The 72,089-nt window shown below is 37.1% G+C and overlaps 3 protein-coding genes across 4 annotated transcripts in view; 1 reads left to right on the forward strand and 2 right to left on the reverse strand.

Moving 5' to 3' along the window:
• Window positions 1-2,332: 2,332 nt before the first annotated feature.
• On the reverse strand, window positions 2,333-28,442 carry tpst2.S (tyrosylprotein sulfotransferase 2 S homeolog). 2 transcript variants are annotated; one of them, XR_005965059.1, is made up of 8 exons: window positions 28,296-28,442; window positions 16,756-16,844; window positions 11,603-12,522; window positions 8,610-8,808; window positions 7,845-7,895; window positions 6,300-6,345; window positions 5,538-5,575; window positions 2,333-3,749 (listed from the first exon to the last, which is right to left on the reverse strand). XR_005965059.1 is itself a non-coding variant. In XM_018244046.2 (7 exons), the coding sequence occupies exons 3-6, from the start codon at window positions 12,454-12,456 to the stop codon at window positions 6,316-6,318; spliced, it is 1,134 nt and encodes a 377-aa protein (XP_018099535.1). In that variant the 5' UTR covers window positions 12,457-12,522; window positions 16,756-16,844; window positions 28,296-28,442; the 3' UTR covers window positions 2,333-3,749; window positions 6,300-6,315. The 2 variants fall into 2 exon arrangements, 1 of the variants encoding a protein (XP_018099535.1); XM_018244046.2 differs by lacking the exon at window positions 5,538-5,575.
• A 3,372-nt stretch (window positions 28,443-31,814) lies between these two features.
• On the reverse strand, window positions 31,815-39,236 carry crybb1.S (crystallin beta B1 S homeolog). The gene is given in 6 exon segments (NM_001087773.1): window positions 31,815-32,091; window positions 33,582-33,724; window positions 34,886-35,018; window positions 37,665-37,783; window positions 38,321-38,458; window positions 39,214-39,236. Coding segments are annotated over 5 exon segments (684 nt in total). The 5' UTR covers window positions 38,435-38,458; window positions 39,214-39,236; the 3' UTR covers window positions 31,815-31,916.
• A 17,601-nt stretch (window positions 39,237-56,837) lies between these two features.
• Window positions 56,838-72,089, forward strand: part of LOC108707092 (beta-crystallin A4) — a 16,386-nt gene continuing 1,134 nt past the window's right edge. Inside the window, exons 1-5 of the mRNA XM_018244047.2 lie at window positions 56,838-56,891; window positions 62,344-62,394; window positions 64,905-65,023; window positions 70,604-70,745; window positions 71,861-72,003. Coding sequence (XP_018099536.1) covers window positions 62,356-62,394; window positions 64,905-65,023; window positions 70,604-70,745; window positions 71,861-72,003 — 443 coding nt within the window. The 5' untranslated portion in view covers window positions 56,838-56,891; window positions 62,344-62,355. The remainder of the gene's footprint in view (window positions 56,892-62,343; window positions 62,395-64,904; window positions 65,024-70,603; window positions 70,746-71,860; window positions 72,004-72,089) is intronic.

Genomic DNA, 72,089 nt, shown 5'->3' on the forward strand with positions numbered 1-72,089 from the left:
CTGATTGGAATATGAATAGGAGAGGCCAGAATAGAAAGATGAGGAATAAAAAGTAGCAATAACAATACATATGTAGCCTTACAGAGCATTTGTTTTTTTAGATAGGGTCAGTGACCCCCATTTGAAAGTTAGAAAGCATCAGGAGAAGAAGGGAAATAGTTTAAAAACTATAAGTAAATAATGAAGATCAATTGAAAAGTTGGCGATTCTATAAAATACTAAAACAAACTGTGAACCACCACTTTAAATGGGGCCTTGGAGAAAATAATATGCCCAGTATTGGGACTGGGTTCCTAGATAATAAATCCTAAACCTGCAATATCTAGAAAAAAAAACTGATTGACTGTAGCTACCTTAAATTATTTTAATATATACACAATTCATCTGCAGAGAATTTCACTAACTCATTGGAAGAAGCACACCCATCAAGTTTAAGCTTTTTACCTCAAATCATTTCTATTGAATTTCTAGCTCATGTAAAGGAAGGAAATTAATCCTCTGAAACGGTCTCTATTTGCCCAAGAGGGGAGAAGGGGAATCCTTCAGTAATTGGACAGTACCCTGTTCAACCTCATTCAATGGTTATTAAAGGGGTAGTTCATTCTTGAGTTAAGTTTTAGTATTTCATAGAATAGCTAATTCTTGGCAAACGTTTACATTTTAAATATTAATTTGCCGCCATATTTTACATGGTGAAGCCTGGCAATGTGTGGTGTATTATCCCTGTTTTTTACAGCATAATAAATATGCCCCTAGATGCTTGCTACAGCAAAGTTTATAAGCTATAAAATGTACTAGTCTCTTCTTAATCAGCTGTCACTGGCCTGGGTTCGTTTTTTTCAGTAACCTCCATAGATTGATCTTCCTGCTTCTTCTGTCTTTGTGCCGGTTATGTATGTGCAGTAAAGCGAACAGCTGAACTTTAAAGTAAAAAGTCATCTTTTTCACACTACTGTGCAAGTATCAGCACAGGGCCATTGAAGAACAATGAAATGGAAGAAAAGGATCACTGTGATATATCCCAGGCCAGGACAGTTTTCTGCTAACAGGAACACTGGTCCGGGGTATCAGGTAAGTGATTGTAATCAGGGGAAATCTGGGGCCATTCCCCCCAATATTACCTTTTCTGTGTCTGAGAGGCTGCATTGATAGTGCAATATTCTTTACAGATATTGGAGGATTAAAACCAAAATGACAGATCAGATGGTGAAGGTTGTGTCAGTAAGGCTTAAAAAAATAACTGGACATTGATTCCATGTTCTTTAATCACCCCAGGGCTCCTCGTAGCCCCAATTCAGTAGTTCCCCACAGCTCTGTGGTTAATGGCATACCACGGGGCAGATTTATTATGGGTCGAATTGAAAATTAGATTTTTTTTTATGGTCAAAACTCTCAAATTTGAATTTTTCAAACTCGATTCGAGTTTTAATTTTAATTTCGAGATTTATCACACTCTGGCCCTGAAAAACTTGAATCAGTATAATGTAGGTATTGATATTGTTTGGTAATCTACGATTGGTCTTCATTTTATAGATTTATTTTTATAACTAATCGTCTGTATTCTGCATTTGTCCAACCGAAGGGTAAGGGGACACGGGCAGATTCGGGGAGATCAGTCGCCCCGGCGACTAATCACATCATCCTGGGGGCGACAATCTCCCCGAACTGCCTTTCCGCCGGCCAGAGTGAAAAAATGCCAGCGAAATGGCACTCACAGCACTTCATTTTCCGAAGTCGCCCAAAGTTTCCTCGTGAGGCAACTTCGGAAAATGAAACGCCGTGAGTGCCATCCCGCTGGCAATTTTTCATTCTGGCAGTTTTTCATTCTGGCATTCTGCCAGTTTGGGGAGATTGGAGAGTCTTTGCAAGTGTGTAGTTTTATTATCGCGATAATAAAACTACACACTTGCAAAGACTCTCCAGACTTTCTTGTTATTTTATGTTACTGAGGTGGAGATGGCTACTCCATTGGTCTGTGGAAGAGTCCGACTTACTAAAGCTACTGTGGATCACTGAGGAATAATTTCCAGTTCGGGGAGATTGTCACCCCCGAAGAAGAAATTGCAGATTTAAAATAATAAAATGTTTATTTGAAAAAATGCAAAAGTGACAATATTTTTGGCCACAACTGTGTATGTATAATATAGAAACATACTTTACATACACACAGCTATGCAACTAGATAATACACATGTATGAGTTGCGATGACCCAGGATCTCTGAATAATATTTATGTGTTAATAAGTTATTAAATATCTTTAGTGTGGGCTTAGTGAATGCTCATGATTTTAAAACAATTGCAATGAGACCAGGCAAATACATTCACAGTGGGTCAAGTGCGAGTTATCACTTTATTAAGATTAATGTTATGAAACGGTCATGAACTGATCATATTTTAAACTCTTAAATAAAGCATTGCAAATTACATGAACTGGATAGAAGGGAATGAATTAACACTTTCATGGCAATGGTCTGCACAGTTTATTTTGCATTGTTTTGATACACAAACATTTTTTGCCATCACCAAGTTACTGCGGTCAAAGAACCTTTCATCAATCTGCTTATATAATGCAGCCTTTAGAAATATATTAAAATATAGAGAAACATGTTATGCAACATTTACTGTAAGGTGTTACTTGCACAACACTGGGGGTTTGATATAATATTGTTTTTTTTTCACTACACGAATCAGTAGGACCTTCTGTAGAATGGGTGCCAAAATTATATATTATGGAGCTAAATAAGGGTGAAAAGGCAGTTCTCCAAAATCCAAAATCAATGCACCTGTACAATGTGTCTCTACTGGGGCATGACCAATGCTTTCAAGCAATTTTCATTGTGAGCAATGGAGGGCAATTTCAGATTTTTTTTATGTTGGGGATTTGGTCAAGGGGAAAACAACACAATCTACCATTGTTAATTATCCCTTACTCTTTCCTCTCTGATAAATTACTTTTGTCATTGCTGTACTATTAAGATCAATTAAATGTGACCAAAACAAGCAACATGGTAGCAACACTTTTGTCAACCTCCAAGATACAGGCCAGGATTTAATTAGAACACTGAATTATTATGCCATTTTTGCTTTTTTTTTTTAAGGGGAACCTAATACCAGACTCCTTTTCTTGAAGGGAAGGATTCTGCTACATAACTGAATAACAACCACAATGTATATATTTTCCTTCTGTTGAGAAGTAATAATGTCGTACTTCATTCAACCTATTTCTCTATACCGTTGTTTTTGTAAAGCTGTATAACCTCTCAGGTGAGGGTAACTCCACTGCCAGTTTATAATGTACATTTTAATAGTAAACACTGGAAAATTACATGGGAGACACCAGTTTAAAAAGCTGACACTTACTTTAAGATTATATTAAAAAGAGGGCTTAAAAGGTGGTTTGTTTGTCCTTCTGTGAATATGCAAAAGCAATGAGGGTCCTAGTGTTTTGTACATGGTGTAAAAATATTTAGAATTCAATAAAAAAGCTTGGTCACACGGTTTCCAAATTCAATAGCAGGTAAAAAGATCCACAGATAACTTCGTTTTCACAGTAAATTCAGAGAAGCTGGAGACATCCATTGTTACTGTGAGATTGGAAAGATTCCAGCGTACAAACAAGTGCAAATACATTCGCTCTGGGCAGTCACATTTTGGCAACATTTGACAAGCAATATGCTTGGATATTTTGTTTCCTTTGAAAACTTTAAGTAGGGTTCTTGTTTCTTCTAAAGGAAAAACAATTCACTCTCTGAAATATAAAATACATTCATAATTATAAAATAAGCTTTAATACAAACAAACAAAAGGAAAGTGGAATTCACTGGGAGTGCTACTAAAGATGGGAGTGTGGCACTGCTCTGGAAAACTTTTAAATTACAGCACGGACAATCAGATTTAATAGCATTACATAATATTTTCATGCAGTTGAAGGGAGATTTTGTGAGACACCAAACTCTATCCAATTAAATTATCTTATGCAGTTCAAGCCCTTGCCATGGGTCTTTTTTCTAAAGACAAGGAAAGAATTCTTCAAGGAAAATGCACCAGGCTAGGAATTTTTTTTTAAAGCAACGCTGTATTACTATCTTACTGGTACATCCTAGGAATCCCTCACTCAGACTTAGAATAGAACATTTGCAATAGACTACAATCAAAAAGTTTAACTTACTGTGCATGTACAAGGTAAGACTAGTTCTGGTCTGGGGTATTAAAGTAGCAAACAAATTCAATGTAGGTTCTATATTCCCCCCAGGCATACCCATCTGAAGCTTTAACTTAAAGGAAAAGTAACTTCAAAAAATGAAAGTGTTCTAAACTAAAGTGTATCAAAGTAATTAAAATATAATGTAGTGTTGCTCTGCACTGGTAAAACGGGTGTGTTTGCTTCAGAAACACAACTAGAATTTATATAAACCACCTGCTGTGTAGCCATGGGGGCAGCCATTCAAGCAACAGTAGATAACAGATAAGTTCTGAAGAATCCCATTGTATACTACAGAGCTTATCTGTTATCTGGTGTGTATCCTGTGCCTTTTCTAATTTTTCAGCTTTGAATGGCTGCCCCCATGGCTACACAGCAGCAGCTTGGTTGTATAAATTATTGTATAGTTTCTGAAGACACTAGTTTTACCAGTGCGGGGCAACAATATATTACATTGCCATTCCTGTAAACACTTTAATTTTTGGTATTATGGTTTCTTTAAGCCAAATAAAGGGGATGGGGACTTCTAAAGTTACAGGGCAGCAGGCTGGAGATTCTGGAGTCGCAAGCAAACTTGATAAATGTATCTGTCCCATAAAATCTCTTAAAAAACTGCATATGACTGCATGAAATTTTAAAGGATGCTATAAAATCTGCTTTGTGCTTATGGAAAGGATTACCAACAGTTTTCCCACTGATCAAAACTTTAGCTGAAATATATCTGCACATACATTACACACTATATTCTAGCATTTGTGCAACCTTGACTTTGTATAGTAAAAAGTTCTTTACTTTTACTGGGATATGATAATTCTGTATACAGACCACAACTGCATTGTTAAAATATTTTGCAAATAATTTAACACTTATTTTTATTTTTTTAGCCTTTTAAAGGAGAACTAAATCCTAAAAATGAATATGGCTAGAAATGCCATCTTTTGTATACTGAACTTACTTATAGTAGTAATGATCCAGGCCTTTAAAAATGTCACAAGAGTTTCCCATCCTGGATACTGTCAGGAATGCCTGTGACAGGCACATGCTCAGATAATGAGTTTTCTGATGCTACAGGGCTGATTATTAATTATGATGATAATTGTGTTGGTTTCTGAGCTGCCATGTACCAATAATCAGAATTTTTTACTAATCAGCCTTATATTGTGATATAAAAAAAGGGCATTAACTCAAGGGATAAAACATAATTATGCCTCTTTATAGGTCCCTGGTGAGGCCTCATCTGGAGCATGCAATGCAGTTTTGGACTCCAGTGAATAAATGAGCTGGAGAGAGTGCAGAGAAGTGCAACTAAACTTGTTAGAAGGATGGAAGACTTACATTGTGAGGGTAGACTGTCAAGGTTGGGGTTATTTTCTCTGGAAAAAAGGCGCTTGTGAGGGGACATGATTACACTTTACAAGTACATTAGAGGACATTATAGACAAATAGCAGGGGACCTTTTTACCCATAAAGAGGATCACCGTACCAGAGGCCACCCCTTCGGACTAGAATAAAAGAACTTTCATTTGAATTAAGTAGGTGGTTCTTCACAGAGAGGACAGTGAGGTTGTAGAATGCATTGCTGGGTGATGTTGTGATGGCTGATTCAGTTATTGCCTTTACGAATGGCTTGGATGGTTTTTTGGACAGACATAATATTAAAGGCTATTGTGATACTAAGCTCTATAGTTAGTATAGATATGGGTATATAGAATTTATGTGAAAGTAGGGAGGGGTGTGTGTATGGATGCTGGGTTTTCATTTGGAGGGGTTGAACTTGATGGACTTTGTCTATTTTCAACCCGACTTAACTATGTAACTATGTATATGATATTCAGTATATTGTGTGCCAGTCCCTAAGCTCAGTAAGTGACAGCAGCACAGAGCATGTGCAGTGAATAAGCAGAAAAGAAGATGGGGAGCTACAGGAGCAACTTTGGAAACACAGATCTTCCCTACTAAAGGGGTTTGGTTGCCTTGGGTTGTTACAAAAGTCCAAAACATAACGTATAACATTTCTAGCCTACTTCTTTAGTTAGGCTTTACAATGGACATGTTAGTTACATTTCCTGTAGAAGTTGAAGTGATACTTCATTATACCTGAATTGCAGTAACATCACCAGTTTGAAGAGTTATTTTGATGAACCTGGAGGGGGGAAAAGGATAGATGTTGATAGAAGCCTGATTCAGCTTTACATGTTATGACAGCATAATGAACTGAATAAGCTTAAATCATCACGGCAGAATATAATTAAAAGGAGTAGTTCATCTTCAGTAAAGATCTGTATTCTAACAGAACACCGCATATAATGACTAGATATGATTCTAGATAGGGCACTGTCTGCAAGGAGTTTTTATGTTTCCACCACAGTTTTGCAGGTTCCTATCTACATTCCAAACACATACAGCAATGGCTTCTTATAATATTATCCATAGTATACATTTGATATTATCCATAGTATGTATTCGATAGGGACCTTACAATGCAAGCTGCTTTAATGAAATTAATTATGTAAATGAAGTATAATGTCACTGAGGAATTTATCGGGTCTACTTAACGGACAATAAAGGCCATGACAAATGGGATGCATTGTTGCCAGCAAAAAATCTGCAGGTGATAAAACACCTGAAAATACCTGCCCACCTACATCCACTGGAATTGATACATGTAATGCACTACACAGCAATTCCAGGCAGGTATATTCAGGTGCTTTATTATCTGCAGGGGAGGAGATTTCCCATAGACAATAAAGCACACCCTGTTTGTCAGGGCCCAAAAAATGTTTTTATATATATAGTACATAACAACTGCTTTTGCATAGCAGGAGTCTAGTCTCCATATGCACCAATCACCACGTAACATACAAAAAGTAAACTTAAAAGCTTTCCAAGCTGTATGAGAATAAGCATGTTTGATACTGTTGCTAATGCATAAAAATGACACCAGCTTCTACTGCAGATCTGCTATACTTATGCGGCCCTTGTCCTTTTCTCAGTATCACTTACATTTAAATAATGCCTTAAACTAATCTCCATCAGTGGGGTTAGTTTATGTCATAGTGTTGCTGTATGAGCCCAGAGATACCACAGCTCAATGACAAACAGCTACTCTATACCCTTTGGGGCAAATGTATCAAGCGTCGAATAGTCAATTCGAATTCTCAAGTTTTAAAATTTTAATCCCCCTATTCAAATATAAATTCCAATGTGAGATGTATCACAGCTCGACCATGGAAACAGTCCTAATTCGAATATTCGCCATCTAAAACCTGCGGAGTTCATGTACAAGTCAATGGCAGATGTCCATTGAGCCATTTGGAGATGTTAATTGCCATCACGACATTTGAGTTTTGTTTTCGGGAGAAAAATTTGATTGTACAAATCGAATTCGAATCGAACTTTCGGGTCGGAACCATTCAATCAAATATTAGCCATGATAATTTTTTCTTGAATAACCTCCCAGTCGAATTAGGAGTATTAAAGTTTTTAAAAAACGTACATGAATGCGAAATTTGACCTTTGATAAATGGGCCTCTGTGTTCATCAATAAAGCATTGGCTTTATTGTCACAGGGCTGCTATGGTAATCACATAACATAACAAATCTTAATATTAGGATCTTTATATTGAAAACCAAAGGTCTGACCTTCATATATCCTTTCAAACTGCTAGGGGTTTTAAAATCTCCCTTCAAAACCTATAAGAAAAGGCAAAAATAATGCATTAGATCATTTTCTTGGTGGTTGATTAAAAAACATTTCTCATGAATACTATTACCACAATTATGAATATTAACAGAAAATATTCATTTATCCATTCATATAATTTATCCTTATTCATAGTAAAGGTTTCCTTCTGTAAAGAATACCCACCAACCCGACTATAGGAATCTGTAGACTCATTGCAAAGTCACAAGTGCTGTAAATATGTCAGCGCTATATAAATAAATGGTAATAATAACAGTAACCTTTTGCAGCCTAGTACTTACTGTGCGATCATTAAATGTTGAACATGGTGTAAGCATCTAAAGCATGTACTGTGGTTTGGTAACAAGCAGTAGCATGAATTAGTGGGGAAAAAGCCTACAAATTGCATTATGACTGCTCCCAAATAAAAGTACAAAACAGATAAGTTTGTAGAAACGTCTTGCTCATAAATTTTTCTCAGCATTTTCATGCCATACAGCTGCTGTAGGGAACAGGGTATACAAAAACCTTCTGAAGTACTTTTCCACCTTGATGTCCTAGCTCATGACATCCAGTCAGCAATTGCAATAGACTAATCAGAGAATGGGTGTATTTGCACATTTGTGAATATCCTACACAGTGCTAACTGCAGATACATCTCTTGCAGGGCTGATGTGATGTGATGTGAAGGAGGACATTAGTAAATACTACCCTAATGTACTTACTCTGTGAGTGTTGTTGACCACCATAGCATCTGGATTTCCATACTTCGGTGGGTTTGCAAAAGGATCATACCCAAGCCTTGCAAGCATGGGGGCAATACGAGGCATATCATCTACTATATCTGCTGGTAATTTCCCAACCCACTTTGTCAAAGCCTCAAGGTTTACTGGCTTCATTACTTGGTCTGTTGACTTCTCAGTTCTGAAAGTAATATGGTAAGTTTAAAAAAGGAGATCACATTTATTAAATATAATATCATATATATATATATATATATATATATATATATATATATATATATATATATATATATATATAAAAAATTATATCCTTATAAACAGCGAGTTCTGATGTCATCAGTTATAAATGGTGAGTTCTGACATCAGAACTCACCGTTTATATAGTCAATAAAGTACCCCCAGTTGCAAAATATGAGGATATTAGAAGTTACCTCGGAGTTCCATGACCTGTATAAAAACACTCGACCTTCGGCCTTGTGTTTTTATATGGTCAGGAAACTCCTCGGTAACTTATAATATCCTTATATTTTACAAGAGGGGGCACTTTATTCACAATATAAACGGTGAGTTCTGACGTCATTTCTGTCACATGACTCACTGAAATTTGTGTATTACAGGTATGGAACCTGTTATCCAGAATGCTCGGGACCTGGGGTTTTCCAGATAACGGATCTTTCCGTAATTTGGGTCTTCGTGCCTTAAGTCTACTAGAAATTCATTTAAACATTATATAAACCCAATAGTCTGGTTTTGCTTCCAATAAGGATTAATTATATCTTAGTTGGGATCAAGTACAATCTACTGTTTTATTATTACAGAGGAAAAAGGAAATAATTTTTTAAAAATTTGGATTATTTGGATAAAATGGAGTCTATGGGAGACAGCCATTCTGTAATTCGGAGCTTTCTGGATATCGGGTTTCTGGATAAGGGATTCTATACCTTTATAATAAATAAAGTACCCCCTGTTGCAAAATATGAGGATATTAGACGTTACCTCGGAGTTCCATGACCTGTATAAAAACACTCGGCTTTCGGCCTCGTGTTTTTATATGGTCATGAAACTCCGAGGTAACTTCTAATATCCTCATATTTTGCAACTGGGGGTACTTTATTGACTATATAAACGGTGAGTTCTGATGTCAGAACTCACCATTTATAACTGATGACATCAGAACTCGCTGTTTATAAGGATAACTTATAATATCCTTATATTTTACAAGAGGGGGTACTTAATTCACTATATAATTTCCAGGGTATTCATGGCTTTTGTACATTATATAGAGAGAGGTGTCCCTCTACCGAATGACACCTTTTTGCTGTGCTCTATGGACAAAGCAGGTTAAATCAGTGTGAAGTAGACTTGAGGAAGGAACCCCTGTACCATTGGTGCTGATTTCTGAATAATGCAGTTTTTGTTTTTTACTTTGCAGCATGGGATAGGAGTAAACCGAAGCAATTTAGTTGCTTATGGCCATATGCCATCAGATTATACTACTGGTATGGAGATATCTAAACAGTTGAGCGTATTATGTTACCCTTGCCAATAAAGCCATTGGATAAAATGTTTTATGAATGCAAACAATGTATCTGCTTAAAAAGACAGATTTGTTGAGAGAAATTAAATATAAGTATATAACTGAATACAAATGATTAAGTTTTTTAGTGTACGGCAGAATAGATAATCCACTCTTGCAAAATAATTGACAGTAAAAGATTAGAAGAAAGTAACATATTTGTACCCTGTAGCAAGATGTAGCTCAGATGAAAAAATGTATGCAAAGTATGACATCTAGTGGTTAAGGTACCAAAGTACATTGTTGCAATGATGAATAGAAAGTTAAAAAAATAACTAAACCCGGCCTAAAATCTAAAGCTTTAGCAGGTATACTTGTCAAAAAATAGATTAGCCTGCCTTCGGTGTACACATTTATAGTAGGCCGTTACAGTCAAAATAATACCTATAAAGAATAGGAAAGAAAGTTACTAAATTAAAAATGTGTAAATGTGTATATAAAAATACATAGTTAATGTGTTTTTCTACTCTACCTCTTTCTATGTTAAACTGCAAAGCTTTGCAAAAGTTAGCAGTTTGTATGAAATTCTAAAAATCATCTTAAAGCTTGCATTTTACATGCTCTTATTGGTCATGCTAAGTACAATATAACATTGCAAATATGAATGCTTCTGAACAGTTTGATGCCCAATATTCCTAGTTAACTATGTGCCATGTAGAGAAATCAAAACAGAAATACTGCACCACCTTTTTATGGACCAAAACAAGTAAAAACCACAATGCAGAATGTAATAAAATTGCTAAAAATCCAATGAAACCAATGAAAGCAGCAAACAGCATATTCATTGCATAAATTCATATTTCCACTAGTCTTTCCATGCAATGACTGTATGGAGGTTATTTATCAAAATCCAAATTGATCCCATTATTTGCTGAAATTTATTCTGACCAAATCTGCACAGGTTATTTCCTGTTATTTATCAACACATTTTCTGACTTTTTCCATCTTCGGGGTATCATAAAGCCCGAAATATTTGAGTTTTTTTTCCCACTAAAAATCCTGATTTTATAGTAAAAAAAAAAAAAAAAAACCTCGAATTTTTCAAGTTTTAGGCATTTGGACTTTAATAAATAACCCCCTATATGTTAGTGTAGGAAGAGCACACATAGGAACAGGGGCAGACCTATAAAGCTGACCCTAATGGGGCTGATTCTCAAAATAAATATTTAACATACAAGGAATATATGAACAGATTTTGTTTTTGATTTTGCTCAGAACTGTGCTTTTGAATAGCACATATAGTAAGGTATTTAAGGAAACCATTGATCCCTTCTCAGTGCTATATCAAGCAGTGGCCCTTGTGCTGAATGTATATATTTTAATTTAAATCAAGAGCATAAAGAATAAGATTATAAACCTGATTCTACCACACACCCCATTGGCTCGTTCTAATACTCACTTTGAAAGTGACACTCCTCCAGGTTTTCCTATCAGCTCCTCGTGATGCAGAACTGCATCATTCCACGGAATACCCAAGAATTCAATGATTGAACGCATGGTTTGTTTAGGGTGAAGAACTAACTGTTCATACCGGACTGGAAGGCACTTTTGCTCGCCAATTTCCAAGCACTGGGCATACATTATATCTATTGCCTTGTTCCACTTGGTGAGGCAGTCTCTGTAACTGTTTAAATCAAAGCCTGCTATTGTTATCTTCCTTGTTATCATGGAATGTACAGAGGCACGCCCATCACGTATCATTAAGAGAAATTTGGAATTTGGAAACAATCTTGAAAGATAAACAGATGATTTTAAAGTAAACGGGTCCTTGTTACATAACAATTTGGCGGGTTCACCGTGCTTGGCTATAATTTCTAAAATAAATGCTTGGACAGCTGAGTCCATCACATGGTCCGTCACGCCAGCTTCATCAAGGCGCATTTTTTCACTGCCAGATTTCGACCATGCTTGCCGCATTGCTAAAATCCGGGGAATAATACGAGTCTCTTCGCCACAGCGGACATCAGGATGGGCATCGAGCATCGCTCTCATTAATGTTGTACCACTCCGTGGCACTCCTCCTATAAATATGAGTGGCATGTCCTTGCTGTATCGGTATTCTATATTATTGGAGTCCACCATGACTAATTCTTCATTCTCTGGCTTCATAACACCTCGGTTTCTTTTGCCATAACTTCCATCAAGAATTTGTTGGCATTCTAGCATTTGCTGCCCAAGGTGCACTGCTAATGCCACCAATATAATAGAGGACATAATGAAGAGCACCTTTCTCACCGTGAACCGCATTCTCATTGGTCCACATTCGGGGCAAACATCCAGTCCTTTTTAACCCTTAGTAACTATTCGACAATACTCAGCCTGCAGTAAAGAAACAACTAGTTATTAAAATGTATCACAAAGATAAAGTTACAATTAAAAGACATTCCCATAGCCTTCAAAGGCCAAATTAGCATAACATTCATTTTTTGTCTGAAAGAGTCAGTAGTATTAAACATGGGAAATTGGACTCTTTGGCCAATTTAATGATCAGCATTAAAAAAGGATAACTTTATATAAACATGTAACTTATTTCTCCAAATTAAACCTCATTAGTATACCTCCGCCTACTAGGTAAAGGTGGCCACCATAGCCAGATTTAAGATGTTGATATGTCTCATATGTCAGTTTACAAATAACAGTGGAACAAAAGAAAAGTGAACTGCTACTCTGCTAAGCTAATGTGACATTCATGTCTCTTCTTTTTAGTTGGGGAGGAAATGCTAGGGTATGTATCATATCTACCTTCCAAGCTCATTTTCCCAAACAAAATCTCCCCCTCTCCAGTAGAACACAATTTTACTTTGACACACAATTAAAGAATGGCTACCACATGTATAGGATCTCTTATCCCTGTGACTTGGGGTTTTCCAGATAAGGAATATTACTGTAATCTCCAAACCTTAAACATTAAATAAACCCAAGGAGAAGTAAAGCTTAACTAAAGATGTAGGCTAGACATGTTATCCATTATGTTTTGGGCTTCTGTACTACCCAAGGGTAACCAACCGTTTAGCAGGGAAGATCGGTGTCTCCAAAGGTGCCCCAGTAGCTCCCCATCTTCTTTTCTGTGGATTCACTGCACATGCTCTGTGCAATGTAAATGTAACAATATAAGGCTGATTAGTAATCAATTCAGATAATTACTACATGGCAGCACAGAAACCAGTGCAATTAGCATCAGAATTTAATAATCAGCCCTGTAGCATCATCTTATATTACAGGCCAACTTCATTTTCTGCTTGATAATTTGCAACGTCCCCTTAGCATCTCAACAGCTTCTCAACAGCTTTCAACAACTTTCCAAGATGGTGACCCTCTGAGACAAGTTTGAAGTCCTTGATCATTGCGGCTATTGAGAAGCTGAAACTTTAGGCTGGTGCAATATGTTCAGTATATAAAATATGCCATTTTTAGCCATATCCAGTTTAGGTTTTAGTTCTCCTTTAAGTACAAGGTACCATGTTATTATACAGAAAAAGGTAATTAGCAATTAGGTCATTAACAATTAGAATTATTTGCTTATAATGGACTCTATGGGAGACGGGCTTCCTGCAATTCTGGCCTTTCTGGATAAGGCATCCAATGTGTGCCATTTGATAACTGCCATTTTACTATTAATGTCTCCACTATACTACATAATTATTTCATATTTATTGCATATTGTTTTAGTTTTTGAAGCAAAATGTGTTGCTGTAAATACATTTTTAGAAAATGATAACGTGAAATGTACACAAAGATGTACATGGAGCCTCATATTTCCTCATATGAGAACAACTAAAAGAGTTGGAATAAATTCGCCCATCACTAGTAATAATTCCTTTCCTTTTGGTACATTAATATCCTTTATCTCCTCATACCATGTTTTAAACAATACTGTACACTGTTCCTAAATGCATCTTTCTTATTTTATATAATATCCCAGTTTCTCCTATTACTGGTTATCTCTGCTAAATCCAAATCAGACACTGCTCAATCAATGGCTTCAAATATGTATTTATAAGCATGGGACATTATCCGGAAACCTGTTATCCAGAAAGTGCTGGGAACACCATCTCCCACAGGCTCCACGCTCAAGTATATAATTCTATTTTCTTTATTAACAGAACTAGCAGAAAAACGCGGAGCTATTTAATTCTGCAAAAACTGGTATGCCAAAGCTTGTTTATTCCTGTCCATTACAAATTAATTTACTAAATTAAATTTTAATAATCCATATCAATAAATGTGCATTCTGTTAACAAATGGTAAATTGATGAGTTAATATAGTGTACATGACTTTGTTTGATACAAGTGCTAACAAATGAAGTTACAGCTAAAGTACAGCAGGTGGCAGTATATTTCTACATTTTTCTCTCATTCTTCCTTTTGAGAAATCTGGTGGCAGATCAAGGGTCACCCTTCTTAAAACTGATGTCTCAATATACAAAATTCAAATAATATATAGACGGAGGGCACAAATGATACCTTTTCACTTGTTAAGTGAAATTATTTAACCCTGCAGCGGCAAAACAATCTGCTCACTGGAACTAAAGGCAACTGAAGCCAAACATTAAAGGTTCACTAGTCCTCTATCTTTAAATGGTTCCATAGAATTTGTACACATAAAACCAAAGAACACAGTAATAGTGCAATTAATTAAATATAATTAAAGATCTTGGCAATGTATTGGTGGATATAAAATTAATCATAATCTCTGAGATTATAGGCAACAAATCAGCACTCTGGCAATAAGAGTGGAAAAAAACTAAAGCAACAAAATACACTAGTATAAATTAGTTAGGCTAGAACATTAAAGCTGAAAGGACTTTTAATTCGTTTCAATTCTTTTCTCTTTTTGGTTCACAAAATAACAAAAAACAGACATTTTTATGTGTTTTTGTAATTTCTTGCACTGTGTAGATCCCTGGATCCTTGCAACCCAAAGAGAAATTTCTACAACAATCTGTACATGTGAATCAAATAAAGTAGTAGTATGTTTTAGACATTTTTTACCCTTTACATTTCAGATGTCCATTTAAAGCTGACCTGTCATTTACACATAAAAAGCTGCATAATGAAATTCCATTGCAAATTAAATATGAAACACAAAATTATGTTTTTTCATTCAAACACCCATAGCTGTTATAATGGTGTTTAAATATCTGAACTGTCAATCAAATATTATCTGCCGGAGGCATAAATGATGTATGTTACTAAACTTACTGCACTGCATTATCACAGTAATGATCCTGGTGTTCACAGGGAGTCACCTTGGATTTTATTGGTGTGTCAGTGGCACGCACATGTTCAATGTGTTTTGGGCAGCTGTTAGTACATCTTAGTGGTTGTTGTAAATCAACAAGTAAAATCAAAAAAGCTGATGCTACAGGCAGATTATTAAATTCTGTTACAAGTTGTACTAGTCTCGGAGCTGCTGTGTAATGAGAATCTGAATTTATTAGTAATGAGCCTTGTATTTATATTTCTACTTATGTGTTTTTATATTTTATATATACAGTATATTGTGAGTCGATCCTTAAGCTCAGGTAACTAACATTAGCCCAGAGCACCAGCCAAAGATGGGGAGCTACTGGATCAGATTAGAATTCACAGCTAAAGGGCTGTGGTTGCCTTGGGCTGGTATTGAATCTCAAAACAAAATGTACAATGTTTCAAGCCTACTTCTCTGTCAAGATTTAGTTCTTTAAAAAAAATGAAAATGGAAATAAATTCCCAGCATAGACTGAACCTCCTTATTCTAATTTTTAACCTTAATGAATATGTGTATAAGTAAACTCACTGTTCCTAGTTAAAAACATCTTAAAAGTAGATATTTGGAGGATTACGGTGTTGCACCTGTATGTGATAATGTTACAAAGCCAGCTAAATGAATTCTATTACTGGTTTACAATAGAAACTAGATACTGGGTCACTTAACAACGCATCATAATCACTGCTAATGTCATATTATCTGTATGCCTTGTTCTCATGAAAAAGGACAGAACTTAATATGCCCTGTCACTAAAAATCACATTCAGAAAAGCTGCCAACTACTTAGTCATCCTAGATTCTAAACCATTCCATAAATGAATATTGTTGAAAAGTATGCCTGTAGTAAACTTACCAACCTTTGAATAAAGCAAGAAGTGAACTTGCAAGAAGTAGTTTTTAGTAAGCAGCCCATACATGTACAGATGCTGTCATATGATAAGAAGCTTTTCAGGACATGTATGTGCAGTGAACTATTGAAACAGAAAATGTTATATCTGTTGCTTCGCCATTTGGGCTAGTTTTTGTGTATAGTTAATGTAATGATAAGGAAAGTACCCCTCGGGCATTTGAATTGCATAAACCAGTATGTTTTTTATTTTTCTTAACACAGTAGTGACATTTAGCCAATGTACTCAATAGTAACAAAATAAAAGATATAATTCCAGTTTCCATGTTATCTTCTTGTAATTAATGAGTATTGGGTTAATGTACTTATAGAAGGTGAATTGTTAGTGTTTTCTTGTCATAGCCAGACATACAAAAGTGTAGTGCTCCTGTATACAGAAGTAACGACAACACTACCTCTCAGGATCAAATATCGGTCAGGTGATCTAAGGAGGCGATGCCATCAGAGAATTTACAGTCCATTGTTTGGTTCATTTTAAATGAATCTGCAAAAACAGTAAATAAAAAAAAAACTTGAGCAAAGTGTATTATAAAATTACATCAAATTGGTTAAATTATTTTATGACTGCTATACACATTTTATATACACCTTATATTTATCTATCCATACACTCAGGAAGAGGATCTATTATACGGAATGCTTTGGGCCTGGGGTTTTCGGGATAAGGAATCTTTCCGTAAATTGGAATCTCCATAATATCAGGCTGCAAAAAACAATTTAAACATTAAATAAACCCAATGCAGCTGAGTTAGGATCAAGTAAAATTTACTGTTTTATTACTACAAGTATGGGATCCTTTAACCCAGAAATCCATTATCTAGAAAGTTCCAATTAGAGAATGGCTGTCTCCCGTAGACTTTTTAAAAATGATTTCCTTTTTCTCGTAATAATAATAATAATAATAAAACAGTACATTGTACTTGATCCCAACTAAGATATAATTAATCCTTATTGGAGGCAAAACCAGCCTATTGGGTTTATTTCATGTTTACATGATTTTCTAGTAAACAAAGTATGAAGACTCAAATTACGGAAAGATCTGTTATCCAGAAAACCCCAGGTCCCAAGCATTCTGGATAACAGGTCCCATACCTGTACAGAGAAAAGGGAAATCATAATCAAATATTAGAATTATTTGTTTAAAATCATTTTATGAGAGAGCTTTATGGATAACAGTTTTCCGGATAAACCATCAATGTTATTTTTTAACATAAGTTACATTTCCCGCAAAATATACATTTGCTAAAAATCCTTGTTTTAATAATATAAACAGGGTAACTAGAGTGCACTGTGCCCCCCTGCAAAAAACAATCTTCAGAGGGGGCCAGTGCACTTCAATCCCCATCCTCCCGCCCACTTCTCGCCTGGACGCCGGATATGCAGGATATACAGACTTGTTGTAAATTCACTTTGCAACATTTTGCCCTTTACAATGTGTTTGCAATAATAAATGAACACTTTATCATTATTCGTAAGCAGACATACTTCCCCATCAGCTGTATGTTTTGTATGACCTGAGTTGGTTTGTGTGTTTGTGCAAGTGTTTCTGCTGCGGTTTCTAAAAATACTGGAAAGAAAATAGAATATATTATGTGTTACTGTGTTGCAAAATGCAGCAAGCGAGTTAGTTAACACTACTGTTTAAATGGTTAGCTTTAGGTTTACATCTAAACAGTGTTATTTGTACAACTAATTTGTCCGTACTATCCATATCTAAAAATATATTTGCTTTTATTTAGCTGTGAAACACACAGTGGCTACTTGTAGTTCCAGGGAAGTTTAATGATTTCAATATGTAAGATTTCATTACTGTATTTCAGCAGAGCAAGACTACATACAGTATATATATATATATATATATATATATATATATATATATATATATATATATATATATATATATATATATATATATATAAAAAATCATTTGCTGTGGGTCAATAAAATGCATCCCATATGCGTTCACCATTAAGGTTACTACCATATATAAATATCCTATGTTTTAACCCATCATATATAGCTAACCAATGGTTTAGTTTTTTACAATGTGAAAATGCACAACTTGTGGTTCTTGCCCAACTACATTTTAAAATTTGCCAGATATTTGACCATTGGGTTTCCTCACCTTACTGTATGAGCTAAATGTTGGCCCTAGGACAATGATCGGATCAGCCCAATTAGGCCCATTACATGGGTTGCCAAACCAGACAGAGATCTCACCAAATAAATGGATCTCAATGTGTATGGGCCATTTTAAAATTTGCAAGAAGTCACTGTCTGATACTCCCAACAGGGATGGGCTCACATTGCAGATATATGGCGTCCCAGAGCATTTTCATAAACATTTAGTGGTGTCTACTTCACTCTCATGGTAAGGTTCAATATATATAGTGTTAAGGTAGAAACCTTTGTCGATTAATAAACAGGACAATCTTGGAATAGGCTATGCAGTTTATTGGCACTCACTTGAGGGAGCCAATCTGAGACTGAGGTTCCAAACAAAGAAAAACTATGCCCCCGAACAATGTAGGTCTCTATAAAAATACATTGCATTAAACAGCTGATATGTAAAACCCTGCTTTGTGTAAATAAACCATTTTCATAATAATAATATACTTTTTTAAAGTATGTGCCACTGGGTAATCATATATAAATAGAAAATTGCCATTTAAAAAAACAAGGGCCCCCTCCTGGGATCCTAGTAATCACGGTGCACACAAACAAACCATACATGTTAGATCACATGATTCTATAATATGGCACTTAATTTGATATAAACTATCCGTTGCTTCAGTATTAATTTGCTTTGTTTCTATTTAAAAGATTAATATGCATGTGTATATAATCTGTATATATGTATACTGGAGTGCATGAATTTTAAAAGCCCAAAAAAGCAAGTGCTCACACTTGCAGGGGACATAATCCTTTAGTTGGCCAGTTTACTGGACCTCTGGTTAATTGAAGCTGTTGCTCTACAGAATTTTTCAACGAAGAACAAATGGGATCCAAACTATAAAAAAAGTAGCAAGCACAATGCTAGGTTTTCTTGCTAGTGTCTTTTTGCAAAGCCTTGCATTTCTTCTGGTGTATGTTTTTAGCCACAAAATTAACCAGAGGAAGTTGTGTAACATGTCGGTTTCAATACAGTTTCTGGAATGATTTGTAAGGTAACTGATGAGTTATTTTACAAAGAAAATGATTTGTTTGCTATGTAAACAACCTAAAGGGGTTTTTCACCTTATAATTAACGAAGTTTGATGCAAAATTTTCAATGCTCATTAGCTATACACTCCTGGAAGTCAACCCTCGATGTTAATTATTGCACTGAAAACTTTCATTTCTACATATTCATGGAATTATAACTAAAATATAAAAGTTTTGATCTGTTTTGTTAGGGGGCCCCAAACCAAATAATGTACAACAAGACAGTTAGAAGTATTCCTGTCAATAAGTAAGAATGTTTGACACTGTGGTCTAACTAGGAGCTACTTAAAGGAGAAGGAAAGCTACCGAGGCAGTTAATTGCTAATAGATTAGCCACAATAGTGCAAGCTAGAACGCAATTTCTAAATGCTTTTCTATACCTGAATAAACAGCTCTAGACACTGTATCGGTTTGTTAAGGGTAGCAGCTGCCATATTAGCTTGCAGTGACATCACTTCCTGCCTGAGTCTCTCCCTGTTCGTTCATAGTTCTTAACTCAGATTACAGCAGGGAGGGGAGGAGGGAAGGGCAGAGGTGCAAACTGAGCATGCTCAAGCCCAAATCCTGGAAGAAGCCCAGTGTACACAATAGAAGGAGAGAAATATGGGGTTTCTTTTGACAGAGGACTCAGAGCGCATTACTTTGAGGGTTTACTAGTGTATTCATATAGACCTTTCTGATAAAGCTTACTTAATTTTAACTTTTCCTTCTCATTTTAGAGCCCTCACTTTGTCCTAAACTTTGTGAATAAGGCAATTTCCATAAACATATACCACATTGAGGATGCTTATGAGCCAGTGCATCACAGGTTTCCCAGCAGCAGGGTCTGCTTCTTACACCTCTGGTTTTAAGTCAGGCAGTATATTGGTAGTGGTTACTTACCATTAGTAAAGGAAGGGGCTCACATTACTCTTTTTCATTTAATGAACAGTCATAGAAGGAGCTAGTCTCATAGAGTGTAGTTATTAACTGCCCTTTAGTATCAATTGTGCCAAGAGGTGATTATCAGCAAAAAATACAGACATTAATATGCCTATGATACTTAGTGACACTTTGATGCGCCATAGCACTGTGTGTCTCTTATTCAACAGGACACATCCCACAATAGAAAATCACTCTAACTGCTGTTGTTCTCCCTCAGAGGAGGCTGACAATTAAAAAAAACCCTTAGTGATTTTAATTGTACCTAGCAGATGGACTTATACATAATAGCAACATATCCTTACTCAGCACAGGCTTTGGAGATCCTAAAACGTGGATGTCTTTGCCAAGACTGCTGCCATTAACAGTTCCTGTGGCTTTTACCTTCCCGCTAACACTGAGGATACAGTCATATGCCATGTTTTAGGCCAGAAAATGCACACAAACTGGGAACTGAAAGGAGGATTACAGTACTATGAATGCACACATAAATAGCAGAACCTTTTGGAGTTTCCTCCAAAAGGTGCAGAAAATGCCCACTTGCACCTGAGGAATATTTAGATTTTGACAGAAACATAGCTTCTGTAAGGCAAGCATAGTAGGAAAGAAGAGTTTATACTTCTGTATATAAAATGAACTATAAATGTTTTTTTCTCTTTACAATAGAGCAATATCTTGAAATAATGTTAATAAGTTTGCATACTTTTAGGATACAATAGGCGGGTCTAAAAAGTGTTATACCATTACAACCAACAAAGCTAAAACGGATTTGAACGGACATACCAATGACAAGGAAAACCTTGAAATGTTTTAAGCAAGTTACACAGAGCTTTACAATAATTTAACAAACAATTTAACAAATAAGGGTTCCAGAATTAAAAAGGAGGATCCTGCTCACAAGTGTTTACAGGGTGTGTATTATAAACAGAGATTCTTTTTCAATACAGTGAAGCTGTACCTCCATTCTTAGCAATGCAGAAAAGCATTCCAGCACGTCTCCGATTCACACACTTGTTTGGTCAGATTGTGGGAAAATGCAGCATTTCAGCAGAATACTTAAAAGGCACAAATTAAGGACCAGAAGTGGAACCATTAAGCAACCAAATACAAACATTTCCTAAGCAGTGTTTCACATTAAAAAAAAACAAAATATTTGCTTTCCTGCACATAACCAAGTCTCACAAAATAAGTGTTTGTAAGGAAAAACAAAAAATAGCTTGTAGGGCTTGCTGAAGGGCCTTCACTTTATTATAACAATAAAGTTTAACATCAGTAAAACATAAAGGAAAGAAGTCTTCAAACCCCTTGCACCAGCCCCAGCCTTTAGGTACTGAAATCTTAACTCCCCCCCCCCCAAGTTTTAGGGTGACCCAGGCTTATGGCCGATTAGGGTGCGATTATGAGAATAAGTTATACCCATGAGTATGCCTTTGTCCGACTATTTAATTTGAGATGTTGAAAGAGCCGAACAGCCTAAGAGATCACTGTTTAGCATAGAAATGCTATGAACACCAGTGCTGGGTGGGTGAAGAGCAGGAGTAAAGCTGCTGAGTAGTGTTTGATCTCCCCCATTTGACTGCTGCAGGCACGCAGGAGGGTAAGCAACTTGCTTCTCATGGTACCGTAAGTTTAAGATCCGCCCGCGCTGTTGCCTTCTTCATGGTGGCAGCAACTGTACAGCTGTATCTTCTAATTCCTATTCTATATAGATACATAACCCCTCAAACTGGTTTGCCAACACTTTGTACTCTAAGAGCATCCAAACGCAAATTCCAAATGCAGCAGATGAATAGCCAAAGTATTTCAGCAGTATTCAGAGACCACTATTATCACAACATCATATTCTCACTATTGTTATGTGCGTTTCATCAATGTAAAAAATGTGGTTTGGACATCAAGGTTAGCTCTTAGGGCTAGTCCACACGGGGAGATAGCGACGCGTTTGCGGTCGCGGCGTCAAAGCGCCGCGACAGTCGCCGCGACCGGCGCAGGCGACACTTTTGTATGGGCGCCTATGTAAAAACGCCTGTGCTAACCACACGAGGCGATGCGCTTTTCAACAGTCGCATGAAAATGCCTCGCGAGGCTTTTTCAGGCGACTGTTGAAAAGCGCATCGCCTCGTGTGGTTAGCACAGGCGTTTTTACATAGGCGCCCATACAAAACTGTCGCCTGCGCCGGTCGCGTCGCTTTGTCGCCGCGACCGCAAACGCGTCGCTATCTCCCCGTGTGGACTAGCCCTAAAAGTATGGTTTTAATTATAGCAAATGCAACTTATATTATGGGTGGCTATTTGATGCACTGAAGGCATCCATCAGATGTATAGTCTTCACCTTGATCTACATAATAAACTGATCATATTTTACAGCTGCACCTATAAATACTGAATAATGCTCTTATGCAATATTCCACCGATATTAATTATATTATTGCATGTACAGTGCTGTGCTATGAGACAGTTTCTCATGAATACATTTCCATGGACAATTAATTTGAAAGTTAAAGCTATTTAAGCCATTGGAATTTACTGGTCCCCTAACTACTACAACTGGTTTAAGGCACGTTTACAAATAATTTTGTTACACGACCCTTTAAAATGCCCATCAGTGAAAAGTAGTGTAAATACTGTTTAAAACACTCATATTTTAGAGTAGCTCTAAAGCCTCAAACATGAGGTAAATGTACTTTTATGCACACTTTTGCAATTGATATCATTTTTAATGATATGAGCAGTTGCAATTGCTTGGTTTTAATTATATCAGCAGTGTTACACTGACATTTAGGGGCATATTTATCAAAGTGTGAATTTAGAACTCGCCACACAAAAACTCACATTCTTTCATTCCTATGGGATTTTTAAAAGCATATTTATCAAATGGGCAACTCCATTGACACATATGATTCTTAAAATAGGAAGGAGTAGAAAGTAAATTAGTTTTTTTGTGATGGGTTCTAATCTCACATTTTGATAAATCTGCCCCTTAATAAAATAGCTCTGGACTGATGAATGATGCATTCAGCAAAGGCAGTTTAAATAGAAAGGGTTTTGAGCAGCCAGTTTAAAAAAAAAAGGGTTTGAAGTACTCTTCCATCTCATTAGACACTCACAGAACTTTAAGGTTTTCAAATGATCACTTTAAACCCCTCTGCCCTCTGCGACCTTCCCTTGCCTTCCCCTTCCTACACACGCAAAACTACTGATTTTCCATATTCCACTATGCACTTACCATTGCTATTCTAACCAACAATATATTGAATACCTTTACTGTATGTCCCACTTCTCTCCCTCTTAGATTGTAAGCTTTCACAAATAGGTCCCTTAAGACGTTACGATCTTACGATCTTTTCTGGAAAAGACCTTTCAATACCCATGTGTAGAGCTGAATCTTCAGATATACAGGTAGAAACAATGAAATTCTACCTGTATCTGATGATTAAGCACAAAACTGTGGCTGATGTTCGGGTGCTTTCAACAGCCCCCGATCAAATTTTTCCTGCAAGCCTAATTGACGAGCTGACCAATATCCAAATCTTCTGCTGATATAATTTGTTAAGTACAACATACAGTATTAACGGTTCTGATCGTTAACTAAGAATCTGTTCTGGTAATATTATTTACCTGAATATATAAACTGATATGTCTTTGTATTCGTATCAGTCTTTGTATTCGTATATGATGCACTAGACGGTGGCGCTAATACACTGCACACCCAGAAAAGAGGTAGAAATGGCACTAAAATGTATAATTTCTATCACATTTTATCATATTGCCCAGGGCCGGGCCAGGCAGACCGGGTGCTCAAAGCAACCCAGCCTGCCACTGCGACCCCTCACGTGCGGAGGGAAGGAGAAACGCGATGGAGGAGGGGTGGGGATGAGAGCAGATGCCTCTTCTGCCTACCCCTAGTTACAGCCCAGATATTGGCCATGGAATCACCATATATATAACCATTTGTGAGGTTTTGTTCTAGTTTAGTCTCTATTGCTTACTTACAAACATGTCACAAAGACTATTTTGTGTGTAGATCATAAAAGCTTGCCTGATGTCACTCTTGTACAAAAGACTGCCAGGGTGCTGTTTGGATAGTAAAATCTTAAAAGCTAGTTTGTGAGAAAAAAAATATTCAGTCATAGCACATTGATTCAAACACAAACATTCCCTTTGTCTTTTAACACAGTTTTAACAGTTGTGGGATTGTGGGAGCAATAGCTCAACCTAAATTGAAAACCATGTATAGCTATGGAATACATTATCCAAAATTTTTGGGAGCAGGAGCTTTCCTCCCATAAAGTACACACTTATGCCCTTTCCCATTGTAAATGCAAACTAAGCTCTGTGCCAGATTGAAAATCAATCCTAAGCAGGCTTTTTGCTCTTTGCATCCCTCTTACTCCTTCCATGAGCTGCCCCTCCAGTACGCAGCACCACATGCAAAGACAGACACTTCTATATGGGGGGAGCAAGCTGCAACATCCAAAAATACATTTATTGTTTATGGTTAGTTGCCCTTTGCACCTTGCCCTCGCAGTACCTCTGCTCCAAACTTTAAAGCATTGTTCAGTCTTGTGAAGCACCTTGTTTTAAAGCTAATAATTTTTTAAAAAAAATAATCCCATTAAACAATATGTAGCACCAAAACTGAAATGTCCATTAAAGGTATTTTTACTTGGGGTGCCAAAAGTTAGGCACCCCCAAGTGATTGCATGTACTTACCTAAAATCCCAGGCCGATGCACCTATTAGGAGAAAACTGCACCGGCCCGGGTCTCTTCCAGCAAACACCATGGAGCGATCATCTTCCGGCTTGTTTTTTCTTTAAATATCTTAGGGCAGCCAAAATACCCAACTTTTTCATTAAAGTTGGGCTTTTTGTGATACTGTGCATGCACAGCCGTGAGAAAAGAGAAGATGCCAGAAGATGATTGCTCTGTGGTGCTCGCTGAAAGAATCCCGGGCAAGTGCAGTTTTCTCCTAATAGGTGCACTGAGTCGGGGTTTCAGGTAAGTACTTGCGATAACTTTTTAATTAAAAGTAGGGAGGGGTGTGTGTATGGATGCTGGGTTTTCATTTGGAGGGGTTGAACTTGATGGACTTTGTCTTTTTTCAACCCAATTTAACTATGTAACTATGTAACTAGGGGGTGCCTAACTTTTGGCACCCCAAGTATAAAGACCTTTCCTTCGCCTTTAACATATGAAAACAGAATTCTAAGCAACTTTTCAGTATTTATTCTTTAAATTTATTCGGAAATTGCACTGTGGTGCTCGCTGCAAGAATCCCGGACAAGTGCAGTTTTCTCCTAATAGGTGCACTGAGCCGGGGTTTCAGGTAAGTACATGTGGTCACTTGGGTGTGCTTACCTTTTGACACCCCAATTAAAAATACCTTTCCTTCTCCTTTAACATATGAAAACAGAATTTTGCACAACTTTTAGGTATATATTCTTTAAATTTATTTGGAAATGTAACAACAGTATTTGTATCTTTTTTTCTTTCCTTAGTAAAACAATGTAGCAAACGTCAGCTGTCTTTCAGCCAAGATTATTTCCCACAATGTCATGCATGCTTGTGCTTTGGTATTTTAAAAGATAATGAAGCTAAAATTCACTATTTTTGGTAAAAAAAACAGCCTGGATATATGCCCTTTGTCTTTACATATGTACGCTTCCCTTAAAATTTCAAATTATACACAGCCACAAGGCACCGCTTGGGAGAAACAGAATATGGTGGACATATGGTGATAAAAAACATGTAAAGCTAAGAAAGTTGTAAGGTTAATTTCCAAGAGCTTACACTCTAAGTGCTATGCAATGCATTTCAATGCAAGATATGATTTAGTCTCATTATAAGCAGGCCTGATATCAATTGTGCTTTTTATTCATATATTTTCCCCTTCCCAGTGGGTGCAGCTCTGCATAGGATACACACAAACAATTATGAGTGATTCCATGCAGAGATAGGCACTAAAGTGTTCACCACACAAGTCATCTCATATTTTGCTAAATGGAAACGGTTGCAAAAAAACAACAGCTTTTCAGTATGCAGTGTAGTATAAAAAATTAACTGGATATAAAAACGTGTATTATATTGGGACCTACTTAAAGGTGAAGGAAAGTCGTCTTGCACTTGGGGTGACAAATTTTAGGCAGCCCCCCCCAAGTGATTGTATTTACTTACCTGAAACTCCAGGTCGGTGCTCCTATCAGCAGAAAACTGCATCGGCCCGGGGTTATACCAGTAAGCACCATGGAACTCTTCTCTTCCAGCTTCTTCTTTCTTCAAATTTCCCGGGGCAGACGCATGCACAGTAGAACAACAGCCGACTCTTTAGTTAAAGTTTGGCTTTTCGCTATACTGTGCATGTGCAGCCGCGTGAAGTAAGACGGAAGAGGATCACTCCGTGGTGCTCACTGGTTTAACCCTGGCCCGTGCAGTTTTCTGCTGATAGGAGCACCGGCCCGGGGTTTCAGATAAGTCAATACAATCACTTGGGGACAGGACCGCCATCAGAAATCGCAGGACCCCATACGACAAAATTTCCTGGGCCCCCTGGGCTGCACCCACCATGAACCCCACCCCACAGGTTCGCCCCCCAACACACCGTAAAATATTGGTGGCTAGGGTTCCCACATGTTAATAAATATAAAAAGATATTGGTGGACAGGGCCCCCCCATTAAAAAATATTGGTGGCTAGGACCCCACATGAGAAAAAAAAATTGGTGGACAAGGGCCCCCCCAATATGAGAAAATTGGTAGCCAGGGCCCCTTAAACGTCCATGCCTTCCCAAAGTCAACAGCTCTCAGAAAGATGGGGGGCCCGGCTAATCAAGTAAGTGTGGAGTGGCTGGGGCCCCCTACAACTCTCCCCCCCTGTCCCCCCCTGGTGGCTGCCCTGTTTGGGGGTGCTTAACATTTGACACCACAAGTGCAAGAAGAGCTTCCTTCTCCTTTAAAACACAAGCCAGCTTTATGATTCAAGATTTGATTAAGAATTAAAGGCCGACCATCATGAAAATGGAATATAAGCTTCAATTCATGGCAATAAGAAACTTTCTAAATATAAAATAATAATTCAATACAACTTATGAAAAGAAAATCAGTTACAGTAGAACCCCCATTTTACGTTTTTCAGGGGACCAGAAAAAATTGTTGTAAAATCCAGGAAAATGTAAAATCAGGGAAATGTATAAAGCATAACATACAGAAGGGACCACAAATAAACAATGTAAAATGAGGGAAAACTTAAAATCAGGGGACTTAAAATGGGGGTTCTACTGTATTTTGTAAAAGTTAGCTCTTATAAATATTTTTTCTGCAATAGGGGGGTTTCCAAAAAGATGCATTGGGCAGAACAGTCAATCAAAATCTGACTCTGACTCCTGCAGGAAGAGAGACTGTAGTGTAGAGAGACAGATGCTGAGAGGAGGGGAGTGTAGGAACCAGAAACAGTACAGATTTTATGTTTACAAAGTTCTTCATTTCTGGGAGGTGAACCTTATGCCATTTTTAATTAGAATCTCCTTGTATGGTAAGGTATGGATGTAAAAAGCTTTGGGCAGCAGCAAGATATATATCTATATATGACATAAGTCTGGAAGAGAACCCTACAGGATAGTTTATGTGCAGCATCATTGCTCGATCAAGCCTGATTTATGCCAATCACACGCCAGAACCAATGTCATGTAAATAGCCGACATTTCACAAATGGTATTTCTATCTGCAGTTTAATCTCATTGGAGTCTGTGTGTGTTCTATCTGCGTGGCACATCTCAAGCTGAACTAATATAGTAGCAAGTAACGTTAATGCATACCGCCCATCAGTCCTGCTCGTCCCGGGGCACTGGCGATTTTCTTAATACAGCCCGCAGCGCCTGATCGCTGTTTAAAAGTCCCGCAGCGCCGGTAAAGTCCAGCAGCACAGCTCCCTGATTCCTGCCGGAGAGCTAATGACACGGTGACGTCACGCTGCACGTATATAAGCGCAGTGACGCAGCACGTAGCCGCCTTTGGGGGGTGTGACGAGCAAAGAGAAAGTTTATGAGTGTCACACTAGCCCGAGCAGCTAACACGTGTTAGTTTTGCTGGCACAGTTTTCTTTTTTTTACTCTGATTTAGCCCCATTTTTTTCAGAGTTTGTGGTGGTTTCAAAGCATGGCCTCGTCTCCTAATTTTGACCAAAAAGCAAATTGTTTATATGGAATCTGAAACAGAATAAAAGTCTTTCTTGTGACTTTGGTGCAAACAAACAAGAGCTGTATTTCTTTCACAAAGAATGGAATAATTCCACAGCACACCTGTAATTCAATTATTAAATAATAATCAATTTTGGAAATAAAAAGAGGGACAAAAAAGTGGTGACATTTGTTAGACCACACCCATTTTTGTGGCCACACCCCCTAATTACCATGTTCATTTTACAAAATTTTGCAGGTTATAAACGTTTGAACATATTTCTGTTTTTTTTTTTTCCAGTTATTACCCTTTAAGCTGCGAGTCTAACTTTTCCCAAGGGATCTTATATTGTTGTAATTACTTATTTGCTTATCTAGATACATTTGAACTGTTACAAATGTATCTAATCTTCTGTTGTGGCTGTTCTGGGCTCTCTGCCAAAAGCCAATTAAGTTTGAAAATTTGTTTCTTTTTCTGGCTGTTCAGAAAAAGAAAAATGGGACTTTCCAGTACAAATGAGGATCTGCAGGATGAGCTGTCAAAAGAGGGACTGTCCCTCTAAAAACGGGACAGTTGGGAGGGATGCCTTAGCAACAACAACCGTTTGGAAACAGATCTGCACACACACACGAGAACTCCATGACTGCATAATCTTGTGTGTGTGCGGATCTGTTTCCACATTATGATTGTTACATTTAGGAGGTTACAAGGAGTGGAAGGGACCAATAGTTTGTGGGTTCTTTTACTTTCCCACAGTGGTAATAATCAAAATGGTTTCAAACTAGGGCAAGAAAAAGTATTCCATCTCAAACCTGGGGAGATCATGTTGAAGTCAATGGCAGATGTCCTGTTTACAGTTGATAGATGTCATGATCTGTGCTGGGTTTCGCACAATAACCAGATTAATTTGATTTGATAATCTGAAAAAAGTTAAAAAAATCATACGATTCGGATTTTTTCACGATTTTATTGAGTCTTTTCCCATAACAGATATTTTTTAGTAAATTTGATATAACTAGGGTAAAAATGCGCACAGGAGTTTGTTCAAAGTGGTTTTAAGAAAAAGTGATAAATGCTTGGATTTTAGTAAATAACCCCTTCACATTATATCATTGTGACAGGGAATGGCGTTTCATACCTCATAAATGTCCCGTTCTTCGCTGGACAGTCCCAATTTTGACAGCTCAACCCACAGTCCTGTGTTTGTTAGTGAAATGTCCCCACTCTCTCTTTGATCTCTTGTGCTGAACAGCCAGAAAAAGATACAACGTTTCTAACTAAAGAGAGCCCAGAATAGATACTTTTGTAACAATTAAAGATAAGCAAAGAAGCAATTATTACAATTTAAGATAAGCAGGTCTCTTGGTAAAACTGTGACTTGCAGCTTAAAGGGCAATTCACCTTCATTAGCGTTACCGCCCGCAGGGACTTTGCCAATTTACTAACGGGCACAGGCATCACTTCGCTAATGAAAGAGTGCTAGCACTCATTCACACTCTATCGCGAGGAGACAATTCACTCTGGAGAATGGACTTTACTGAGCTAATTCAATGAAATGCGGATTTTACTGAACGTTACCTCTTTCGCCAGCTCAGACCAGGTAAAGTGCATTGGAGTGCATAGATCCTCCTCAATCTTCTGTTACTTACATCATATTTTTTAGTGGAAAAAGCTTCTAAGTCCAAAAAATGCTGGACTCTTTTCCTTTTTTCAGAGCGATAGCCTGCAAAAGTCCTTAAATTTTTTTGGGGGTATCCAGGTTTCTCCATACATTTTCTAACATTAACTACACAGTGGGCTCATGTGTAGGGCATTATAACAACTCTATTTTTCTTTATTAAGGTTCCCTGGACTTGTGTAATGAAACGTATTTGCTGCAACATATACGTCCATTCAACTTTAAATTTCCCACCGTATGCAAATTAACCTGAGCGCAAGGCCTCTTTATGCTAGGCAGAAATGAATGCTAGCCACCAGCATTCGACGCCCACGACATAACTCCACATTCCAGTGAATTAGCGTTGTCTGAGCGAATTTTCGCCTGGTGAAGTGTAGCGATGGGTGCAAATCGGTCGCTGGCGAATTTTCGCCCTCGAGTAAATATGCCCCATGGTGTTTTGATTGAGGAATTGGGAACAGCACACTTATAGAGAGACTCCAGCTCCATGGTAGCTGCTTAGTCTCATCATCAGCACGGCTACTGTTTATAGACTGTTTCACTGACGAATACTGGAAAGCTGCATGGGGTTCATTTATGAACACTAGGGAAATCTGCATCTGGGTGGTAATTTATAGCATCCGTTAAATGTTAAGCCTGATATAGGTAGAACAAAAAAAACAAACATTTTGTTTAATTCCCATAGGTTACTTCCCAAGTGTAAATTTGCTCAGTGTTGATAAATGAACCATTGTAAACTTGCCTTTCTGATAAATTCTATATAACTGGCGATTGTTTGACCTAAAGTCATTGAGTCGTGGACACAAACCATTGAAAAGCTGTACAAGTCATTGTAAGGGGGTTATTTACTAAAGTTAGTTTTTTCAGGTCAGAGTTTTAAAGGGGAAAACACTATTTTTTCATAGAAAAAAAACCTCAAATTTTTCATGATTTATTAAACCCTGAGGCTGCTTAAAGTCTGAATAAAAAAATCTCAAGCCTGCCGAGGTCATGTAGAAGTCAATGGCAGATGTCCCATTTACATTTGGAAGAAGATCTGTACTGGGCTTCGTACAATAATCTGAATAATTTGTGTTTTTTTTGAGTTGAGTTTATTGATAAATACGGTAAAAATGTGGATGGGAACCTGTTCTAAGTGGTTTTAAGAAAATAATGAAAAATGGTGAGATTTTAATAAATAACCCCCTCAATGTAGCAACATATATTTTATGTGATCCAAACATATGTGTTTATTATCACGGACTAAGGATGTATTAAAGGGGTTGTTCACTTTTGAGTTAAATTAGTATGATGTAGAAAGAGACATTCTGAGACGATTTGCCTGGCATTGAGCAACCTTGTGCAATCAACCATAATACGAAAAGCAGTTTGCAATATGCAATACCATAACATTTTTGACTACTTAAATTATGAGAACGTGATTCTCAACATATTCATATATAAAATGAGGTTGGTGAATAACGACATAAACTCTGGTTATACCTCAGAAATTGTTTTTATTTGCATCATATTGTAAAGTACATCGGTAAATATTTAATATACAACTGTTTTTTCTGTCAATTTATAGCCGTTTCTCATTTTTTTACTTGGTTGTTGCAATTACGAAGCAGCCCTTCTGGTGCCATTGATTGTCTCTAATACGACGGATGGACTGGATCTGGGGTTGATAGGCACTCCATTCATTCCAATGCTTGTAATCACAGGTTTCGAACAGATACTGGTAACCTCTATATCCTGGATATTGGTATCCAACCCAACTACAAACAATAAGAAGAGGACATTAGATAATTCCAGTGATGTTTCTGAGTGCCATTTTATTAGAAAGGACATATTGCTTGCATGAAGCCTGAAAAGTTGGTTCTAGAAGCTCTATAGAGTTTTTCTAGAGGGTAAAATGGGGTTACAGAGCAAGTACATGCTCATTGCATCCCCACAATAAAATATGTATTTCTACGTCTCAAACATAAGATAATTGATTGACTATCAAAAGCTAGCATGCCATTATAAAATGTTTCTAGAAATCTGGACACATATAACTTTTCTAAATACCAAGATTTTCATGTGCCTTGCTTGTACTGTGACCAAAACATCTAATTCTGCTTCTAATGGAATCTCTGAAGAAATGGGCCAGGCTGGCATCTGCCTTTGTGAGGAACCATGTTTGCTAATGCCATTTTTATACCCCAAAACTGGCCATAAGGCCACAAAATGGGAATCCAATTTATTTAAAGGGATTCTGTCATGATTTTTATGATGTAGTTTTTATTTCTAAATTACACTGTTTACACTGCAAATATTTCATTCTACAATATAAATTGTAATTCCTGAACCAGCAAGTGTATTTTTTTTTAGTTGTTATATTGGTGTGTAGGCAGCCATCTCAGGTCATTTTGCCTGGATGAACTGCTTTCTTGCAGGCTGTTGTTTTTCCTACTCAATGTAACTGAATGTGTCACAGTGGGACCTGGATTTTACTACTGAGTACTGTTTTTAGATCTACCAAGCAGCTTCTATCTTGTGTTAGGGAGATGCTATCTGGTTTTCTTCCCATTGTTCTGTTGTTAGGCTGCTGGGGGGGGAGGGTGATATCGCTCTTACTTGCAGTACAGCATTAAAGAATGACTAAAGAAGTTTATCAGAAATCAAGTCACACGACTGGGGCAGCTGGGAAACTGACAATATGTCTAGCCTCATGTCAGATTCCAAAATTTTTTTAAAAAAAAATCTGTTTCCTCTTTAGAGAAACGGATTTCAGTGCAGAATTCTGCTGGAGCAGCACTATTAACTGATTTTTTTCCCATGACAGTATCCCTTTAATTAGATTCCTTTCTTGTACTGGTGAAATATTACATACCCAGAACCAAGACAATTGTTATACATTTATCTTTTTTAGGCCACCTTTTAAAAAGCAACACATTATATCAGGGCCAGAACTAGGGGTAGGCAGGGTAGGCACGTGCCTAGGGCGCAAAGCTGGGGGGGGGTGCCAGGCAAGGCATATAATATTATGCAAGGCCTCTTTACAGAATGCTGCTCTAAAGGAGATGTCTCTTACTAAAAAACTTGACCTTAAGTTAGAAATAGGAAGATTTGATATAAAAATAATTATATGTGTTATGAATAATTGCTGCTTTAGTTTGCCTGGCTACGTACAACAAAACTTACCCTTCTTACAACTCCCATTTCAATTAGTTTCCATTGCCACTGATAATAAAATAATTTTCTTGAAGGAACAATTACTACTCACGTTCCACAGGGTACTCTTACGCTTCCCACCCGGTCAGAGAAACCATAGGCCCACAGGCTGGGCACATCATCCTCAATTATTTCCATCTTGTTGCCCTTGAAGTCAGTGCTTTCATACAAGAAGATTTTATGTTCCTGATTATCCTACAGGTGTTAATCAATAAAAATATATCAACAAATTAAACTGTGATAATGGATTTCAGCTTTCACAAATCACCTTTAATTTGCATATTTGTTTTGGTCAGTTGTGAGTCCTTCTCCATTATACCCTATAAAAAGTCAAGCATTTTAATAGCCACTTCTGTAAGGTACTTTATTATAAAAAGCATCATATCACACCTAGCTGTATTTCAGCAACCAGAATGACTTATATTCTAACATATGTGCAAAAAGCATATTCTAACATATGTTAGATTGTGTCGTTAGAATATTATAGACTAAGGGCAAGTTCAGCTTAAAATACTAACAGCATGATAAGATGGCACTAATAAGAAATGCAACCTAATTGTTGTTTTTTTATGCAATACTTCGTTCTGCAACCCTTTACTTTGGAATGTGCCCATTTACATCAACAGATCATTCTTAATCCCTTCTTATAAACTTTGCCTCTGTTTAAAAAAATAACCCGTTGCTTCACTAGAACAAATAAAAAAAGAAACGGGCTACAAAAACAGGAAGTAGGGACTTTTCTCTCATTTTAATGTATTTATTCCAGGGCTCTGGAACTGAAAGGACTTCTGTTTTGTTTTGATGATACTGATTTACAGCATTGTTTCCTAAGGGGCTGATTCACTAAGCTCGAGTGAAGGATTCGAATGAAAAATACTTCGAATTTCGAAGTATTTTTTGGGTACTTCGACCATCGAATTGGTTAAATTCGTTCGAATTCGAACGAAATCGAACGAATCGAATGAAAAATCGTTCGACTATTCGACCATTCGATAGTCGAAGTACTTCCCCTTTAAAAAAAACTTCGACCCCCTACTTCGGCAGCTAAAAGCTACCGAAGTCAATGTTAGCCTATGGGGAAGGTCCCCATAGGCTTGCCTGTGATTTTTTGATCGAAGGATTTTCCTTCGATCGTTGGATTAAAATCCTTCGAATCGTTCGATTCGAAGGATTTAATCGTTCGATCGAACGGAAAATCCTTCGATCGATCGATCGCAGGATTAGCGCTAAATCCTTCGACTTCGATATTCGAAGTCAAAGGATTTCAATCCGAGGGTCGAATTTCGAAGTATTTTTAACTTCGAAATTCGACCCTTAGTGAATCGGCCCCCAAGTGTTCAGTTATTAATGACTCACCATTCGGATGGGGCGAACAGACATAAAGCAGTCGCTTCTGTAGCTGTTTGACCAGGTATCCCAACGAGGAAACTCTCCCTTCTCCAGGATAAACATCTCACCACGGAAATTGGACTGTTCATAGGCAACCCAACTTAGAAAAAATAGAAAAACATACCATTCATTCAGTGTCAGGCAGTGTAAGAGATGAAGAAACTAGAATAACAAAAAGGAAACTATGGGGCAGACTCCCTAAAGAGTGATGTCATTTCAGAACTTTGCCGATTTCCTAACGGGCACAGGCATAACTTCGCTAGAGAAGGAGATAGACGCTAGCGTTGCTTGGCACTCTAAAGCCAGGCGAATTTTTGCTCAGAGAATGGACGTAACTCCACAAATTCAGTAAGATGTAATTTTTATTTTTTGGGGGGTAACCGGGTTCCCCCCTTCATTCACTTTAGTGAATTGGCGTAGTCTGAGCGAATTTACGCCTATCGAAGTGTTGCGATAGCTGTGAAGCCGTCACTGATCATTTTTGCCCGTTAGGGAATTTGCCCCATATGAGAGATGAAATGCACAAGATCATGCAGTAGAATGTATATTTTGCATTTGTGGAGTTACAGCTTCTATTCTTAGACAAGTCATCTGTAAAATTAAGCTAAATGCAGTAAATGAAACAGACTATGACAGGTCTATGAAACAGTCTACTTAGATGCTGGATTTTTTTTTCTTGAAGTATAAATGGCTTTGCATACCATATATACCATATACTGCAAGACAGGTTTTCTCTAGTAGGGTGTTCTGGTACCTCTTAATTCAGGTTCTAAGCACTTTTTAACATGCTATTCTTATAACATATATCCAATTTCTCTAACCAAAAATGGAGCTGTAATAGTAGTATTGCTTGGGAACTGGAACTGAGCAAGCCTCGATGAATAACATTTTCACAATAAATATAGATCAGTACCAAGATAAATGAAGGACGCCATCCAGTGCTGTCCTTGTTGCCCCTTAAACATTATTATATGAATCGAGGATATTTAGGAAAACACAGTGCTTTTATTTGCGAAGAAAATAACAGCATGTGTTTTAGTAACAGTATGTATCTGAGGTAATTAATTAATGGCATTTCTTTCAACAGCAAACACCCACTGAATGTACTAATTTAACTGCAGCCTTATTCATTACATATAATGCAGATTCATCAGTGTTCTATTTTGAGATACCCTCAGCTCATTATTTTCCAGAACAGCACAGTTTGGGGTAAAACACATTTAGACAAATTAAATGAAAATAGGCTACTTCCATGGGGCAGCTACAGTAGTGCTTATTCTTATTTTTATTCAGGATTTTTGTTTCCATGTTCTGCTGTAGCTCACAGAGGTATCTGCTTGTTGTACATCTGTCTGTATTACAAAACACCAAAACTGCATTTAAAACAAATTATTATCTATAGGAGGCTTCCTTGTTAGGGGTAGACCTCAGTATATAAGTTATTTTGTGTTCCAGATCAGTTAATCTGCATTTTTGAAACAAAGCAAATCTTTACTTTAAAAGCCTATAGGGAATAAATACTGCCCAATTCTTGTGTACTACACACTTGCAATGTGATGCAAAGTATACATTGAGGCAAATCTCACAGGGTATGTTGGGGTATCCTGTTAATAAATAGCACATTGCCATTTCTATGTGCAAACAGGTTAATGTAAGTCATTTTGCAAGAAAAGCATTTGCCACTGTACATTTTCCATTTTTCTCAAGTGTCAAAGTCATAAACCAAAGCACTACTCATAAATCAGCCAGGGTCATCCTGCACTGCACTGTCACTTCCAATTTTCTGTTTACTGAACAATAGCCCCAGGCTGTAGCTATTACATTTCTATATGGTACTTTTGATCTTTCCAAGCTATAGCTACTTCTTTGCTCAAGCAAAAATAATAATCTGTTGCCATCAAATAATGGACATACGCTGTCAGATTGATGCCCCTTTGGAGCTAAGAATCAATACACTAGAACTGTATCATAAAAACCTTACTTTTATGCTATTATCTCCAGTTATTGTAAAACTAAGCTATAAAAATTTCCCTTATATGTTATGTTATGTTACTATAGGAATTTCCTGAAAATCTATTCATTTACATTTACCTTTAGAAACATATAAATAAAAATCATAGAATGAATGTCCACTGTAAAGATATCAGTTTTGAGAATAGACTGTAAAGAAATATTGTAGTAGGAATGCAGTACATTCTTTATATGCTGTTATATATACATCAAGTTACTATTTTATGCTATTTTACTCATCGGCGATCCTTGCCTTTTTGCCGCCTGAGGCGGCCTTCATTTGCCGCCCCCACCCCTCCTCACTGCACTCACCTTATCAGCGGAGGGGGTCGGGGCCGGTGCACGTCGCTAGTGCAGAGAGTGCAGTTGCGCTCTCTGCACTAGAAGAGCCAAATTTCCGGGGTTGAAGACCAGAAATTGGGTTCTTAGTTACCAGGAGCGGCATTTTTGCTGCCTCTGGCAACCAGGGGGGCACTGCCGCCTGAGGCGAGTGGCTCAACTCGCCTCATTGGTGGAGCGCCCCTGATTTTACTATTTTTTTCCTGCCACTGAAGTTTAATAAACAATAGGGCAGAATAAGGCAATTATAATGCCATTGGAGTAGTAGTTGTAGACAATATGGCCATTGTTTAAAATGTCCTAGTTATTGAGCTATAGTTATTAATAACTGGTTTACACACTGATTACAAATCTGCTGTAGACTTCAAAAATGTACTGTAGTGCTTATAGTACTTACGGTCCTGATTCGACAATAACACTGCGCACTCTGTCAAAGCCCCTTTCCCCAAGGTTTCCACATTCATTCAGGAGTTCCATGTGTCTGCCCTGAAAATTCTCCTGCTCAAACAACACAACCTGCAGAGGAAAATTTCACAGTTAAGTATGTGTGCTTTCAGGATTAAACATGCATGCTCACCTCAGTGTACCATAATAAACTGCAGAAAGCCTAGGTCGCCTAACTTCTTATGGGGTTTGCCAATTAAGAAATATGTACTTAAATGTTTCATTTGTAGTGAACATTAATCATATAGACGCTCCTTGGTGGTTATCAGTAAGTTCCTCGTTAGGTCCTTATTATTTACTTGTATATTTATTTTTTATGTCATAAAATAGATGTAGATTGGGGTACTAGACCAAAGTTTTCAACTATATAACTAATACTATATATCCAAAGTGTCTCTTGTCTGCATCTGGGACTTGCAATGCCATTACCCCCATTCCGATAAAGAAAATGATATTCCTAGCTCCAATAGTCTTGGGAGGTAATAATGATTAATGTTACTTACTCTTCCATCTTGACCAAAAAATCTCAGTAGATTGTGCTATAGTTATTGTGCTATAGTTTAGTAACAGTAGTAGAGTTGCAATGTCATCACTGTATTAAATTCTTACTTTGAATGTCCCAGTAAGGGGCTCGCCACTTCTTGTGGGCTTGGCAATGGGAAAAGGTGCTGGAACAGGTTTTTCACCATGACTGGCAGAAGCAGGTTTGGATGTGTGAGACATTTTGCAGTGCAGAAAGTTGCAAGTCTGAATGAAATAGCAAACAATATCATCAGCTGGTAGAAATACCATATTGACTTACAGGATATGCTATTATGAGCAATGTTAGTTAGTCCTTGCCATGCCTACTTCCCAAAAGTTGGTAAAACAGAGTAAAAGTTTTTTTTCGTAAAGTTGGAGTTTTTGGTACTTGGTGTTATCTCAATATGAGGTTTCTCTAGAGCTACTAAAAATTTAAATTGATAATACAAAAAACAGGATGGATTTGCCATCAATATGGATTTACGATAGCTACTTAACATAAAGTACAACACATGTATGTCCAAAGGCTACAAAAAATAAACAAATAGGTAAAAAAAAAATGTGGACTGTTTATATAGGTCTCTATGGAGAAGCTTTTACAACTTCCAGGATAATGGGATTTCCTAAATATAGATCCCAGACTTCTAATAAAAAATATGAAAATCAGATGCTAAATATTTAGTATCGTATGGAACCCTGTTAATAAGATAACCTAAGGACCTGTTAATGATTTTTATCTTTCAGATGAGTTTAAAGTCCAACAAATATGGAGGCCCGTATGCTGGACATAAAATAAAACACAAGTCCAACATAAACACAAATCTATAGTTAAAGAGCAAGTAATTGGTAGAAAAGTTGTTCGGCAACAGCTTCATTATTTTGTTGCTATGTTTTTGTCAGATCTAAAGTCTGAAATTATTACATTATATTACTTTCAACCTCACAATTTACAACGTGTGTGCTACTACTTCTGCTCTTACCTGAGGAGCTTTTTTCTTGTGGGGCTACCAGGCTTGTTGTTGAAGGTTCAGTACAACTCACTATTTATACTCTGGCAAGAGCAAACCTAGAAAATTTGAAGACAATAGAACTCATAGCTCATCAGTATCTTCTTAGGAAGCCCATAGTCATCACATATTCTAATTTATCAAGTCAGGTGGAAATATTTCCCATTGACAGCAGCTGAACTAAGCAGTTTGTATTGATGGCGTGCAAGAGTGCAAACATGTAGAGCTTTAATTCCTGGTGTTATTTTCCATCCTTTACAAGTTTACATGTAGATAAAAAGTTAAAACATTATTTCAAATATCAGCTTCTCTACAGCAAGATCACTTCTACATTCCTGCCTGTGTGTCAGCAGTTATAGAAGAAAAATCATAGCAGTGGGAAATTGTTTTAGGTACTGTTAAGCACATATATGTACTGCATTATCAAACAGAGGAGATAGGATAGTGAATCCTGTTTCTGGATACAGAATGGGGCATCAATATATATAAAGTACCAATATATGTGTGATAAAATATTACAGGATTTGTAATATAGGATTATTGTAAGTTCCCAAGACTGTAGTATAGATAGATAATATGATTTAAATAAAAGCATGTAAATTCCTTTATATAGCTCTGAATGATGTTCAGTGCACAAGAGTAAAATAAATGAGGAAGGATAAATAGAAATGCAATAACAAGAAGCCAATGAAAAATATTACTTTGTCAAAGAACATTTAATTATTATTACGGTATGACAATATAGTATCAACATATTACACAGTGCTTTAAATTAGTATTCATGTCAGGTCCTCCCCCAGTGGTGTCTAAAAGTCACCTATCATATACAGTTCAGCGGAAGGTGCTACTTGTATGTTTCAAGACTGTTTATACACCGTCCAAGAAACAGCCCAGTGTGGAACTAACCAACATAAAAAAGAGATACTCGATGGCCACAAACAGATCTATAGATTTATTTATGGGCAGTTACAGCAGTTATGCATAGCTTTATATATGTAGTCAATTATTGCATCTACTAGATGATCTAGAAAAGTTCCATGTTATGTACAGGCCATCTCCCATTAGACTCCATTATAATAAAAAATTGAAGTAATAACAAAATAGTACCTTGTACTTGATCCTAATGAACATATAATTAATCCTTATTGAAAGCCCAACTGGCCAGATATGGGATGATTTTGACGTAGTTGGCCAGCTTAAATATATTGCAATATAAGGACAAACGATCCCTGTTTTGTTTAAAGGGTAAGGCATTTATTAGTAGCTGTATGCACAAAATGTCTGTCTTAAATATATTGATAATGGGTTGAGTGCAGAGGATTCTTGTATTTGTCTATATGTATTCTGTGGTCACAGCCTCATTGCACCCCCGCCTAATGGTATTAAAAATTAGTGGTGAGCACAACTTTCCCTTGTTTGAAAGCACAACAAACTTATTGGATTTATTTAATGTTTACATGATTTTCTGGGTCTTAAGGTCCGTTATCCAGAAAACCCCAGGTCCCAAACATTTCTAATAACATGTCCTATACCTGTACTGAAGCTTTTGATTCATTTTAAAGGAAACACACTGCATAGTTTGTTTTACTTTGTTTCCATATTGGTCTGTAATATGGATCATATTATATATTCATTATATTCAATACTGGTTTCTGGGATCATCATGACTAGGTGTTTTTTATTGTACCTTGCTCAAAAGTCTGTTTTGAATAGGGTCTGATTTATTTTGAAAGCACGGCGTCATTTTGGAACGCTGCATGTTAAATATAGGAATGAAGCCCCTGTATAAATCTGTCTTTTTTAAGCTCAGAGCACCAGCACCGTTCAGCCATAACCAGAGGCTTGCAGCTGAATGTCACTGTGCTAGGGAGTAAATTGTTTTTCACCTGCTCTGCTGGCATTTAGCAGATGCTTGAGACCAAAAGGATCTGATCTTAAAAGTTGTACACTACTGCTAAGAAATGTTAACAAGAGCTAATTTTATGGTTAAATAACATTGTGTTTGTCAGTAATTCAGCTTTGCTGTAACTTTGCTAGTAGCGGGTCGTGCTAGTGTAGAAGAATAAAAAAATTGTGATAAAAATATCAAGAATGTAAAAAAATACATCATATACCTTGGAATACATTTTGTACACAGGGTATGTTTAGTATTTGCCTAGTTTATATAATTGGAGGCATTTATTAATATACATTAATGTGCCAAATTACACCACACATCATGGCAAATCTGTTATGTTTAATCATAATAAAGTCTTTAAACTGGTTAATCTTTTTTCTTTAAAGACAGTACAATATTCTACCATCTGTTACATTTCTGTGGTCATTCACAGTCACAACATAATGATTTCATGCTTATGCTTTGAGTCCCTTAAGTGCTCTGCAGTTGTTTTAGAGTTTGGTGCATATCCACGTTTTGGATTATTAATCAATCATCAACCATAGCCAGTTCATAAGATGGACATCACTATACCAATAACCTTAAAACCAAGTTCTTTCATGTCTTACTTTGTGCTTCAGCATATACCCGGAGCTTAGCACACTTTTGTATATTTAGAAGAGCATTTAGGATCCCCCAAAATGCATCAAAATGCATTGATAATTTCAGGGCCTTGTTACCTTCTGATTGTAAAATACAATTTGATATCCTGTCTGTTTTCTTTTCCAGAGTGATCTGACAGTTTTCCAGTATTATCTGACAGTTAGTAATGGTTGACATTGCATTCGTATTTTGCAATGAATGATTGGCAGACACAAAGATGACACATTTCTCCAATCTCTGTAGTTGTTGCGGGAGAATAATCATTACGCATTGCTGTCCTTGAATGTAAAAATTAAATTGCTGTAGTACATTTATGCCATAAAGATGCCAAATCAACATGTAGGAGTATGTGTCTGCCTGGTCTGCATATTTTGTATTAATATACTTTATTGCAGCTAGCAACGTGAAATGCTGCAGGGAGGCACATGTTTTAGTATGGCCCATGAATATGTAATAAATCAGGTTATTGCTAGAGCAATTATTATTTTTCACAATGAAATATTTAAAGCTAGTTTGCACAAATGAACTGCATTGCTTTTTACATGCTGATATTATTATTTCTTGACCTATTTGCAAAATGTACTTTTAAGCACCTGTGATACCATTAACACATTCTCTTTTCGTTCTTTATTTATAGACCACGTTGTCAGCAGAGGCTCAAAATCTCATTGCAAAGAAAAATTATGTTATCAGAGCATATACAAGGCATAGAGGTCAAGAAATGAAAGTCTAGTATGTACTCCACATCCTGGAGCTTCTTCTATGAAAGCACTGCACAGGCAACAAAATCAAGGTAGAAAATGTATCTGGTTCTTTATATGCAGTAAAATATAAATGATTATGCCTTTTAATATTTATACAATAATTGCATTACTACTAAAGATTAAAGAGATTAAAGGATTAAACCATGCAGTAATACTGTAATGTCAGGTAAAGGCTTTATACCTGAAATGAATCCCGGGTTTACACTCTGTAATGAACCCCCAATAAACAAATAAATTAAAACATGTTCAATGCTCAAAAATGTTTGATGAAAATCAAATAATTTTACTTGGGACATGCCCACATGGGATAGCACATGTTAGAGAAGCTCTGTAATAAAACTAAGTTCTTCTCGGCTACATTACAATAACTTTCAGGAAAACTTGCTTCATAGTTTTTGGTTCTCATAAAGTTAAAGCACCCTAGACAAATACCAGGTACCCCAGCAGCTGTAACGGTCATTTCCTTTGCTCCGGCAGACGAAAAAGATGAGAAGGGCTTATTAAACTTTGGTCTTTATATAAGCTTTCCACTGATACCATGTCCAAGGTGAATTCACTCCTGTGAGGACTCACCCTGGTGGTCTAGTGGGCTGGCAGGGACGCCCACTATGGTGATCCTCTTCTCCCTGGTGCTGGTTCTCCTATGGCACGCACATAGTGCACTTCCAGGTTTTATGTGCTGTGCATGTGACATCATCATGTCTTGGTGTGAAATTCAAAGGTATTTAAAAGGGGCTTCGGACTAGTAATTGTTCGGGCTAGTAATCCTGACCTTTTGCCAGCGTGGCTATTCTGAACTCTGCCTATACCAACCCAGCCTGCCTGACTATTCTGAACTTTGCCTTCAGGCTTGTAATCGTTGCCCGTTGTTAGGTCTAATCTGATTAGTATCTGGGAGCGATTTCTGTCTATGTGTATATTCTTGTTTTGATCCCTGCCTGTCTGACTCTTCTGAATTCTGCCAAATCCCGAATTTTTGCCTGCCTGACTATTCTGAACTCTGCCTATACCGACCCGGCCTGCCTGACTATTCTGAACTCTGCCTGTACTGACTGTGGCCCGCCTGACCACGCTTCGTCTACTCAGCTGTTGTTGCCTTCTGTCCTAAACCTTGGTAATAAATGTGCCCCTTTGCTCGTTCAGAACGCTTGCTTTGCTCCTCTCAAGTTAAGACCTGACTGCATATGAGTAGCTGAGGGCTCCTCCCGAGGCCAAAGACGGCTGCTACAGTGGAAGATTGAGCCGTGACCAGGAGCTTAGCACTCTGAATTTAGGGAGCAATATGTAACTCCTATCCATTCTGTTTCATGACCTTTGTCTCCCACTTACCAAATGGCCTGTGTATTTGTCATAATAAAGTGGTTGTAATAAACCAATGACAAGGGCATACAGAATCAATTACCAGCAGGGAAAAATATATCTGTATTTCAAGTTTTCTGAAAATATATTTTCTTATTCTCTCATCATGTAACTCGTTTCAAACCAATTAATTCTTATAGTCAGATATTTTTTTCTTTGATTCGTGTTCCCATGTATTTTTATCTAAATCTCTGCCGTTCAAATAGTTAGAATGGATGCTTCTGAAAGCACTAAATATATTCCCAACAGAGAACATTTGGATAGCAGATATTACCAACCCTTGCGATCCTTCATGACCACTGTCTGCGGCATGTTCTGTAATGTGTTTTTAAGTTGTTTGACTTAACAGTCAGTCTGTTTGCATTACCCTGTGCTCTAACCACCTATCACCATGGGACTCTTTTGTTCATTTGCTTCAAGGCTCCATTTAGGCTGCCTTAAGATTTTAAAATATTAACTAGCCATTCTTCTATATGGATTGTTAATGCTTACAGTGACTACAGCTTAAATTGAGTTCATTACTATTGATGCCATGACCATTAACCCGTGCTGATTGGTGGTCATCTTTAAGCAGTCTCTCTCCTTCTCTAACTATATAAAAACACTATCACCTAAACCTGTCGCTTCTTCCACCGCAATATAGCCAAGATATTGCCCTTTCTTTCAGAAACAACAGCCAAAACACTAATCAATGTCCTTATCTTATTACCTGTCTATTGGAATCTCCTACTAACCTGTCTTCCTGACTCCCATCCCTCTCCCCTTCAATCAATCTTAAACTCTGCTACCAGGATCCACCTGCTCTTTCTTAAGAGGGAACCTGTTCAACCCCAACTAAAATCCTTAGCATGGCTGCCTGTTAAAGAAGGATGTCATATAAAATCCTTCTGTTAACATTCAAAGCCCTTCACTTCTCTGCTCCTCATGACATTTCTCTACTTGCCTCACTGTATGTTCCTGGTCGTCTTCTTCACTCCTCTCAGAGCCACCTTCTATTAAATTTTCATTTTCACAATAGTTCTCCTTTAAATATTTGTTACATCTGTGGCTAATAAACGGACTATTGCCCATATTGCATCTGTGTGCACACCTTCCTTCTGACTATTGGAAACTTGTCTCCATTCACATATTCTGACACTAATGATGTACTGTGAAAAATATATGTAGAGTAGCTTGAACTTGATCCAAACTAAGATATAATTAATCCTTATTGGAAGCCTATTGGGTTCATTTAATCTTTTTATGCTTTTCTAGTAGACTTAAGGTACAAAGATCCAAATTACAGAAAGTTCTGTTTTATCCATAACATCCCAAGTCCCAAGCATTTTAGATAACAGTTCCCATACCTGTACTGTATTTTACAACTATTATAAATATAAAAACAGACAGTTTTTGTTATCAAATCAGATTGTTTAATAAAGACAAATGAAGGCATTGAATATTCAAGAAGAATATTATGTATAAATAGTAAAAACAATATGCAATATATTTAAGCTGGCCAACAACGTCAAAGTCATCCCTGGTATGTCCAGTCCTACACTCAACTTTAATCTGATTCACTAAGAATTCTATTGCTTCATTGTACATTTTACACAGTTTTACCTGCAACTTACTGGCTGCTTTCAAGGTTAAAACTCCCAAACTTGGTTGCCCTTTTATTAGCCACTAGTGGGAAAAGAAAAGGGTGGGAGCTACAACATGGAGCTGTATAAATTAAGACAAACAAGGGAAAGTTGTGCTCACCACAAATTTTTAAAACATTAAGCGGGGGTGCAATGAGACTGTGACCACAAAATACATATAGACAAATACAATAGTCCTCTGCACTCAACCCATTATCAATATATTTAAGACATTGACAGGGGAATGTAATTAAAGTCGCAAAGAGCAAAACAATTCGCACCAATAAGACTAAAAATCCACATCTCGCAATGTAATATTGTTCCTTAAACTGTTATTGCATTGCGAATTTTAATTGCGCATTGCGAATTTTAATTGCGCATTGCGAATTTTAATTGCGCACTCATAAGTAGTGCATGTAGGTGTCGTAATCTTTTGGAGCAAACATAACGACTTTTTCAGTAAGAAGTTTTATTACATTGACTGCGCATTAGCGCAAACTATAAAATTCACAAACGGTCTTTCACTGTCGGAAGTGGTCGCTAAACAGTTTCTGGGCTCGCAAAAACTATATTAAATTCGCACAAAGCAAAATTTGTTCGCGCAAAGGCATAACTTTTCGCATTGCGAATAGTTTTTCTGTTAGCGTTTTTTATTACATTCCCCCGTGAGACTTTTTGTGCCTTAAGCTACTAAAAATGCCTTACCCTTTAAAGAACAGGATGTAGTTGGCCAGCTAAAATATATTGCAATATATGGACAAGCAATCCATGTTTTGTTTAAAGGCTAAGGCATTTTTTGGTATCTTAAAAGCAAAGCAATGCCTGTGTTTCATTTGGTTGAGGGGTGTTTGTTTTAATTCAGTGCCTACCCTAGCACTCTATTTGGCATTACCAGTTTCAGTAGGAGCCTTCACCTACAAATTGTCTTGCAGAGACATTTCTGGGTCCGTCAGTAAATATTGTTGGTAGACGCTCCATTGAGAGTTGTAAATGTGATCTCTGAGATGGCACTGGTCACGTTATAGTGCTAACCCTGGAGTAACCACTGCTAACAGTTATCCATAAGGCAGATAGATAATAAAAAATAACTAGAGAGGTACATTTCCTGAAGAAAATGTGAGTGGTGCTTGCCGTGGCAAAACTCAGGCCCCCCATATATGTTGGGTGTCTTGCCCAGTCGCCCCTGGTGCCTAGAGAGTACACAAAGTCGGTAGAATCCGGATTAAACCGGTGAAATTTAAAGCCAACCAAATTTTACCATTGAAATCAATCCAAACAAACTGGCTATTTTTGGCTCCGCCCACTTTTAAAAATTTGCAACCCAGTCACCAAATGGACCAAGTTTGAGCACTCTTACATTAACAGTGTAAGAATGACAGGAATTTAAATATTCCCATTGAATAGCATTAGGTAAAATTTGATTGGCTGTCTTAAGCTCCGCCCATTTTTCTGAATTTTAACCCCAGTTACCTAGTCATGGTCAGTGCCAAGTTTGGGGCTTCCGGTTTTAAAACTGTGAGAACGGCGGTAATCAAAAATTTTACATTGAAGTCAATAGGTGAAAACGGATTGGCTGTTTATGGCTCCACCCATTTTTCCTAAATTTTGACCGCAGTCACCCAGTGAGTAATTGAGCCAAGTTTGGTACACCTAGCATTTAAACCGTGATAATAGCAGCAGTTTATCATTTTTCATTAAGGTCAAAGGCTGAAATCTGATTGGCTGTTGTTGCCCCGCCCCTTTTTTTCCTAATTGTGAACCACAGTCACTCAGTGACTAACATACCAAAGTTTGGGAATGCTGTCATTTTATGTGTAAAAATGGCAGCATTTCTATTTTTTTCTATTGAAAATCAATGAATGAAATTTGATTGGTTGTTGGTGGCTCCGCCCACTTTTTCTAAACTTGAAGTGGAAACCCCCAGCGACCACATTTGTGATATTCAAGGTCCCTGACATCAATACTGAGAGAATGGCAGCCTTCTTAATTTTTCCCATTAAAACCAATCAAAGAAATCTGATTGGTTGGTTTTGGCTCCACCCACTTTTCTTAATTTTAATCCCAGTCCCCCAGTGACCAACTGTGCCAACTTTGAGGAGGCTGCCATTAACCGTCTAAGAGCGGCAGCAGTTTAAAATTTTCCTATTTAATTGAATGGCTGAAATTTGATTGGCTGTTGTAGACTCCGCCCACTTTTTGTAAATTTTGGCCGCAGTCACCCAGTGACCCACGGTGCCAAGTTTGGGAGCTCTGGCTTTATTACTGTGAGAATTACAGCTGTTTACATTTTCTAATTGAAGTCAATAGGGAAAATCTGATTGGTTGTTTGCGACTCCGCTCACTTTTTTGTGTCCCCAAAATAGGACAGAAAAGTCACAACACCCCATTCCCGAATAAGCTGAACGGTTTGACACCTCATTCATGGGTCTGCGACAAACTAATTATTCGATAAATTCCCCATTATAAGTCAATGGGGCAAATTTGGGGACCTCTCCTGCCCCGGGGGTAAAACTTATACCCTCGTGTGGGGTATCATCTGACACAGGTCGCAAACCTCTTCAAATGTGGTAAATTTAACGTTTCTACAAGATTCCCTCTCTGCGCTAGAATCCGTCAAAAGTTGGCCTCAATGTTAATCTATGGGACTTTTCGGGGTGGTTAATTGCCCCCGCAAGGGGCAATTAACCACCCACCCCTTAGAAAAGTCATACCACCCCATTCCCGATTAAGCCGCACGATTTGACACCTCATTCATGGGTCTAGGACAAACGGTGCGGGACTAGTTACGCGCCAAACTTTCATACGGAAGAAGAATAAAAATAAGTTTGCAAGATAACAGTAGTGATGCTTTGCTTCGCAAGCACCACTAATAACTAAAACTATACTGCATAATAATTAAAAACATCAACAAGAACCACGGCCCTATTCAATATATTACATAATAAAAGCATTATTTATGGTATATTTATATATTTAAACAGATCTTGTTTTACCTGTAATACTTAACCTTGGGAAGAACATATAAGACTCTTGGAGGTAGGTGCCATTAAAGTATTGGTAAATCAGTGGGTTTCCATACTCTTTAATGCAGAATCAGCCCCTTCATCTTTCCTATCATGCAATATGTGTAGGCATTAATCACAATGAGCTCTGCTTGGGTTGCCTGTATCTGTGATCATTTTTTAAACATCATGTATATGAATCATTTCTTTTACCATTTGAGACCATTTATGTTGACTTGCAGCAACAGCACAAAGCATTGGGCAAGTACTGAAGTTGAATATGGTGTTTTACAGCAGTAACCTAGTAAAAAAACATTCTCTATCACAATACCATTAGTATAAATAACAGATCTCTTTTTAATATATCACATAGGAGACACTAAATTCTTGAAGTTATTTGTATTTATTTTATTATAGCATAAATGGCAAATCCACAGAAAAACTACCACATTTTGGTTTGAAGACTGGCACAGATAGGGATATATATATAGATTCAATTTAACATAAACTCTAATGTGACTTTCAAGATCTGAGAAGTCTTACATAATACCATGAATTTTAAAAAGCTCCTTTCTAACAAATACCACTTCACAAACATTGCTTTGGAGTACCCCTCGTGCACAGAATAAATTAAGTTGCTCCCATTGAATGAAGGGCCTGGAATTCAACTATAAAATATTTTGCCAATAAGCATTGGTTTTCATTTTCATTTCAATGCATACACATTACTGGTACCTATAGAGTTAACAAGGATTCTGAAGTTGCCTTGCATTAGAGCACTAGGCAATGCCAAGCTGCAAAATATACCCCCTGTGTAATGTGGTTAATTACGCAAAGTGAAATGTTAAAACAAAGACCCCTTCTTTGCAGAAGATTCCCTCAAAAGCTCTCACTCTCTTTAGCCACATGCATTTATTATTTAAATGGTTCATTAATTTTGCATTGCATCCAGTATGTAGATGTACATCTTTTTATAGCTGCATCATTCCCTTTCAGACATCTTATCTTGAGAAAGTTTTTTTTATGCTTCATCAATTAAGAATGAGTCTCCCTAGCTCAAGTAATCTCTATATAAATCTAAAGAACCATTCTGATACTTTTCAAGACAATAGTATCTGTGGACCACATTGTTATGAATAATTTATTTAGGTTCCATAATCCAAAAGTGAGATGTAATAAACCTTGGGATGAAGCATTCAGAAGGCAGCTGATTTATGTGTATCTACTCTTCACCTTTAGAAGACGGTATCCTAACTAACAAAGCTGATGAAAAAGGACAGCTAAACAGGCATGAAGTGACTAAAAATGAATTATGTTAAGGCCTACAAACTTGCTAAGTTTATATAATATATTCAATGTTGTTACTTTTGGGAGTACAATAATTTATATGTAGCGATGAGCAAAATTTTTTGCAAGTTCATAGACCTTAATAGCTGAAAAAAATTGTTACGCGTCAAAAATTTGTTGTGCAATTTGTTGCGTGCCAAAAAAAAAACTTCAATGCATCTCGGCGAATTTCTGCCGTTTCGGGGATTTTCAGCAAAGTGAAATCAAAGTGAATCACTATTTATATGTTTAAAGGAGAAGTAAACCCCTATGTACAAAAGCCCCCTTCTTATCTCCCCCTTCCCGCACAGTCTATTATGTAAAAAGGGCCCCTGTTTTAAAACCTGAGCTAAAAATGTGGGCAGCGCAGTGAAGTTCCCAGGCACCTTTTTCTGTCTACTCTTATACCCTTGGATTGTATCTTCGGGGACACGGAAACTGCAGGCTCATGCACAATTGAAGCATATTCCTGACTAGCTGCAATTGCGCATGTGTGGGGTGAGACACTAAGGGGGTTATTTACTAAAACTCAAATTTTACTCATTATTGTATTAAAACAAAATTCGACCAAACTCCCATCCACAATTTTTATGGAAAATTTGTTTTCCCCATTAAAACTCCAACCAGACAAATATGTGTTTTAGTAAATAACCCCCTGAGAGTATCATAATGGACGAAAGATGGCACCTGGGTACTTCGATCTACTGATTTGTGTTTTTAGCTCAGGTTTTCAAACAGGGGCACTTTTTTTAAATAATAGACTGTGTAGGGACGGAGAGATGAGGGGGCTGAAGGAGGGTAGTTAAGGTGGGATGTTATACCTAGGGGGTTTAGTTCTTACAAACAATGTATGGTGTACAGCAGGGGTCCCCAACCTTTTTTACCCATGAGCCACACTCAAGTATAAAATATTGTTGGAGAGCAACACAAGCAAGCAAAAAGTTTCTGGGGCTTCCAAATAAGGGCTGTGATTGGGTATTGGTAACCCCTATGTGGACTTGCAGCCAACAGGAGGCTCTGTTTTGCAATATACATGTTTTTTTTATGCAACTAAAGCTTGCCTTTAAGCCAGAAATTCAAAAAGAAACACACTGCTTGGAGGCCACTGGGAGCAACATCCAAGGGGTTGAAGAGCAACTTGTTGCTCACGAGCTACTGTTGGGGATCACTGGTGTACAGCATGGTATAGGATTTAGAATACTCCTTGAGTCCAATTTCCAATGTACTGTACCTGGAGGCACACTCAGCAGCATTATCTTTGGTATAAGAATTTGACCTTAATTTTGCCAGCAGAGTCCTCTGATAATTTTGTTTTAGACTTTTGCTTTTATTATTATGAAATAATGAATATTACAGAGCTAAGAGGTATGTAGGTAGCAAAGTGCTCTTTATGCTTCTGGATATCTCATTTATTATGATTAGTCAATCATATGGTAACATTACTGTGACGTTAAGGTCAACTGATTTGGACGGCAGAATGAAGTTGTCTCTGAATCAGTTCCATTGTCACAGGACTGTATGTCTTTCAAGTCTTACCATAACTAGTTGTGGATAGAGGCCTACATTATCTTAGACCATTGCAAACGTTTCTGTTTCACATGTACATTTGAGCTGCTGCCTGGGTTTTTTACTAGTTGAGCATTGGAGCCCCCCTTTCCCCCCCCCATTCCGATGCACGTGCGCGTTTATAATCACAACAAATAATAAAATAAGGCACTAGAATGTTTCAGTTATATAGCTTACTGTAAATAACAGGTGGTCCAGATGCACCAACCCCAAGACTCTAAGTTAAGGGAGCAGATATCCATACATCCATAAAAAAGGAGATGGGTACTCATGAAGAATAAAAGATGAAAAAAAATATTAATTGAAAAAAAAAAAGACTGCTCGGTCAAGTTACAGTGGCTGAGGTATCTTAAAATAAAAGGAAATGTTAAATTACTAGAGTGATTAAAGTCATTTGTGATACCCTAAACCTGTGCTCCTGTTAGCAGAAAACTACACTCGCTTTTCTTTACAAATTTTCTATGCTTATTTCCTAGGGATAAATCTTGGGTCAGACAACAGATCAGGAAATAGAATTAAACAAGCTGCAATTGTTTAGAGTCTAAGTGCCGTAAGTGTATTCTCTAAAGCAGACTCACAGCTGGCAAATATGCAAAATCAATGCAACAAACATGCACTCAAAATACTCATAAGAATAAAGAAAGTTTAATGGGAAATACCATTTAATGATCAACCACAAGGTCAGAAAAAAGGTATGAATGTTTACATTGTGGTATGCATTCAAAATATATATTTTGCACTGCTTGAAGCACTATTTTCATTGAAATGAAGCTTGTGTTGTAATGGACAGTGGTCAGAAATATAGAACTGAGAACAATAGAGCAAAGCTTCTAACCCTATAGAAATGTCAAGGATAATACCTATAGTTGTTATATACCATTTTAACAAAGTTCCAATTTCTAGGTAAATTGAAAGCCAGGCACTATATGATCTTTATTTATTATGACTCGAATGGGCCCACATTTGAATGTTCAAATTGTACAGATACAGACTTTCAGATAAACTACTAAATAAAAAGTACAGTAAGAACTTTAAGGGGATACTGTCATGGGCAAAAATGTTTTTTTCAAAACCCATCACGTAATAGAGATGCTGCAGCAGAATTCTGCACTGAAATCCATTTCTCAAAAGAGCAAAAAGATATTTTAATATTTAATTTTGAAATCTGACATAGGGCTAGACATATTGTCAGTTTCCCAGCTGCTCCCAGTTATGTGACTTGTGCTCTGATAAACTTCAGTCACCCTTTACTGCTGTACTGCAAGTTGGAGTGATATCACTCCTCCCTTCCCCCCCCAGCAGCCTAACAACAGAACCATGGGAAGGTAACCAGATAGCAACTCCCTAAAACAAGATAACAGCTGCCTGGTAGATCTAAGAACAGCACTCAGTAGTACAATCCAGGTCCCACTGTGACACATTCAGTTACATTGAGTAGGAGAAACAACAGCCTGCCAGAAAGCAGTTCCTAAAGTGCTGGCTCTTTCTGAAAGCACATAACCAGTCAAAATGATCTGAGATGGCTGCCTACACACCAATATTACAAGTAAAAAATATTACACTTGCTGGTTCAGGAATTACATTTTATATTGTAGAGTGAATTATTTGTAGTGTAAACAGTGTAATTTAGAAATAAAAACTACGTCATAGAATTCTTGACAAAATGCTTTTAAGGTCATTCAACTATGCCACTGGATCACCTGATTCCATTGAATTGTCTAATGTGATCTTGATAGTCCAGAAAGACAGGTTTTATTGAAACACACATGCTGTGTAATGATTGGCCAGTGTGGCTGAAAACTGCAAAATCATCCTTCTATTTCTGGATTGTGTTTATGCGTCTATTTATTCAGCCTTCTTAAAGCATACATCATTCTAAGTATAAACATTGACATTATTGGCATACCAGGTTGCTTTAGCTGCAGTGACTGCTCATAAGCAAGAGAATATGTAATGTGAATTTGTAAAAGGTAAATAAAGCACCAATCAATGCTGTGTGTCTGCAGTGGTATGTATGTAACTTGTTTTATGCATCTAAGCCCTTGTGTAAAGGGCTTTCTTCCATACTGAATAGTCTAGTACTCTGAAAGCACACCTAGGTGGGGTAAATTGGAAAGATCTGTTGAGCATGACCCTCTCCTGTATTGATCAGTATTTCTACATCATTTTTATGTTTGATGCATCCACCTATTGCACATCACTGAGGAAAATGTTGTTGCTTTGTAAATACATGTTAATAATGTGATCTATACACATATAGCATTTTAGAATGAAGTTTCACAAGATCCACATTTTATTATTTTCATTATGTTATTTACATAGTTCCAATATATTATGCAGCCTTTACTGAGATTTTACAGGTAAGGGATCTTTGTGTAATTTGAATCTCTATACTTTAAATATCCTAAAAAATTATTTAAACATGAATAAACCTGTTTTGCTTCCAATAACGTTTTATTATATCTTAGTTAGGATCAAGTACTGTTTTATTAATACAGAGAAATGGGAAATAATTTTTAACAACTTGAATTACTTGATTAAAATCAAGTGTACAAGAGATGGCCTTCTTGTAATTTAGAGCTTTCTGGATAATGGATTCCATACCATGCATCATTCACATTGGTCCCTTTGCCAATGGAGATTACAGTACAACATCCTCTCATGACAAATTCTCCAAGTGAAAAGTACCGTAGACTTATTCCCCATTCTGAGGCATTTAATATACAGTTAAAATACTCAGTTGTAAACTTGGAAAGTGGGTCTGCATATGAAAGCTTCCTTAGCATGAAAGCCTGACCACAACCTATTTACTTCCAACATTTCATTCATTGACCCTATCTATGTTGGTCTTAAGACTTAAGACATGATCATTTTGGCTTTGTGGTAACAGCTATCCACCACATAAAAAGAATATTTAAGAAAAACATGAAGATTGTTTGCAATATGCAGACTTTAATAAATAACCCCCTAAGTAGTGTTCCATCAATTCAGTAGAATTCAGTAGAATTCTGATAATTATTTATGTGCAAGTTAACTGATTTTGGACTTATTTGATCTATTGTGTTCCTTTAAGGGTGCCCTATTGCTAATAAAAGATAATGGGTGTCAGTTTTCAGCCATTAGTTTCCAGCCAATGGCACAACAAAATCATTGGGATAATACACTGAAGGGTATTTATTAAAGTCAGAAAGCTAAAAACTCAAAAAATCAAGGTTTTTTACTATAAAATCCAAATTTCTAGTGGAAAAAAAACCCTCAATTTTTTCGAGATCTATTCGATATTTATTATATATTATCTTCAACTCTTTCGATGTCTTTTTGATCTGTGTATGGTGCCAGCTGATGGGTCTGAACTATCAATATCTAAGATTTGGCAGATATCGATTGTATAGATTTGAACTTCCTTTCATATTGAGAACTGCATCTGCATGTTGACACAGTCCTTGATCTGATGGCCTGCATAGTGGCAATTATAATCCAATCATTAGTCCTGGGTCTAAACGATCAGATCTTGCCCACCTTAAGGTCCTATAAAGTACAGTCAGCTTTAGGCTTCCAAGACTAAGTAGGATATTAAATATGCATTCACCCATAACTTACCCATAATGGCCTTCAATCTGGCCCACCTCCACATTTTAGAAACCACAGATGTAAGACCTAAACCAAATGCAGAATAAGGGATAGTTTGTTTCTAATAATTTACTAATAAGATTTCCTATTTTACAGTACAGTACATCTTGAAAAGGATATCTATTAAGGTGGCTACATTAATGAAATGGAAAATAGATTTTCTGTATACTTTTTGCGTATGACTTCAAATATATTGTGGAATAAGTCATTTATCTTAAATGCCTGTGGCAATTTCATTTGTTGTACCAAATTCACTGAAAACCATCCAATTATTTCTGGATTCCTGAACAAGAAGTGCTGAGCAGAGGGAGTCCATAGATGCTTAGATAGTATCAGCTGGTGCCATGTACCTATTGTTATGTCAGATTATGTCTGCTGGAACTGAAGAATTCCTTCTAAAGCAAACAGCAAGAAAAAAATCCATTAGATAATTTAATGTTAGTATTTTACATATAACTTGATAAAGAAAGAGAAAGCAATTCATTATATATTCTATGTTATGTCTGTTCTCTGCTAAAACATTGTACAGTTGGAGACACCAGTGCAGGTTATTTACTTAAGCTGAGCTCATTTGTACCTGGGCAACAATCCATGGAAATGTTTGCATCCATTATTTTACTGCAGCTGGCCAAACAAAACAAATAATATAACTGTTTAGCAGAGGTTACTCTCAGGTACAAATTTGCCCAGAGATTGTAAATGAGCCCAATTAAATGTATAGCAAGCATAAAGGCATAAACTTCATCCACTTATGGGTTTCTGTTATTATCTAATACTGGATAGGATTTTAGTTCATACCTAAAAAACACAGATTTGGAACACATGGAAAGGCAATAGCAACAGTGCATTAAGTGCACTACAAAAGATTGTTTAACCAGATGTCACGGATGTTATGTTGCAAAAGATCACAGCTTACAATAGAATGAATGATCAAAAACCCACAGGTCCTACAGCAACATATTCTCTATATCGGTAGGCATTATGTGCCTGAATTCTTGATGGTGGCAGGGTTCTACACATCTACCCTAATCTTAGTTTTTACTCTCAGTTAAGAGCTTCATTTTGCCACACAGTTGCATAGATATTGCATACATAGGAAGCGGCTAGGGCCAGAAGAAAGTTGTATCTGCTACCTAATGTCCATGTCCATCACAAGAGAAAGGTAATTGATGTATGGATTACCTGCCCCTTTTGCATCGTACATTGTCTTACTGTTATTTATGAGATCTCTTTATGGCTTCCAGTGATACTGTATCACTAAGATCTGCAGAAAATGCAGCTAGTGATGTAGTCAATCTTGCAACACACAGCAGGCTAGAACTTCAAACTCTATTTCATACAACAAAAAATAGTTTCTATGAAAATGGTATATTTCCCTTATGATTTGCATACATGGGTATATTAGTATAATGCATATGCAATTTTCTCATCAAATAATATTAATTATAAATGCCTGCCAGGGCAATATCATTTTTTTTAGTCCTTCTGTGACTAAGCATGTGGCCTGCACGCTGGTTTGATGTTTTGAAGATTTATTCTGCATCCCGAGTTCATTAAAAAAATAAGTTCACAACACAGAGGTGTAGAAATCCTGAAAAAGTGTTTGACTGCTAAACAGAAAGCTGATGTGTTTGCATTTCTATACATTACCATGTCCTGTATAGATTATACCCTTTGTTTGGGTACCACAGCTACTGAATGAGGCCTCACTGGTTGTGCTGACTTAGGGCTTTCAATAAAGCTAGTGCGATCATTTTGCCACACAGTCAGCAGGCTATATAAACCCCAACACAAAGGCCACTAGGCACATTGCCTTCCTGGGACACTCGGCTGCTGGTTCAAGGTAAGTGCTGCCATATCTGAAACATCACTAAAACGGTGCAGTTTGAAGTCTTTTGCCTATGTCTTTGGCACTGCTAATGCACCTAGAGTTAAAACACTCTACTACTGCATATAACAACCATTTTATAGGAATACAAAAAATCTACATATATTATTAGCCTAAGGTTAAAATGATAACTGTATTAATGCCCAGTAGATTTGCTTCATAATAAAACAGCTTGGAAGGATGTAGAAATGTTATAGACCAGCAATATCTACATACTGTAGGTCTCTGCTATATTTTATTGACAACATATACGTTAAACTATGTCTCATCTGTCCACCATTTTTACAAACACAAAAAACCTTTTGCTAATTTCCCCTTTGTATAATTATACCTTATATTTATATAACTTCACCAGGACTTCCCCTAGCTCCTCCAAAGATGTCACTAAGTATGTTTGCAGGTTGTGCTTTTTGCAGTTCTGTATGTTTTTTCTATTTACAAGGAAATCATTTCAGCTCTTTAAGACTACTTACTTTAATACAATATTCAGTTTAAATTTGCCCCCCTGATTTGATGATATAAAAATATTTTTGAACGAGAACAAATATACCTTTAATAACATGAGCTTACATAGCTTAGCATTCATTGAATATGAAAGTTTCAAATGTCAAAAACAAAAGATGGCCATACAAGTAATAGGATGGTAGGTCAGTTTGCCTTATTTTAGCCAAGTTATTTCCCATCGGATCACTGTTAAACGAACTGGACAGAAACTCTGCTGATGTCTTTCCACTGGAAAACCTGGTACAGTGTAGGTCAATGGCAGGAAAGGGCAGCACCAAACAAGTCTAAGGCCAAATCTCCAAAATGTCTGTGCCTGAGCTGCAATAAAGTGAAGACTAGCAGTGCTGCTGTACCCATGTTTTAGTTTGTAGTTTAGTGAGTGATACAACAACTGCATTTTGTCTCTGTAGTTTTTCTATTTCCCTATGACATCATAACTGTTATTTCTTAATGATACAGAAAAGCAAAGCAAAACAAAAAAACTTTGTTTGTTTTGGATCCAGATATTACTTATTGGGAATAATTAAGGCACATTTTCTACATTGCAGCTAAAAAGGATTACGGTTTTCATTGCCTCCATTGTCTCAAGGGAATGGTATCTCTGGCAGATGAAAATTCCCATCAGTCATATATTTTGTTTTTCTTGACAAACTGTAGAATATAATCTGGTACAAAATACAGAATGTACTCACATCTGCAGGATCTGGCAGCAGTTTCAAATATATCAGTTTCTGTCCAAACACACAACCCTAGTCAGTGCAGTGCTTTAAACTGTTAGTAAACCTTAGAGTCAAATTTTTTTTTTATGTCCTATTCTCAAATTGGGTTTTGGGAACACTCCAAGATAAATTAAAGTTTAAGTAATTAATGGAAGTACGACTGTCAATTTGAAAGTCTGCAAAATATATTCTGATGTGCACCTCATTTCATGGTTTCAGTGGTTCTTCACTGGCTTTTACCACTTTGTCTTAAGGAGTATTACATGGTTTTATCGATATTAAATCACAAAAACATACTACTAGTTATGTTAAGTTATCATATATGCATAATAGCAATTATTTTCACTTCTCTTACTTGTGTCAGATGTCAGTGGAGTAGCATTACAATTGGATTTCCTGTATGGCGTGAGTCTGAAATTTGGTGTGCATGGAACAAATTATTACTGCCTGCATGGAACAAATTCAATGTCACATTCCAAGTTCTGATAATGTGTAAAACTCCTTTCACAGCGTTCTTTTAAATGTAGTTTATTGTACAGCCAAATGATACAGATAGATGGACTGAAGATGATAGATAGGAATAGATAAATACTATACATACTGTACATAATAGTACTGTTGAGTGCACATAAGATATCCCCATGAACAAAATAGAGATAACACATGGGGCAAATGTTTGCCTTCGAAGGCTTCGCTACACTTCGAGCCACTTCACCAGGCTCAAATTTGCCTACCACTACACTTGGGGGCACATTTATTTAGCTCGAGTGAAGGATTAGAATAAAAAATACTTCGAATTTCGAAGTATTTTTTTGGCTACTACGACCATCGAATTGGCTACTTCGACCTTCGGCTAAGACTTCGAATCGAACAATTTGAACTAAAAATCGTTCAACTATTCAACCATTCAATAGTCGAAGTACTGTCTCTTTAAAAAAAACTTAGACCACCTACTTCGCCACCTAAAACCTACCGAGCATCAATGTTAGCCTATGGGGAAGGTCCCCATAGGCTTTCTAGCCAATTTGGGATCAAAGGAAAATCGTTCGATCGATGGTTTAAAATCCTTCGAATCCTTGATTCAAAGGATTTAATCGTTCGATTTGATTTTTCCTTCGATCGTTCGATCGAACCCTCGATATTCGACCAATAGTAAATGTGCCCCTAATTTACTAAAACATGAAGTTGCGTCTTAGCAGCCGACTGCTGGCAAATTTCGCTAGCATTAATTCATCAGCACAAGCATTTCATAGCGAACGCTCGCTAACGTTTGTTTCTGCATAGCGAAACTTCGTTAGTACACTTGCTCTTCAATTTGAATAGGACGGGCACATATAGGTTGTATATATGTCTTTATTAGAAATATTGGTGCAAATGCTTGAAGTAGCCACTTATTATTAAAAATGTCCAAGGAAGCAAAATAAAGACAAAATAGATCCTCTTATGCCCTAGACATGCGCTCAACCTAAAAAACCCTAACGTAAAAATAATTTTTTTTAAAAGTTACAACTTTTAAAGACAATCCCGCTTTAAAATATGAAAAAAACACCAGAGGATGATGTAGCTTCATCTTATCAGTTCACCTAAACTGGTCTAAGCTGGCGAAGGAACGCTCTGTAAAATTCACACTTTTGTGAATTTGCGGAGTAACAATGGTTCATCTGATTGAAAATGCGCCTGGTGAAAGGGTGCGAAACTGAGCTAGCGACAGTCTCTTTTGCTAGTGAATTGTCCTGTACGCATGTTATCAAATTGTTGATGTTCAAACACATGGGGATATATAAGAAAGAGTGAAGTTAGAGGTCGCTACAGTCCTCTAGAGTGAAATTCCGCCACTCCATTTCTATGGGATTTTGAAAGTCGTATTTATTAAAGGATGAACTTTCATTTTCACACATTGATAAATATTCATTTAAAAATCCCATAGAAATGAATGGAGAGTGGTGGAATTTCACTCTACAAGACTGTGGCGACCTCTAACTTCACTCTTTGATAAATATACCCCATGGGGTGAATAGGGATAATTTAACTGTTCCCGAAACATGATTTTAAATGCAGAATTCCCTAAATAATTCCCTAACTAACCTTATCCATTAGGCGCTCTTTGAATGTGCAGTTGTCCTGAGTAAGGAAAAGTCAGGCCACATACACTGAATGAGAGGCTTGGTCCATTTCTAGAGATCTTGCCAACTACTGCTCCATGTGTGAGACCCTATGCTGACTATTCTACGTGACCAACATAAGATATGACTGGAAGTATTTGTTCAGAACTGAAAACACAATTGGGTGATAGTCTCTCAAAAGTGGTTGACTCCAAGCCACAACTGCTTTACTCATTTTATGTGATATATTTGCCCAGCCTAGAGGTCCAACTGATCAATGCCTTATTGCCAAATTGTACACAATTCAGTAATTTGGTAACTGACCCAAGTGTGGCAAAGTTAACAGATTGTTTTTGTTATGTAAATGTAAATGAGTGTGTGTATATAATAAAGAGTGAAAGCAGAATTGTGAGTGAGTGGTTTGAATCCTCTAAGATCTATTGTATCATGAGTTTTTTTACACTAGAGCATTTGAAATTGCTGTTTGTATATTATTTTCAATACAGCTGCTTGCACCAGTTGTTATGGGTTTTAAGAGAAATTTTGTCTGGGCATCATTTTTCATATTCCTATAGTAAGGGTTTTATGCCTTGAATGGCCTTTACTGTGCTTTCTTCCAAATCTTTCCTTAGGAATTTCCCTTGTATACAGTGTTTCTATCCATTAGTATTCAGAGGCAACAAGATGGATAGATATAAATACATGTACATAAACACACACAATGAAAATTACAGTTGTACAGGAAGAAATTACCCAAAAGGTATCACTAGACTATTACTTGTACAAGAATGTAAAGAAAGGATTGTTATCTCAGATCAATGACTTAATGCAAGGGTTGGCACACAAGCTGGGCTCTTGAGTGCAGTCACCTGGGACAGCCTGTGAAAGCATTCCAATACAAGCAACATTAACTGAGCATTCTTGTAAGGCTCTTGAAAAACAAAAGACTTCTATTTATTAAATCACTTAAATGGATTTTCAAGATCCAGAAACATACCATACATTTTCCCACACCATCAGCAGAACAATGTGCAGCCCAATATTGAAAGCTGTATCCTTTCAATCATTACTGTGGTCTATTTCTGACAACAGAGACTTTCTAATGGTATACTTGTCTCGATTTGTAGTTATACACACAAGGGTTATTTATAATAACAATGGGTCAAGCCGAATGTTGATGCAGACAGTAAACAAAGGGAGTAAGCAGGAGTAAACAAAGAATGTGGCTTTGAATATCTAAATACTCAGTTTTACCTTTCTTATGTTCACTACTGTATCAAAATAAATATAAATACCATTGGTTAAATGAGAACTAAAGCTTAACTAAAGAAGTAGGCTATGAATGTTGTGCATTATGCTTTGGGCTTCTGTACCAGCCCAAGGCAACCACAGCCCTTAAGCAAAAAAGATCTGTGCCGCCAAAGATGCCCCAGTAGCTTCTCATCTTCTTTTCTGCTGATTCACTGCACATGCTCTGTGTTGCTGTCACTTAGTTAGCTTAGGGATCCACTCAAAATATACAGTACACATAGAATATAAATGTCACAATATAAGGCCGATTGGTAATTAATACAGACAATTACAACATGGCAGCACAGAAACCAGTGCAACTAGCATCAGCATTTAATAATCATTTTATACAGTATTACATACAAATCTTAATTTCTTCTTGATGATTAGTGAAGCTTAGCTTCTCAACAACTGTTCAGGGCCCACTGAGCATGTGAGTGTTGCAGACACTTCCCAAGATGGTGACCCCCTGTGACAAAATTTGAAGTCCTGGATCATTGCCGAAATTTAGAAACTGAAACTTTAGGCTGGTGCAATAACTTGAGTTTATAAAATATGTCATTTTAGCCACATTCATTTTTAGGGGTTAGTTCTCCTTTAAATTCAGATATCCCACTTTTTAAATGTTAATCTTAGTATTATTTTTTTATATTTCTGTTGATTTTGTAACTTAGAGTTGACATGATATTTCAAATATGGTAATATATATTATAATGGGGACAGGGCATTACCCCTCTTGATTATTCTATTTGACTATAGAATGTCATTTTTTTATGTGTTTTTGTTTTATAGGAAAAAGACAAAATGACTCAACATTGTACTAAATTTTCTGGACACTGGAAGGTAATTATACATTAGATAAGAAAACTGCTTTTGTAGAAGTCAGTTTTGCTTTATAGCAGTTGCTCCATTAGGCCTCATCAGTGCAAATAAATATTACTTCATTGTAGGGTTCTTCTTCACCTGCATCTCTACTGTACTTAATTGGATAATCAATTGCAACCATTATGAAATTTGCCTGCATCCATTAGAGCAGAGGTGTCCAAACGTTTTGCAACGAGGGCCAGATTTGGTGAGATGAAAATGTGTTAGAGCTGACCATTCAGCCTGACATCCATTCTGAGGTAGCTAGCTTGCAATCAGGATCATTCACTCCTGGAGATGGACGAGTACACAGGGTTTAGGAAGTGGAGTCTGTTTGGACTTATTCTCCGCCCCCTCATTTAAACAAGGAATTGTGTAGCCGTGGCAGTAATATTTGGGCACATGATTAGTGAAATGATCGTCTATACTGAAGTATATGAGAGTGGCGCATCACTATGTGCCAGTACGTGTTTATTGCTAACACACAGGCAGCAGTATAGACCAAGTGGCAGATCATTTCACTAATGTGCCCAAATAATACTGCTACGGCTACACGATTCCTGATTGCACTATGCTGGCGGGCCACATTATTATTCATTTCATGATGGAGGCTGAGGGCCGGTTTAAATTTGAAAACGGGCCGCAATTGGCCCGCAAGCCGCACTTTGGACATGCCTGCATTAGAGAATGGCAAAACAAATATGTTATTTGTTCTATAAATCATGGCTGTTTACTGATTTATATATTCATAAACTCTTGTCTTGTTTTATGAATATGGGGTTATAGTATACTTGAACTGACATTATATAACATAAAACATTTGGGATTTTCACCTATTTCTGACACGGGAGGCCTATTTAAGTGGTATATGTGGAAAAATGGTTTGTAAATGTATGCTTTTTCCATATTGTCCTGATTATAAAACAATGTCCTCAATGCGCCTATGCCACCTGGTTTTACTCACTTCATTTATTTTAAGCACCAGACCTGGTTAAATCCCATTATTTCCTGGATGGTGAAACTATATGTGGTAAAGTGAAAAAAAAAGAGGTCACTGAGTTTATTTCTTGGCTATAATTTGGTCAAAATCATTGAAACGTTACTAAAATAATGAGATTTCTATTACATTTTAGCCTTATAGAATAATCGACTTTTGGGTGCACAACAGCTCTCAGCTCTTGATGCAGTTGAAGATAAAACCATCATAATCCCATTTCTATAATCTGCTCTATGCCTATCATGATAAACACATGTAACTTCTTAATGTCTTAATATAATAATATTAATATTATATCTTGATATAATAACTTTTTAAAGGGATACTGTCATGGAAAAACATGTTTTTTCTAAAACACATCAGTTAATAGTGCTGCTCTAGTAGAATTCTGCACAGAAATTAATTTCTCAAAAGAGCAAACAGATTTTTTTATATTCAATTTTGAAATCTGACATGGGACTAGACATTTTTTCAATTTCCCAGCTGCCCCTGGTCATGTGACTTGTGCCTGCACATTAGGAGAGAAATGCTTTCTGGCAGGCTGTTGTTTTTCCTTCTCAATGTAACTGAATGTGTCTCAGTAAGACATGGGTTTTTACTATTAAGTGCTGTTCTTAGATCTACCAGGCAGCTGTTATCTTGTTTTAGGGAGCTGTTATCTGGTTACCTTCCCATTGTTCTTTTGTTTGGCTGCTGGGGGGAAAAGGAAGGGGGGTGATATCACTCCAACTTGCAGTACAGCAGTAAAGAGTGATTGAAGTTTATCAGAGCACAAGTCACATGACTTGGGGCAGCTGGGAAATTGACAAAATGTCTAGCCCCATGTCAGATTTCAAAATTGAATATAAAAAAATCTGTTTGCTCTTTTGAGAAATGGATTTCAGTGCAGAATTTAAAGTTACCAGGAGCAGCATTTTTGCTGTCCCTAGTAACCAGGGGGGACGCTGTTGAGGTGAGTTTTGTAACTTACCTCACTGGTGCAACACCCTTGGAAACTACAGAGGAAGCAGACTTGCAGCTACAGGGGGACCAGGAGATATAGGGGGCCCACGAGGCCTTAATTCATATACAATTTCAGTAAATATTGATAAAGCAGGTTAACCTCTAGACATTTTGGGTGCCTGCAAAATAATTTGCTGTGGAGCCCAGTAATATCTAGTTATGCCACTGACCTTATCAGTAGTGTCTACAATAAACAGTCCTTCTAACTGCTGAACAATCAGTAGGTACATGAATTAAAAAAAAATATTCTTGTGCATATTTTGAACATATAAATTTATCGATGCTCCACTGAAAACATTTGCTTTGCAGAGAATTACTGGATTACCTATTTTCCTATGTAATCAGGTTGAAAAGCCTGTGATATCATGGCATATACAACAAAAAATATCACTTATAAAAAAGGCAAGAAGAAACCTTGTGTGTTTACTGTTACCTGTTATATAATTGCTGCCAAGATTCTATTAGGCTAGACTTTTTTCTTTGCCTTCAGATAATTGTATGGGATGAAGAATGTTTCCAGGGACGGAGACATGAGTTTACAGCTGAATGCTACAATATCATGGAATGTGGATTTGAAACTGTTCGCTCATTTAAAATAGAGAGTGGAGCGTGAGTATAATGCTTTTAAGATTGTCTTGCGCTACATGGGGACTGAAAGTCAGCCATTATCATATAGGGCAGTCATCTTACTTTTATGTTTAGTTGTCTTCTGTAAGGCTAATGGCACATGTGGAGTATTCTACATCATTGTTTTATTTAGCTGAGGCCCTAACACAACTGTCATTTGCTTTAATGGAATGTCTGTCACCACTGATGACGGGCAGAATTCCGCCAAAAAACACATTAGTAGTATAAAGATGTGTAATGATTTTATGGAAGAATTGAATACAAGCCGAAAGCTGGCCATAGACGCACAGATCCTATCATACGAATCGAGGATTTGTACGATTTTCGGATCGTGTGTGGAGAGTGCCGACATCTTTCATCCGGCGGAGATCGGTTGTTTGGTCGATCGGTCAGGTTTGATTTTGACCCGACCGATCCCGCCGGAGCCCATTTCACATCGTAATCGGATCGTTCGGCCATACTGCCGAATGTTCAGATTACCCCCGATATAACCATGCTCGTTAATGGCATATCAGGAAAAGATCCGCTCGTTTGGCAATGTCGCCAAACGAGCGGATCTTTGCGTCTATGGCCACCTTAAGACTCCACCACAATGTGTGTACTAGACTGATATCTTATATATAATAGCCAGGGCCGGATTTCCTTGCCGCCCCTAGGCTGCCTGGGACCTAGCTCCCGTCTGTGTGTATGCACCCCTGCGTGCGCATGCACCGGCCACCAGGTCATAGTGCCTGCAGGCGAACTTGCACAAATCCTCCCCCCACAAGCGCACACGGCTACCAATACTCCTTTAGATGCAGCTGGGCGACAAGCCACCCCTCAAATTTTGCCGCTCTAGGCCTCGGCCTTTGTGGCCTTGTCACAAATCTTACCTGATAATAGCCTGAAATTTAACTCTTGTTGTTCTCAAAAGACAATAGGGCATTATTTGGCTCAAAGTACCATTATACAACCATTGATTGAATGTGCAGTATCTGTGACACCACATACATATGATACATACTAAGAAACGGGCCCTGACATTTGTGGTAAGTTAATAAAATTATAAAACACTTTGTACAGGTATGGGATCCGTTATCCGAAAACCCGTTATCCAGAAAGCCATCTCCCATAGACAAATTTTATCCAAATAATCCACATTTTTAAAAATGATTCTCTTTTTCTCTGTAGCAAAAAAACAGTACATTGTACTTGATCCCAACTAAGATATAATTAATGCTTATTGGAAGCAAAACCAGCCTATTGGGTTTATTTCATCATGTTTACAGAATTTTCTAGTAGACATAAAGGATGAAGATTACAAATTACAGAAAGATCCATTATCCACTTATGGAAAGCCCCAGGTCCCAAGCATTCTGGATAACAGGTCCTGTAACTATACTTTGTAGACCTGTACCTTGTAACCCAGCTTCCAAGAAAATGTTTCTGCAACAGAAGCACTTTATATTTTCATGGATTAAAATTGGTAGAAATAGATGCATATACAGGTATGGGACCTGTTATCCAGAATGCTTAGGACCTGGGTCTTTCCATAAATGGATATTATTCATATTATGGACAGGGGCGTAACTACAGAGGAAGCAGACCCTGCGGCTTCAGGGGGCCCAGGAGGTACAGGGGGCCCCATGAGGCTCTCATTGATGAGCAATTTCAACATATATTGGTAAAACAGGACAAACACTGGATATGTTGGGGGCCCTAAAATTAATTTGCTGTCTGGCCCAGCAATACGCCACTGATTATGGATCTTCATATCTTTAGTCTACTAGAAAATCAAGTAAACATTAAATAAACTCAATATGCTGGTTTTGCTTCCAATAAGGATTAATCATATTTTAGTTTGCACCATGTTTTATTACAAAGAAAAATTTGGATTATTTCGATAAAATAGAGTCTATGGGACTTACATCACTTGCACTTGGAGAGGTTTGAGGTGGGACACGTTGTAAAAGAGGATTCGAAAACTAGAATTACTGACGAAGATAAAAAGCTGGATACCCAGAATACTGTTTTCATTTATTTGGTCAGGATAAGATATGCTGTACATATTAGTACTTCAGTGAACCCTGCAAAATACCCAAACGTATTGTATGGAATGGCAGCAAATAACTTAAAAGAGGACAGGAAGCCAATTAGAGAGGCAGGGGAGTTAAGAATAGCCTTTGTCGGAAATAAAATGTAGAGGGGAAGTTCCAGAAGCTATATAATATAATAACTAAATGTGTCAGTATGAGCTAGAGACAAAGCAGCAGTGCAAGCCTTAAAGGAATTGTGCAAAATAAAAAACGTTTTCAGTAAAGTTAGTAAAAAAATGTAATGTATAAAAAGGCTGGAGTGACTGGATGTGTAACATAATAGCCAAAACACTACTTCCTGTTTTGCAGCTCTCTTGGTTTCCACTGATTGGTTACCAGGCAGTAACTTGAGAGGGGCACATGGGTCCTAACTGTTGCTTTTGAATCTGAGCTGCATTCCAAGGATCAATTGCAAACTCACTGAACAGTTATGTCCCATGTGGCCCCCCTTCAAGTCGCTGACTAAAGGTGGCCATACATGGAGGTGGGCAATATCGGGCTGATCCGATGGTGGGCGCTAGGGCCCAACGATCAGATCCTAACGCATGGGAAATGGGGGTCGGATCGTGGGACCGCATCAACGAGCAGATGCGGCCGCGATCCGACCGGATTTTTTGTCCCATCCGATCGAGCTTTTATCAGCCCGTGTATGGTCAACTTTACTCAGAGTTATAGAGCTGAAAAGCAGGAAGTAGTATTCTGGCTATTATGTTAGACATCCAGTCACTCCAGTCTTTATACATTACATTTTTGGCTAATTAACTATATTAGAAACATTTTTTATTTTGCATAGCCTATCTATTTACCCAGTTTTTATTTTTACACTGAACTGTTCCTGTAGAAATGAGACTTTAGAAGAAGTCATAGAAACGTGAAATAAGTTGGTGGTAGGAAACCAAATGTGTTGGAAACTTTTCCTAGTATTTAATAGTATACAATGTAGAACAAGCAATGCTGGCTGGATTTGTATATAGGTCAATTACAGCTATTGATATTTGTCTTGGGAGGCAGCAGAGTCCAGTCATTAAGGATAACTATTGGTGATTTATTTAGCCTCTGCATGTGTTATTCTCCACTGTATTTAGGAACATATTAAGCGAATTTGTGAATTTAACAAGGATGTCAGGCAAGTGAATAGGAGTGAATAGTTGTAGATTACATTTTACTGAGGTATGATGCTTGAGATAAAAGGGGGAAACAATATATAGGAAAAGAGTATGTAACAAAAAGGAAAGTGAAAGAATGAATTAACCACTAGAAAAAACAGAAAGAGACAAGTCTATCTATTAGGTGTGTTTAAGTCAAATTTTTTTAAAAAAAGATGCTTATTTTTACTTTCTTATAAGCATATATGTTACATAGTTAGTTACATAGTTAAATTGAGTTGAAAAAAGAAAAAGTCCATCAAGTTCAACCCCTCCAAATGATAACCCAGCATCCATACATACACTCCTCCATACACTCACATAAATTATTTATACCCATACCTATACTAACTATAGATTTTAGTATCACAATAGCCTTTGATATTCTGTCTATCCAAGAAATCATCTAAGCCATTCTTAAAAGCATTAACTGAATCAGCCATCACAACATCACTGTCCTCACTGTGAACAACCACCTACATTGCTTTAAATGAAAGTTCTTTTCTTCTAGTCTGAAGGGGTGGCCTCTGCTACGGTGATCCACTTTATGTGTAAAAAGGTCCCCTGCTATTTGTCTATAATGTCCTCTAATGTACTTGTTAAGTGTAATCATGTCCCCTCGCAAGCACCTTTTTTCCAGAGAAAATAACCCCAGCCATGACAGTCTACTAATTTAAGTCTTCCAGACTAATACTAACTTAACATATAATTCTCCACTAAGTAATGCAAATTTCAAAAGCAAAAGTATTTAATTTTGCTGTATGCTGGCAAATGCACAGAGTTTTCAGGTAAAATTGGAGACCTAGACTTAATTGCATGCTCTAAAAATTACGATATAATTGGTATCACTGAGACCTGATGGTTACACACTTTTTAGGAGGGACAGAGGGATTAAAAGGGTGGAGGAGTGTGTTTGTAGGTAAAGCCTGAATTAAAGCCATGCGCTAAAGAAATAACAATAGCTGGCACTGGTGAGGGTGTGGAATCCCTCTGGGTAGAGATTTTGACTGGGCAAAAGGTTACAAAGAAAATTATCATTGTTGTATGCTATAAACCACCTCGTATAAGTGACGAGTATGAAGCCCAGCTACTCTTGCAGATAGTAGCGGCTTCTCAACTAGGTCAAGTAATTACTATGGGTGACTTCAATTATCAAGACTGGGGTAATGGGATTGCCAAGACAGAAAAAGCTAGTAGGTTGTAAATATGCTGAATGACAACTTTTTATTTCAGCTCGTTCAAGAACCTACTAGGAATTGTTCTCTTTTGGATCTTGTATTAACTAATATTACTGAACTCATCTCTAGCATTTGTTTGGGTGAGCATTTAGGGAACAGTGATCATAATATGGTCTCCTTTGAGATTCTGTTGCAGAGGCAATTGTAACACTGAATTTCAGACATGCAAACTTTGACAGTATAAGGGCATCTCTGAAATATTTTAAGTGGGAAATGCTTTTCACAGGGTTTAACACAGAACAAAAATGGGAAGTCTTAAATGCTGCTTAATAAATATTCGTCAGTATATTCCCCTTGTAAGCAAGGAACGTCGTTGCAAAGCAAAACGTTTTTGGTTCAATAGAAGTGTTGGTATTGAGGTGGGTAAGAAAAGACGTGCTTTTAATGCTTTTAAGTTAGCTGGGACAGTCGAATCATTTATAAGGTACAAGGAGACCAATAAATCATGCAAAAAGCTAAAATCGATATGGAAAAGGATATTGCAGCAAGCAGTAAAAAGAATCCAAAATTATTTTTAAATATGTTAATAGTAAAAAAATTAAGCAGTAAGGGGTGGGACCTTTAATATCAGAGGGGGGTCAGCTGGTTAATGAGAACAAAAAAAGCTCTGATTCTGACTCATATTTTTCTGTGTCTACACAAATGAGGAACCAGTTAATGAAGGTTTCCTTCTTAACAGTCCCAATTCTAGTAATACAACTAATGATGCATGGTTCACACATGAGGAAATTCAAAAGAGACTAGAACATGTTAAGATAAACAAAGGTCTGGGGCCAGATGGTATACGTCCCAGGGTACTTAGCGAGCTTAGCTCTGTGATTGCCAAACCTCTTTAGTTAATTTTTCAGGATTCATTGACGTCTGGCTAATGTGGTGCCGATATTTTAAAAGGGATCCCGTTCTCAGCCTCAAAACTATAGGCCAGTTAGTCTGATGTCAGTGGTAGGAAAGCTTTTCGAAGGGTTAATAAAAGATAAGATATCATTGTAATTAAATTATAATACTACTGTATGAGTTTGTGCCAGCATGGTTTTTTTTATATATCATATAAATATCTATATTCAGTATATATATATCTCTCCCCCTGACTTCCCTGACATGCAGATGGGTTGGCTATGAGCACTTGGGATTCCAAGGACAGCAGTTTATATTGGAGAGAGGAGAGTACCCCCGCTGGGAGGCCTGGAGCGGCAGCAATGCTTATCATGTTGAGAGAATGACTTCGTTCCGACCAATCGCTTGTGCTGTAAGTTAAATTTTTTATGTGGGCTACAGAACTCCACACAACAGATGTGCATGGTTGGGCTGAAATCTGTAAATGTGCACACTTCCAGGCAGATGCCATTGTTGTCAATGCATGTCTATTAGCATGCCTCTGCCAGCGAATGAGCTACAATGTAATGTATACTACTGCTGATGGTTTAGGATTTGGTTGTCATTTGATTAAGACATTTTGAATGACTTTGTTTGTCCAAGGAAGGCCCAGTGTTCCAAATAATCCGGCTCCCCATTCTTCACTTTCCACTTAAGTGAATGTAAATGTAAGGAATACCCTTTATAGGTTTTTACATGTGTTTAAACCCCAAGTTGCACTTGTTTCAATTCTCATTCCACTGTTGCCATCAAGCTTGCAAATTATTTTGATAGGTAATTATGCAACATAATGACTTAAACGAGTGAACATGAACATGATTCAAGTGCATTTAGCAATATAAACACAACAGGCAAGAATCTCTGCATTGAGACATTGAACACTTGAAGGTTTTATAGGTATTCATCAGGAAAATAAAAGAGCACCTTATGCACAATATATTGTATTTCGTTCATAAGCAGGATTTACTTTTCATTCATGCCCTTATATAACCAGTAAAGAATGAAAAAAGAATCATTGTGCTCTTGTAAACTGTATGTTTGCTCCTATGATCACAGTAAATATACTATATCTGCAAAGGGTACGTGCCTTCTACCAACAAAAGCAATATGGAATTTTTTCACTTATATGTATAACTGTAAATAAGCAGACACCACATCATCAAGTTCACCATTTGATAAATATGCTTCAAAAGTCCCATATGAATGAGTGGAAAGTGAGTGAGTTTTACATTTAAAACATTATGCTTACTATAAAACGTATACTGCATAGTTCTTCTGGTGACCACAATCTGTTGATCATTAGGCTAACCCGCATTCTTTTAAACATCTGGTGGCCTTCCTTAGGTTAGACATTTTTCTCTATGTGGATAAAATGAGCGCTGCTTTTTTAAGGAACTTCCTTCTAATTTAAAACAGTTGATGGACAAAGTTCTATTAAAGATATGTACAGTTAAAAGATCAAGGTAACAGCTGTTGGTTTTGTTCCAGAACCATCGTGATTGTAAGATGTCGATATTTGAGAAGGAAAACTTCCTGGGAAGGAAAGGAGAGCTTGGTGAAGACTATCCCTCCTTGCAAGCTATGGGATGGTGCAACAACGAAGTGGGCTCATTCCGTGTTCATTCTGGCGCGTAAGTCATTTGTATGCAGAAAAATTAAGTATAATGTTTAAATAATGACCAGCACTGTATTTAGGTCCAATGCCACCCTATGCATT

This window comes from Xenopus laevis, chromosome 1S (assembly GCF_017654675.1).
Source record: "Xenopus laevis strain J_2021 chromosome 1S, Xenopus_laevis_v10.1, whole genome shotgun sequence".
Lineage (NCBI taxonomy): Eukaryota > Metazoa > Chordata > Amphibia > Anura > Pipidae > Xenopus > Xenopus laevis.

Coding starts and splice junctions, on each gene's coding strand:
- tpst2.S (XM_018244046.2), bottom strand. CDS start 12,456: ATGAGAATGCGGTTCACGGTGAGAAAGGTGCTCTTCATTATGTCCTCT. Junction 8,809..11,602: donor GGAGGAGTGTCACTTTCAAA/GTGAGTATTAGA, acceptor TATTACTTTCAG/AACTGAGAAGTCAACAGACC. Junction 6,346..7,844: donor GTTTGAAAGGATATATGAAG/GTCAGACCTTTG, acceptor TCCCCCCTCCAG/GTTCATCAAAATAACTCTTC.